This window comes from Narcine bancroftii, chromosome 7 (assembly GCF_036971445.1).
Source record: "Narcine bancroftii isolate sNarBan1 chromosome 7, sNarBan1.hap1, whole genome shotgun sequence".
Lineage (NCBI taxonomy): Eukaryota > Metazoa > Chordata > Chondrichthyes > Torpediniformes > Narcinidae > Narcine > Narcine bancroftii.
In genome coordinates, this window is record NC_091475.1 from 86883710 (window position 1) to 86955798 (window position 72089).

General features: G+C 40.4%; 1 long non-coding RNA gene across 1 annotated transcript; it reads left to right on the forward strand.

Annotated features, from left to right (window-relative positions):
• The first annotated feature begins 1374 nt into the window (after positions 1 to 1374).
• Positions 1375 to 40939, forward strand: LOC138739900 (uncharacterized). The gene is made up of 3 exons (XR_011342533.1): positions 1375 to 2206; positions 37652 to 37705; positions 40798 to 40939. It is a non-coding gene; the product is annotated as an uncharacterized lncRNA (long non-coding RNA).
• The last annotated feature ends 31150 nt before the right edge of the window (positions 40940 to 72089 follow it).

Below are 72089 nucleotides of genomic sequence, written 5' to 3' on the forward strand. Positions count from 1 at the left end.
ACTTGTGACAGATATTGCTATATTGACACATATGTTTGGTCTTGTCCATCCTTAGAAATCAATTGGAAATAAAATTTTAATATCTTTTCAACTGTATTTCAGGTGGATCTGTGACCCAATCCCATAATTTCTTTTTTTGAGGTTATTGAACCAGACATAAGGAGTTTTTCTGTACCTGCACAATGAAATGATAAGGTAACACCAAAAATGATCACATCATTATATAAGCAAAATTTAAGGCATTATAATTATAATTATCCCTTGATTTGTGATATTGACTAGAAAATAACTTTTAAAAGATAATTAGGCTAGAAGATCCATCCTACTCAAATGGAAAATCTCTAGCCTCCAACAGTGTTTCAATGTTTTTTTTTTCATATAATGTCCTGTTTAAGTTTGGAAAAAAGTTATATATCATATATTTAATTCATCAATTAAATATGAAGACGCATGGTAACCATTTATGTCTTATTTTCATTTGATGTAAATATTTTTAATGTGATTAGATGTACTCACTGTTCCAGATAAGATATAGTCTTACCTTTATTTTTTGATTCACGGTAAGAATAAAAAGCTACAAAATATATGTAACTCTCAGGATAAGCTGCTCAGATATGATTTATTTTTGGTTACTTTTCTTTTATTTCAATAGAGTAGGTTTTATGTATAATATACATACATATACACACACATATGTGATATTGTAATTTCAGTTTCATTCCCTTTTTCCATTGCACTATAAAAAAAACTCAAAAGTGAAATACAAACCTTTCTTTGAGTTCTCGACAATCGAAAAATGTATAGTTTGGTGCACCTGAAACCTTGTTCTATTCACCTGTTTCTATTCTATTCACCTGTTCACTAGCAATTAGTATACTTAGATAAGGAATAATGCCATCAGAGGCAGTTGTCAATATACATCAAAGCAATGAGCTGATTTTGAATTTATGTTTAAAGTAAGAATTGTAGCACAGATTTTATATTTTATAATTCCAAGCCTTAGCAGTCTCTTTTCTGGGTCGAATTATCTTTTAAAAGTTATTTTCTAGTCAATATCACAAATCAAGGGATAATTATAATGCCTTAAATTTTGCTTATATAATGATGTGATCATTTTTGGTGTTACCTTATCATTTCATAGTTTTAAAAAATTACAGTCATTCTTAATTTCTGGGCAGAAATGTCCAAATGTAGTCATTCAATGCTCTTTTGTGGCCTTCCAGTATTTGCCACTGTGATAGAATGGGATCCTAGCACCACTGTACATATTTGTATATATTTGCATATGGTGATAATGATTGGCTGAGAGCTGAAGCCACACCTACTGGCTAGGTCATAAAGGACTGCACCTAACCAGATCCAGGTCAGTCTGAACTGGTCAACCTCGATGTACTACGCTCCAGTCTTTAATAAGAGCCTTGTTTTGAGTCAGCAAGTCTTTGAGTCATTTGAAGTGCTACAGCCACTTTATCCATAACAATTAAGGGAAGTAACTTGAACTGATGTCAATTTACATTATTTATTACCTGAATCACTGAAGCATGTCCATGCCACCCATCATAGCAATTTGACACCAACCCTTCATTAATCCCACTTTATTTTCCCTCATTCCCATCAATCCTGTCCAGATTCTGAATTTACTCATAACTAGAGAATATTTATAATATCTATTTAATTCAGCATCTGAAGTGCTGTTGAGATGTAGAAGGAAACCAGAGGAAACCCATGCGATCACAAGGAGAGTGTGCAAACTCCATGCAGATGGCATCCGAGGTCACAATTGAATCCACTTTCTATGAACTTCATCACTTTGCAAACCATTGACTTTGTGAAGTCTGAATGATATTTTATGAATTGATGAAGCCAAGTTAACAAACCCTAAAATGCTTGGAAAAAAAGGCACACTGTGTTTTTCTCACATGAAAAATGTTTATTTATGATATTTCAAGTTCTAGTTTATCAAGGGTGTATGTTCAAAATCTCTAAAAGGTTTTGTTTACAATATTTAAGAAATTGATTTAAAAATCATGCCTTTTTATTGTAGGGTGCTCCCTTAGACAAGTCATGATGACATTGGCTGTTCACCCTGCTTGATAACATCACAGTTGCCAGGAATCCCTTTGAAAAACATTAACTGCAGACATCAGAAAAAGCCAGGCCTACCCCACAGAGACTGATTATCATTCACAGGAATTTAAAGCTAGTGGTGAGTATTGTTGTTTGCCTTTGATCAAAGGTTCTGAATTATTATTTTGATTTGTTTATTTCCTTTTGAAAATAACTTTTTTTTTCAATTCTTTGTTCAGAGTTGGGAGGAAAAGAGTTTGGGCAGGTTGCATTTGATGGATGAAATAAAAGAGAATTAATGTTGCCTTTGGGCTCAAAATTGTAAGAATTAAAACAATATACTTCCAAGATTATTTTCCATATTATTGACACCTTAGAAGTTATGATAGTAAATGCTGCAATTCTCAACACCTTGATATATTTCTGCCTTGAGAAGATAAAAATCAATGAAAGAGAAAATATTTCAGTTGATTGTCCATGACAAATTGTTCATTATGGGCAGTACAGATACTGCAGTGGTTAGCGCAATGCTATTACAGCGACAGTGACCCAGCTTCAAATCGCACTGACTGCAAGGAGTTTGTATATTTTCCCCAGGATCTGTGTGGGATTTCTCCTGGTGCTCTGGTTTTCTTCCTGCCTCTAAAATGTACAGGGTTGATGGGTTAATTGGGTATAATTGGGCAGTTAGGATTTCATGGGTCAGAGGGCCTTATACCATGTTCTATCATTAAAATTAAATTAAATCACAAAAAATTGCCCCAGGAGACAAATAAATATCCCATATTGTGATTCTTTCATTCTTTCCTTTTCAATAAGTTATCATCTGCATGGCTATTCCCTCAGGTTTTATAAATAGCACCTCATTTAAAATGCAGAATTATTACCTGCAGGATGATGCATCCAAATAATATTTTTTCATTGCAGTCTTCCATCATTAGGAACATTCAATTTAAATTATCATCTTTCGTATTGAATTCACATTCATCTGATGATTTACCATGCTGTTTCCTAGTTAAACAATTTATGAATTTAGAATTCTCATTCTTTTCAAATCCCATTGCACTGCTTCTCCTTAACTCACCATCACTATTACCTTCCAAATGAATCCACCTCCAATTTTGGGGTTTCTGTGTACTCAGGGAATTACTCTACTTCCAATTGGTGGATGTTGCTCCAGGTTCCATGGCCTGAAGGTTGCAAATCCATCTCCTGAACTCTGAATCACTCTCACTCTCTATCTTTCTCTCACTTACTATCTCTGTCTCTCTCTTTCTCTCTGTCTCTTATGCTCACTCTACATTCTACATTGTTCTTCTTTCTCTGTCTCTATATCTTCCATTCTATATTCATTCTCTCTCTCTCTCTCTCTCTCTCTCTCTCTCTCTCTCTCTCTCTCCCTCTCTCTTTCTCTTGCTCCTCCTGGCTGGTCCTTTATATCTATCTCATAAACCAATAATAGAGCTTGGCATCTCATTATGTGACCCAGGAATATTTTTTTTGTTTGATAACTTTTGTGAAACTATGAAAACTTTACTGTATTAAAGGAAATACATACTGAAGAGGAAAGTTCCATTGCTTGCTCTCCGCCACATACATCAGTACAATGTATCAATTATCAATGTTGGCCAAAAGTTCTGAGATAAATGCTGTTCCTTGAACAATTCTCCTCACAGATTGAATATCAAACTGGGTAAACTATGAAGGAATAGTGCGGCTATATTGTACTGAATTGAATGTTGAAAAATACTGAGTTCAATTCTAGAAAAAAGCTGAAACCTAACTTTTGTGTTTGGGAGAGTATCAGGTTCAGTAGATCTGGACACAAATGTAACAGTTACAGGTAAGTTTATTGAACACACAAGACACAAACAGGGGAGAATGTCAAATGATACTTAATTACTCTACGACTGAATAACTACACATTGGACCCAGGTTCGTCTCCAATATTACTGGCCACCTATCATCTACACACACACACACACATATACACCCTCTACTTTCAAACAAACTCCCGGTTCCCTTTACCAACAGGGGTGATGCTCTCTGCAAGCACTGATCTGTCACAGTACTACTGCTCAGCTTAAGTGTTGTGTACACCTTACCCGCAACTTTTCCACCAATGTCCACAGTAGCAACCTGGCATGGAGAGATGTCGGGGGCTTGGACCATGAGGCAGAGAGAAAGAAATATGCATCATTTTTTAAAAGATATACAGTTCTGAGTGGGGCATCTTGCCAATAATGACCCTACTAATGGGTGGCCAGACACCAACCTTGATTAGCAGGTGATGTGACTTCCAAATAAGTTTCAGACAGGAAGGACATGTAACCATCCACAATCCATATATTACATTCCACCCCTTGGAAGGCACTACAAACAAAATGAGTAACTAGTTTCAAAACAGTAAACTTTATGTAACCTGTTATAAAAGTTTTTAAAAAGAAAAATGCAAATCAAGTGCATTAATATATACACAAGTGCCTTCTGAATGATGGACAAGGCACATTATTAAACTCAATGACTGTGCCTCACCAACTCTTCCCCCACCCCTGATTGTTGTGTTCCCAGTGGGGCAGGGTGCTGTGGGAACTGCTCCCCAGTGTGAGAGGGAAGGGAAGAGAATGAAAATTGTCGGTTCACTGAATCACATGCCTGGTTTAACTGACTTAGCTGGCATATGTGTGCACCTTAACCACCAACATCTGTGAGCATGCAGTGCAAGGTTATCCATAAGGTGCCCTCTTGGCTCGCACATCACACACCTTGGCTTCACATTTCACAGAGCCCAGGTACCTATTGCTGTGCTATCCCATGGTGAGGCAGGGGATGACTGGCAGGCATACATACAGGGTGTACCTGTATTCTTGTGGGAGCACCACATCTTTTTTCAGGCTGTCGTCTGACACCAGGATGCCATTCCTGCTCATGCTCCCTTTAAACAGATACCACTTGTAACAATAATCAGGAGGAGTCGAGACTGAAAATTGGCAACATTTTAAGTAAAAGCACTTGAAGCGCCCTCGCCATGAGGAATTAGTTTCTGTTAATGGGAGGACTGGGAGGATGCTGTAATTGCTGAGTGATTATGAAATGTATTCAATATTTTTTGCAAGTGTGTGATCTGTAACATTGTAATTATGATCTGTAACTAAATGCTGAAAATACTATTACCTGAGTGTGCTGAGAGACATTATTGGAGCATGGATACCACAACTCTGGGTGAAATTAAAAATAAAAAGGTCCATTACAAAGGCTGAACTTGGAAGGCACATGACAAAGAATGTGGCCATTGTTAAGATGTAATATCCAGCAAAAATGTGCCATGACAACAACACTTGCTTGTCTTATAAAAGTTCTCTGCATAATTCAGGATAAAAACTCCTGCAGTTAAAATGACCTGGTGCTGATAGCTGGAATCTGAGATGGGATCATAACGGTCTGTTTTGATGAGCTTTCATAGACACTCACATTGATAAGAGGAACAACTTCTCCTGTAAGGCACTTTTATATGGATATCAGTAACCATAAGGCTTCCCCACAAATCCCCCTGGTTCTGGGAAACCCCAATTTCTCCAGGAGAAGACCACATGGTACCCTATCTTCTCTCCAGGGGGGTGCAGCCTGTCAAACAGTCAACTACCATGGCATGGCTTTTCAGCCACATCGCTGAATGGCTGGAACCCTGACGGTCATTGGTCAACCCGGACATTTTATATTTTGACTGTGGGGTTCCTTTGCTAGCTGTGGGTTGCCACCTGCTGCCTTCATTGGTGAGCATTTACATAATAAAGCATGTACCTAATAGGATACCCACACATACACTTGTTAAAATTATCTCCCACATGGTTACTACTCCACAAGTGTCAAGCTGAAACTCTTTGAATGAAATAAAATGAGAAAATGCTTGGAAAGTTCATCAGGCCTGGCAACAGGAGTAGAAAGAGAAACTGTGAACAGTTGTTAGAACCCACTCAGGATCACAAGTATGTTAAAACACGCTTCACAATTTGAACATTTTTCAAGGTTGTCCCACCAAAGTACCAATAAAATCTTAAATGTCTGGTCATGATTAGCAGTAGGATGAGATTAGATTAGACCTGCATTATGTGTCTGAATGACAGGGGTAACATCAGACATCCCCAATTCAGGATATTGTCAAAACTGAACATGTTATTTTAAACCTCTTATCGAGAATTTGTCCATTTCTACTCATGGATTTTGTGCCCCTCTAGCTTCTCGTTGTTTATTCAAGTTTCCAACATCTACATTTTCTCTGTTTTGTCTGAGCTGTTCAGGGCTTGGTTACATAAAGCAATTTGTTGATGTAAGCCATACCAATTACATGAAATAAATAATCTGAAATATTGAACAATGACTAAAGAATTATCTTGAATTAATGATAGTTGAATATGACAAAAGTTTGACCATTACATGCAAGTTACAAGGAGATAAGCATGTCAATGAATTCACAGGGTATGTAAGAGTGAAACATTAATGGCTTGTAATTTTGGGAATACTTAAGACTGAAAAATTAGGAATATCAAGTTGGCAATTATCAGATCAAATGTTATACCAACTAGAAACTGATACGATTATAGGATTCATTAATCAAGTATTTGGTTCAACCAAAAAATAGGTTGAGAATGGTTGTGTTATGGGACACTCCAGAGTTCAGTTGATGACATTTTGGATGAAGAGATTTCGTAAAGTTATCTTATGCAAACGAATAAATAGGTCAGACAATCTCCAAATGTGGATGTAAATTTGCGTATTGCCAGCCTCTTTGGTGAAGGGCTGCTGCCATTAATGGGAGGGAATTGACATTGTCCCTCTGTGTATGTTAGTTTTCACAAGATGTTGGATTTAAACCATGGAAGATCAATGATGCCATTAAAACATAGTAGAAATTTTTATACACATCAGAGTGCAATTCTTCAGTGGAGATTTAAAGTCAGTATTTCATTGAGAAAGCTCTTTGTGTGTTTCAAAGGAACATTTGTTTAACATGGCAACTTCAGTCTCCATGACCTGGGCCTTGATACCACACTGTGAAATTGGAGCCTATGCGTCCACACCTCCAGACTTCAGTGAGTGCTAATTGGCAAGGGCATCTCCTCCACAATTTCCATCAGCACAGATGCGCCACAGGGCTGCATATTTAGCCCTCTGCTCTACTTCCTTTACACCTATAATTGTGTGGCTCCGGTCAATAACAACACCATCATGAAGAAAGCACAAAAGTGCCTCTTATTTCCACAGGAGTCTGCAGATGTTTGGTATGTCATCAGAAACCTTGGCAAACTTCTACAGAGATCTAGTCAAAAGTGTGTTGACTGGCTGCATCATGACCTGGTATGGGGACACCAATACCTCTGAGCAAAAAGCCCTACAAAAGGTAGTGGACACAGTCCAATACATCACAGGAAAAAAAAAACACCATTGATAACATCTACATGGAATGCTGCTGTCAGAGAGCAGCAGCAATTATCAAGGATCCACACCACCCAGGACATGCTCTCTTCTCAGGAAGGAGGTACAGGCACCACAGGATGTATACCCTCAGGCTCAAATAGTTGCTACCACTCCACTAGCAGTCTCTTAAACAACAGACTCATTAAGGATTTGTAGGTTGCTCGTTATTTATTAGTGAATATTTATACTTCTGAATTTGCCCAGTAAGTTTGTTTACAATTCTTTCTTTTGGAACATAGGAACATAGAACATAGGAAGTAGGAATAGGAGTAGGCCAAAAATGGCCCATCGAGCCTACTCCGCCATTCAATAGAATCATGGCTGATCTAATTTATGACCTAACTCCACCTACCTGCCTTCTTCCCATATCCCCTAATTCCTCTATCATGTAAAAATTTATCTAACCGAATTTTAAATATGTTTAATGAGGCAGCCTCAACCACTTACCTGGTTAGAGAATTCCAAACATTCACTACTCTCTGGGAAAAAACTATTTTTCCTCATCTCTGTCCTAAATCTACTCCCCCAAATCTTGAGACTGTGTCCTCTCGTTTTAGTTTCCCCGGCCAGCTCAAAAAACCTTCCTACATCTATCCTATCCATGCCCTTCATAATTCTATATGTTTCTATAAGATCTCCTCTCATTCTTCTGAACTTGAGCGAATACAATCCTAGATTATTTAATCTTTCATCATAAGTCAACCCCTTCATCCCAGGGATCAACCTAGTAAACCTCCTCTGGACTGTCTCCAAAGCCAGTATATCCTTCCTCAAATATGGAGACCAGAACTGGACACAGTACTCCAGGTGTGGTCTCACCAGTACCTTATACAGTTGCAACACTACCTCCTTACTCCTGAATTCAATTCCTCTAGCGATGAAGGCCAACATTCCATTTGCCTTCTTAATAACCTGCTGCATCTGCAACCTAACTTTTTGCGATTCATGCACAAGCACTCCCAAGTCCCTCTGCACAACAGCATGCTGTAGTTTTTCACCCTTTAAATAATATTCAGCTCTTTTATTTTTCATGCAAAAGTGGATAACCTCACAGTTACTAACATTGTACTCCATCTGCCAGACCTTTGCCCACTCATCCAGCTTAACTATATCCCTCTGCAGACTCTCCACATCCTCATTACAATTTGCTCTTCCACTCAATTTGGTGTCATCCGCAAACTTGGGTACACCACATTTTATCCCTCCCTCCAAGTCATCAATGTAACTGATGAACAGTTGTGGGCCTAACACTGACCCCTGCGGCACCCCACTTACCACTCTCTGCCAACATGAAAAACTCCCATTTATCCTGACTCTCTGCCTCCTGTCAGACAACCAATTTTCAATCCAGGCCAATATAGTTCCCCGGACTCCACTTTCCTGTAACTTACTGATAAGTCTCTTGTGCAGCACCTTATCAAACGCTTTCTGGAAATCCAAATATACAACATCAACCTGTTCCCCTCTATCCACCGCACCCATTATATCCTCAAAGAATCCTAACAAGTTTGTCAAACAAGATCTTCCCTTTCTAAAACCATGCTGCATCTGCCTGATTGAACCCTTACATTCCAAAAGTTTCACTATTTCATCTTTAATGACGGCTTCAAGCATTTTTCCAACTACAGACGTCAAGCTAATTGGCCGATAATTTCCAGTCTTTGCCTACATCCCTTCTTAAAAAGTGGCGTGACATTTGCTGTCTTCCAGTTTGCCGGGACCTGCCCAGAATCCAAGGAATTTTGGTATATGACCACCAATGCATCAACTATAACTTCTGCCATTTCCTTCAGAACCCTTGGATGCATATCATCAGGACCAGGTGATTTGCCTGGCTTTAGTCCCATTTGATTACATTTCTTTCTCTTGAGTACAGTTTATACCTACCAGTAATTAGAAATTCTGCCTGGTCCACAGGAAAATTATTTCAGGATTATATGTGATTTCATGTACTCTGACAATAAATTTGAACTTGGAACTTTAAAGATCCTGAATTAGAAGATCTCACTTTTAAGATTTCTTTCTCAATTAGAAAGATGCAAATTTCCTAGTATTAATCCATGCTCTAAAGGAAATCAGTATGAAATTCTTGCACTTACCCAAAATAAGGCAAAGTCGTAGAAGAAAATCTGTGGACTTCTAAATCAGTTGCTGTATATGATATTCCTATCACCATTGTTTTATTTACTTTTTAAATGTTCAGTTCAATAGTTGTAGATGATAAAAAAAATACTATCAGTTATTTAGAAACTGGCATTAAACTTTAATTAATATATTTAACATTATGAAGTATGTGAAATGCTTCACAGAACTACAATTAAATTAAATTTAGCACCAAGGAGAAAACAACCCAATGTTGAGTCAAAATGTTGGTTTCGGAGGAATGTCCTAAAAGAGAGAAGATCAGACTCAGAGACTCACAAGACTAAAAATCTTGGATTCTGGAGCAAAAAGTAAGCAGATGGAGCAACTTAGTGGTCAGGCAACTCCTTTAAGGGGAAAGAGGTGGTTGGAAGGAAGTGATCTAACTCTTGCATTGGTGAGACCATACTTGGTGAACTTTATGCACTCTTGGTCACCCAGCAGAGGAAGGATGTCAACATTGGAAGGGTTGAGAGGAGCTTCAACAAGATGTGGTTTGAACATGATGGCTTATGTTTTAGAGAGTGGTTAAATAGGCCGGGTCTTTGTTCCTTAGAGCTCTGGAGGCTGATGGATGGCTTTATCAAAGCTTATAATATCATGAGGGTCCAGAATAAACTGAATCCTCACAGTCTTTTTCCCATGATACACTATTCTAGAACTAGACTGCGTAGGTTTAAGGTGAGAGGGGAAATATTTCAGAGTGGCTTGAGAGGCATCAAAGGGTGGTCTGTATCTGGAACACTGTCTCAGATAAAACAGTAGAAGCAGTACAACTTTGGAATTCAAGTGAAATTTTGACAGATATATGAATGGTGGAGAGGATTTCCGTGGAGCTTCTGTTCAAGGAAGAAACTAAAAGTCAGACTATCTTGTGTGGATGGAGGTTAAGAACATCTATGGTGAATGTAATTCAGTTGGACACATGGGGGGAAAATAAACAGAAGATGTAACACAATAAATTATATTTAGCAGTAAGAACTGGTGTTTAGCTCTCTCAGGTAAAGCAACAATTTGTCAGCAAATTTGGTAATGATGTTGGGATTGTTTCTCTATAAACAGATGTTAGACGTGGGGAGATTAGAGTGCATAAGGAGATAGGAAAACTCAAGTTCTCCATACCATGCTGGGAGTACATAAGAAATGGATTTAGAAGGGGTAAGATGCTGGAAGATGTGGGAGAAAGCATCCATAGCCCGGAGTAAAGACTTATGGCAAAATATATGGACGCAGGAGCAAAGGCAGCAGAAGAACATTTCAACATTATATCTCATCCTGACTCGAATTGTTGACTGATCATTTCCCACCATGGATCCTGCCTGACCCATTGACTCCCTCCAGTTTCTCTTTGTATGCTCAAGACGTTGCTCCAAGTCTAATTTACCATAGGATTTGGGAGCAGATAGCCATTGGAGGGCAAGATTTTACTCCTCTCACTGGAATCCAAGAATGGAGCATTCTAATAGGTTTCCTGGCTCGAATACATCCCAGACTTCCATGTTAGGGTATGCTTGTGGCAATGTCCCAAGCTTGTAGATATCTCCCAGCATTATTTGTCAGAAGGTTCCCAAACATTTCATATTCAATGTTCTGAGCTGTTAATGTTCATCGTTTCATAATACTGCTTTTAAATGCTCATTGTTGCTGATGACCAGCGTGATATATGCCCACATCATAGAGATTCATTAGTACTAAAAGTCAGACTATCTTGTGTGTCTTGGAACAGTGGAGCATCTAGTAGAGCTGCTGCATCACAGCTTTGCAAACAAGATTCAGTTCTGACTTTAAGTGTTGTCTGAATGGGGTTTACACATTTTCCTGATACCTGATGTAACTGTGCAGGATGTTAGTGAAATGACACTTGGAGTATTGAGTGCAGTTTTGGTCACTCATTTATAGGAAAGATATCATTAAGCTTTAAAGGGTACAGAAAATATTCACAAGAATGTTCCTGGGATTGAGAGAAAAGAATAATTAGGAGAGGTGGGGATTTTTTTTTTCCCCTGGGGAGTAGGAGCTAAGGGGAGACCAAAGAGAGGTTTATAAAATTATGAGGGGCACAGATAAGATAAATATTCAAGTGTGGTGGCTCACCACTAGGCAGGTGAACCGGCCCCGCTTGTAATCCACGCGGCGGGTCAGCCGGCCAAAATGGCGCTGTCGGGGGTGTTCCCTTCCTCCCAGCACGGGGCTCAGAAGCCTGCGCTGGGGGACCACGTGTCGCCCAGGTGATGTCAGCGCCCTCCAGCACGGTTCTCAGCCAGGTCGGGGCTGGGAGTATAAGTACACCCCATCAGCCTGCAATAAACTAGTCTGCTCACTGAGCTCAACCCGTCTGGTTGTGCATGTTCTTTCAGGAACAGTGTAGCTGCCGCTACACAGGCTTATTTTATTGTCAGGTTATAAAACAGAATATGTAATATTGTATGTAATTTCCATTAGTTTACCTTAAGGCAGACCAAGATTCACCATCAGCAGAAATTGCGAGAAACCCATGCAGGGTGCAGGATGCTGGGACTGCAGTCAAGGGACACACCCAGCTGCGGACTGCTGGAGATTGGCTCAAAACTGCCTGAAGGGGTACCAGGTATTAGAACTGAGATGCGAGAGGATACCAAAGGAGCTGAGGGCTTCCTTACCATGTCAGAAGGAAGTGAAGCAAAACAGAGCAACCCCCCCCCCCCTCCACAGTTACCGAGTGTCAGTATTCCCACAGCCTCTGCAGCCACACAACCTTCAATCCAGACCATCAACAGGCCGAGCTCCAGATCCAAACTTCTGACATGGTAAAGAAGCCCTCAGCACCCTTGGTATCCTCTTGCATCTCAGTTCTAATACCTGGTACCCCTTCAGGCAGTTTTGAGCCAATCTCCAGCAGTCTGCAGCCGGGCGTGAGTCCCTTGACTGCACTCCCAGCAGTCCGCACCCTGCATGGGTTTCTCACTTCCAATCACTAACAGCCCACTAACTTTTCCCAAAGTAGATGAATCTACAATCCAGGAGCACAGATTAAGAGTGAGAGGGGAATAATTTTAAAAGGACCTGAGGGGCACTTTCTTCACACAGAGAGCAGTGGGTACATGGAACAACCTACCAGAGGAAATGGTAGAAGCAGGTTGTAACATTCAAAATACATCTAGGCAGGTAAGTGAATAAAATTGTTTGGATGGATATGAGCTGAACGCTGGAAAATGGGACTTGCTTGGTCAACATGGTCAATATATGCTGATAGGTTTGTTTTGTGCTGTTGAAATCTAATTCCTGGGTGTTCCAGTTTCTTTCCACATCCAAAGATGTGCAGATTGGTACTGAAATCAGTTACTATAAGGCTGATGAGGATGTAAGGTAAAATAAAATGTATTTGAGTAGGATTAGTGTAAACAAGGATGTTTGGTTATTGGAAAACAGCAGCTCTTCTAATAGTGTTGACATGTGCTGATCTGTCTCCTGAGTGGTAACATTGGAAGTGTTATTGGTTGATGAATTTTAATCAGGTGACAGAACAACCTGAACATCAAAAGCAATGTTGCCTTGGAGGACTGGGAGAGTTTGAGGGTCTGCCTTTTAAATATTGCCTTGTCAAAAATATTTTCAATGTGCATATTCCTGAACTATTTAAGAATGTAGAAAGAAATAAAGGTACAGATAAAAAGCTCGTAAGGGTAATAAAGTTGCATTCTAGATAATTCCTCAATATTAAAGGAAAATATTCTGTGTCTTTGCGAAAATAAGGCAGTCAATGCTGAAGACATTACAAGACTAATACATTAAATTACTTCTGGGGATTGCACTAATTTTTTGTGGATATAATGCAGATAAATTTTACTGGCAATTTTGATTTATATCAATTAAATTTCCTAATATTTGATTTGCTTGGCAGATAATGCTCATATCCCAGGGAATGACAATACACTTGTCATGCTGTCAGCAAACGATAAAAGCAAGAAGCTGCACTGATCTAATCACTCTAATCCCCCAGCAGTTAATAAAGGCCAGGAATAAGGAACTTGGAAATGAAAAACAGAGATAACAAGTGACAGTTTTACAGGCACTGATAAAGGTGACCGATTACCCCGCATATGTGCAAGGAAATGTGCATTATGAGGCAGTACGATTGTGAAACATGGCAACACATACCTAAAGCTGCCAACTCCAATCTGCCATTTCACTTAATGACCAGAAGATTACATAATTTCTGGTCTAGATTAAAAATGAAATTGGCAGGTCAGCATAAAGATCAGCCAAGGAAGAGTATCACTGCTGGTTTCCACCTGACGTACATTCTATGCTGTTATGGTTTAATCTATTTCTCCTTCTCTTGGGCTAAGTGGCCTGCTGTGTTTTATTTTTATGAAGTTACTGCTTTCCACTCCAGTAGTTGCTGAAGAGATTATCAGGGCCAAATTCTGCCACATCTGTGCAGGAGGCACAGGAGAGTCCAGGTGGGTGATTCGTTTGGAGGAGGGTGATGGCAGTGGTGAAGATCTCTGCCAGCCATTTTTTCACATTGCTGATGAAGTGAGTCCAGGTTCCCTATGACATCCCAGGAAGCCTTCTAAGTGCTCCTTCCCCATTTTGAATGTCAGGCCAGAGAATCCATTGATTTATGGAATTATACAGCATGGAAATGCATTTTCACTCAACTCATGCATGCTGAAGCTTTCCTATTCATGTATCTGCCCAAATGCTTTTTTAAACATTAATTACAGTCAATGTTTTCATGCCATAATGAAGCAGTCAACGAATACAGGAGAATTTCTGATGCTAGCCACATTTCAAATAATGCTCCACAGTCAGCTTCAGGTTTATTGTTACATGATGTAAAATGCAGAGATAGAGGTTGCTTTGCAAGCAGGCCAGAGGCCATCTCATACATAATTTAAGTAAAGGTACAAAAATGCAGAGTTATAGAGAAAGATCAGTTGATACAGAACAAAGGCACATCATTTTACAATTTTGAGGGTCATTCAGCAGACTAGTGATGATGGAAACTAAACTGTCCTTGAATCTGGTGCTGCCTGATCTCATACTCACAAATTTTCTTCCTTGCTGCGGGAAGAAGGGCCATCTTGGGATGCACCACCATCTCTTCACCTCACTAATGATCCGACCTCAATAGCAGTACTCTGTGAGCACCCATCACCACCATCACGAGGTTCTGTCAGTGACCCAACCATGTCCACTGTACTCTGGGTGCACTTGAAGTGCTGCTTCTGTGGTCTGGTCAAGCACCTGAGGAAACATTGCCTAGCGAAAGACACGGTCTGCTCCAGCTGCGGGAAGAAGGGACAGAATTTTAAGGTGTGTAGATCCAAACCTCCTCCCAGCAGCACCATGTACAGTCCCTGGGGACTGCCCTTTTTGGATGCTGCCATCGCCAAGAACTAGGTGCAGCACATGCGAGTCGTGGGGGCTGCCATCTTCAGGATTTAGCAGCACTGAATGTGGGCCATGGGGACCACCATCTTGGACACTGCCATTTTCAGAATGAGCACGTGATCTCTCCGCCGCAGCGATAAGCAATGCTCCGACACTGCCCACTTCTGGAACATCCCCTTCCCTACAGTCTTTGCTCTCTGAAAAGGTTGCTGGGCTTCATCTCTTACTATACCCACTGGATCCCTAATTATGCAGACAAGGCCCATCCCTCATCAACTCCACCTCTTTTCCTCTGATGCCAGAGGCCTGTGCAGCCTTCAGTTGCATCAAGGCGGACATTGCCAAGACCATAATGCATGTAGTGGATGAATCCACCCCATTCCAGGTGGAGAGTGATGCATCAGACTTCGCACTTGCTGCTACCCTTAAACAGGTGGGCAGACCAGTTGCTTTTTTTTAACCACACCCTCCAGATTCCCAAAATTTGACACCTCTCTGTAAAGAAGGAGGCCCAAGCCAATGTTGAGGCAGTGGGGCATTGGAGACACTACCTGGCTGTTAAACGATTCACCCTGCTAATTGACCAACGGGCAGTTGCGTTCATGTTAAATAATCAGCAGTGAGGTAAAATCAAGAACGTTAAGATATTGTGGTGGAGATTTGAACTTTCCACCTATAATTACCGGCCCGAGGAACTCAACGAGGTATATGATACCCTATTCTGTATACTTGTGCCAGCACATTTCGCACAAAATTCTATTGGTGCCCACATTGCAGTAATTCCGGATGGGCTGACATGAAAAATGCTCTTTGTGAGCTGCCATGGAATCAAACACTAGGTCTAGGCTTGCAACAGCTTTCTGCCCACATTTTCATAACATTAGACCATCTTGTTACAGTGAATAATCGCAGATTGGGCATTTTTTCTCGTGGCAATGTTAATCTCTAAATATGTTCATTGGCTTCAATTTAGCACCTCTTGAAGTGCAACCAAAGGCTACAGTAAAGCAGAGCCTTTCATGTCTGGTCATGGTTATGGCCACAATTTTTAGTCCAGAAGCAGCCACATTTCTTGTGGTGGGGATGTCAAAGGCCATTGGGACTTCATCTATGTTAATGATGTCTGCAGGTGTCATTTTAAGTTTGCAAATTTAATTGGCGATGAAGCTGTGAAAATCAATGGTTTTATTGTTCCCAATCTTCTGGAAGACGCTGACCTACCGTTCTAGTTCTTACCGACAATCGATGTCGCTTCATATCCAGGGGAAATTCGCCTTGAAATCCAGGATGCCTCTTTCACATTCCAGTAGTCTTGTTTTCATCTGACTGTAGAAACAACCAGATTTTGTTCTCTTCGATTAAGAACCCACTCCTTCTAGTCAGACTCGAAATGGGGCCATTTAGCTTTCAGACCACAACACATGCTTTCTCGTAGATTCATCCTCTCAAGCTCATCTTTCTCTTTTCTCCATTTGCGAATGGACGATTCGCCGACCTCAAACTCTCTTGCTGCCGCTCTGTTGCCAGTTTATTCTGTTCTGGTAACTACTTTCAGTTTGAAATTAGTGGTGTAAGATTTGTGTTTGACTCCTCGCATTGTCAAAACTACCGGTACTCTAGTTCTCAAAGGTAGCACTAAATGCAAGGGCCTTTTATACTGATTCAGCAAGATCGAATGCAGATGATGTCTAATACAGGCTGATAATGTTATCTCCCCGTGTATCGCCTTGAATTTTGAGATTTTTATAGGACATTTTATGAAGCTGCTGTCTGGACTAACTAATACAACACCCACATGTTATATGCGTGTTCCTGGTATAACCGTATATATGCTATACAAAAATATTTTTACTTTAAGATTTTCTACACATTAAATATGTGTGTGCATTATATGAGTGAAAATATAGTAATAATGTACAGCCTCAATGCGCCTGCACCATTGGTGTTAACAATGTGGATTGGATCTGAGTAATTCTTCTTGTATTTGCTCATTTTCCGACCACGGTTATTATGCGTTAACAGATAACCAACATTTTCATAACCATCCACACTCGCATCAGGAAAATGATGTAGTTGAGCAGATGTCACTGCTCAAAAGTTTGTGGGTTTGAAGCATCTGTCAACCTTAAAGTCTTCCAGCTTATGAAATCCTGAATCCATTCCTGTAATTCCTTTTGTTTCTAAAATAATTTGAGCATCTCAGAAAATGATGTTCCCATTGAATTCATCGCCCTTAAGACTTGCTGTTTTTCTTTTGTTACTTTCTCCAGCTCTGCCATGGCCTCTTCATTCTTTTTTGTCATAGGCCTCCATTATTTGAAAACCAAATTTAGCATATTTAGCATATCTGCTCACTGTTGGAACTTCTGATATCTCCAAATGCTTGCTCTGTTGCAATCCTCACTTGGCGTTCAAGGAAATCTACCATATCCTTAAAGGTAGCTCTTTGATTGTGTTGTTGCCAGAAATCACAGGCCACAGTTCTGCTTATATCTCTCAGCCAGTAGGGCAACTTCCTTATGATGACTAGCATATTAGCAGGAATGTAGTTGATATCTTCCATGACATTACAACATCCTCTTAGAAAGAGGATATATGCTCTTAGAGCTTTTGTGTCATCCTGTTTTATTAACACCATGAAAGAGCTTTCTCCATATAAGCTGTAGCTATTTTATGCTTGTCACCAAAATGCTCCTGTAGTAAAGACTTAGGCTTCCTGAATCCTCTCTCCAAGGCCATATATAGGCAACTCCTTACAAGTTGCCTTGGCTGTCCTCTTGTGTACTCTTCCAGATAATTGAGACAACTTTTGGGGGTTTTTTGGTCTTACTTTCAGTGCTGTGTTCAATGGATTTAATGAATGCTTATTACTGAAGCGGGTCACTATCAAAAACTTGAATTTCCTTCTTAGGCATGGAAGAGAGACTCTGTGGGTGGACCAGTAATGCAGAGGTTGCATTTTGCCTTTCCATGACTGAGAATATGTTGCTCTGTTCACCATTGCTTGTATCAGGTAATGTAGCTGGAGATGTCACGTGTGCATGTTCACCAGAAGTTCTGATGCTTGTCTGAACTGTCATGGGAGCTGTGATGAAAGATTCGATTTGAGCCTTGGCTCTGTAGTAGTCATTATTGGTGTTTGTGGATTGGTAACACCGTGCTTTGGGAGGATTTGTCCATGTGTATGCATGTTTTGTAAATGGTAAAAAAGGATCTACTTTAGCATTAACTGTTTTCTTTTCCTGTTGTCCTTTCTCTTTCTTTTTTCAATCTTTTTTTTATAATAAATACAGTACAATGAACAAAAGGAACAAATTTGAAATTACAATATCATATATAAATATAAAAATACACACACATATATATATATATATATATATATATATATATCAAGATAAAACTTCAAACAGTATAAACTTGGTCCCCCTCCTCTGCACTGGGTAAAGACAGAAAATACATCAATAATATTTTCTCTCTCTCTCTCTCTCTCTCTCTCTCTCTCTCTCTCTCTCTCTCTCTCTCTATATATATATATATATATATATATATATATAATATTATATATTATATATATAGTTTTATAGATAATTATATATTATATTATATTATATAATTAATATAATTATATATTATATATATATATGATATATAATATATATATATTATATATATTTTATATATATAGATGTAAATGTATATATATGTAAAGCCCCCATCTAACCTACTCTATTGAAAATATGACAAAAAAAACAGACCTGAACAGCTTATTCTGAAAGTTACAGATATTTGTAGCTTTTGATTGATACCGTGAATCAAAAACAAAGGTAAAACTATATCTCATCTGGAAGAGTGGGTACATCTAATCACATTAAAAACAGTTACATCAAATGAAAATAAGATATAAAAGTTTGCCATGTATCTTCACATTTCACCAATGAATCAAATACATGGTATCTATTTTTTTTCTAAACTTAAACAGAGTATAAAATGAGAGAACCATTGAAACATTGCTGGAGGTCTAAAGTATTTCCATTTGAATAAGATGGCTCTTCTAGCCAATAATGTAGAGAAGGTTGCAACCCATTGTACAGGTACAAAAAAACTCCTTATGTTTGATTCAATAACTCCAAAAAGAGCAGTTATTGAATTGGTCCGTTGCTCTACTGTTGAAAAGATATTAAAGATTTATTTCTAAGGATGGATAAGACCAAAATATATGTGTCAATGTAGCAATTTCAGATTAACATCTGTCACAAGTAGGGTTCATATTAAAAAAGATACAAGCCAGCTTCTCTTTGAACATGTGAACATGATGCACCATTTTGAATTGGATTAATGAATGTCGGGCACATACTGAAGATGTATTCACCAGTTTAAAGATCCTCCGATAAGGGTCTTGCAAGTTCCAGCTACCAAGCCTTTTTAATCTTAACGCGAAGTACTGGACATAATTTCAATAATCTATCATATATGATTCCAATTAATCCTTTCTGAGAAGGATTCAATTGAAAAATATTATCCACTAGATCTGGTGTAAATACAAATGGAAAGCCTGGTAATATGGTATTTAAGAAATTTCTAATCTGTAAATTTCCTTTATCTATACAACACCATAACATGAGTCACTTCAGATAAGTTTCTTTGAACACCAGATCCCTGTGAGGTTCCTCGACCCTTCACCTTGGTCATATTAGCAGCATTGTTTGCATCCAGTTCCAGCTGCTCTTTTTTTTCCTTCCTTAGCTGCTCCTATTCTGTACTTGGTTGCCTCCTTCGCTGTTCCACCTGCTGCTCCTTCTCCCTCCTTAACTGCTTCTCCTCCTCCTCTTCCTCATGCTCTTCTAAAGCATGTTTATCCTTGAGTATTTTTTGTTGTGTAACAAGCACCGCCCCTTCAGTCTGAGCCTTGAAACATGCAGATGTTGGACTGTAAACCTTGGAGCTTGATCCAGAAGAACTTGGTTTGCTTGTCCTGCTACCAACATTTGACGCACTGTCTCCTGGTTGTATTTTATCCTGTGTGAGATGTTGCCTTAATATTTGACTCTTTCTCCAGTTGGAATTGCACATCCTTTGCCTCTTCGTCCTTTTCACCACCATTTTGTGGCCTTCAGCCATTTCCGAGTTGCAGACTTTAAGTTCAGTTGGTGTCTTCTGCCTTGGTTTTAATCGCGCCTCAGCGGTGATGTTGGCAGCAGAGGGAATTTTACACTTCTCCATCAAACTGTTCACTGAGCTTCAGTAACAAGCATGCAAGACGACCATAAAATAAACAGTCCCCAATGAACAAGCAGCAGCACCCCCAAACTGTGTTCAAACTAAATAAATACACAGAAAGAATCCACAAAGGTAATCCTGCTACTTCTGATGGCTGTGATGCGCTGTTGTCAACAAGCAACTTTCCACCACAGCTGAGTCAATGACATTGCCTTTCAGTGTAGTATGCATGTTTTGTAAATGGTAAAAAAGGATCTACCTTAGCATTGTCTTTTCATTTCCTGCTGTCCTTCCTCTTTCTTTTTTCTATCTTTTTTTTATAATAAATACAGTGCAATGAACAAAAGGGAACAAAATTGAAATTACAATATCATATACATATATCAAGATAAAACTTCAAACAGTATAAACTTGGTCCCCCTCCTCTGCACTGGGTAAAGACAGAAAAGACATCAATAATATTTTATCTATATATAGATATATATAAAGCCCCCATCTAACCTACTCTATTGAAAATAAGACAAAACAAAACACATCTCAACATGTAGTGACAACTACAACAGTGATTCTTGATGAATTACTCTGCCAATGTGTTCATAGGATCTTCTGCTCTAGGATTAGAAGCCCTGGACCTCTCTGTGGCCAATGCTCAGACCAATGGAGGCGGATTGCTGTCAGTGGTCAAACCTTGGCATTTCCAGCATGGCCACCATACTCTTTTTTGTATGCTCCAAACAGAAGAGGTATCTTAGCTCTGTTTCCCCTCCAAATGTTCCAACAGTGTTGAATTCAATCCAAACATCTATATTCTGTTGACTAAATATAGTGACTACTATCTATAAAAGGAGCCCCCTCACAAGCTAAGTAGGTTCTTTACTTTGATATGTTCAAGGAATTTATGACAAAACCCAGATAAGTTTAAAAATGGTTTATTAATTAACACAAAAGGACTTGTAATGTCTGTGGTAGCATTCTTAAACTTGATAATGGTAATGTTCAGTGTCTAATGTTTAACGACCAGTCTCTTCAGTAACTCAATGTTCAATCTCCTCAGAAACGGTCAACAGAAAATATCAGACCCTCACTCACCATTTATTCTGCCATAACAGTCAATGGCCTCTAACAACTCTCAAAGTCCACCCAAGTCACTGCGCATGCCCCAACCCCTCATCCATAGCGCAGGCACACTGGAAGATACCGAATGCACGCAGCCTCTAGACCCCAGAATGCCGCTGACACCCGCAACCAAACCAACCACTGTAAGCAATGAGCCTTTGGCTCTTACGTTGACCTTAGCCTTCAAATGAGGACACCATTCTTAATTTTGGAAAACCTTTCTCAAAATTTGGGAAATTGTGATGAGGTCTACAAATGTAAGCCAATACATCTCAGTAACTAAAACTCTAACAAATTAATCCTGCCATTGATCAATTATCTACTTAGATAGTTCAGTTAGGGTGATAGTTTTTCACAAGTGAACTCTTCCCGCAGCTAATGACAGGAGTGTCTGTTGAAGTTGTCAACTGCATTGATTGACAGATTAGGTGCCAATTCCAGAGTGACTGAGGATGATTGTGACAAACTTTATTGCATATTCCTGTGCATGAGAACATCACAGCTTCTATCGTTCCTTCTGAAATGGTGGATGAGGTATATCACAGTACAAAATTCACACCGAGAAATTTGAATGCATACTAAACAATAAAATGGAACGGAACCAAATATAGTGACCAGTACATTCCCTTCTTCACCTGCTATTTCTGACCTCCTGACTCTTTCTGTAGTTTATAACTTTAATTGGTGTTAGTTCATGGTGAGTCAGGGAACATAGCTGAAAGTGGTAAGCAGTTGTGAGGCTTATTTTAATATTTTATATTCACATGGGAAATTAGATGAGACTTGCTCCTAGCATTCTTGAGGCAAAAAGAAACATTTTGAAATGAGTAAAATGGAAATAAGGAAAGGGTGCATTAAACTATAATCAATAGAGTGAAAATGATTGGGTAGTCTTCAAAATTTAGAATCTACTCACTCCTGAGACTGTCTGGCACTCAATATATTTAATGTTAAAAAGGTGCCACAAGGCTTGCACCACCAGATTAAGGAACAGTTGCTACCCCACCATTATTACATTCCTCAATGACAAACTCAATCAGAGTTATATTTAAGGACTCTTACTTATGCACTTCATTGATTTTTCTTTTGTTCTCCATGCATTGCACAGTCAGTTTGTTTACATTCATTATCTGTTTACAGTTCTTTTATTTGTTTACATGTTTACACCATGTATAGTGTGCATTACCAATTAGTGGTAATTCTGCCATGCCCACAGCTACAAAATGAATCTCAGGGTTGTATGTGATGCCATGTGTGTACTGACAATAAATCTGAAAACTGAAGGGAACAGATTGATAGGGTAATTAAGAAAGCTTATGGTTTGCTACCCTTCATTAGTTCAAGAGTTGAGAGATAATGTGGCATCTCTATAAAACTTTGGTTAGACCACACTTGGCATATTGCATTTAGTTCTGGTCGCCTCATTACAGGAAAGATGATTTCTGGGGTAAGAGTAGCAAACACCAGAATACATATGTACAAAGTGAGGAGAGGAAAGTTTAAGGGAGATGTTAATGGTAAGTATGACTAGAATGACTTGCCAGGGGTCATGCTGGAGGCTGACACAATGGGGACATTTAAAAGATGCCTAGACAGGCACATGGATGAAAGGAAATTCAAGGGTTATGAGATAGGGAAGGTTTAGTTAATCAGGTGATCAGGTGAAAATTGGAATTAACCAAGTATGGATGTTCACTATAAAAGGTCAACACATGGGAGTCAACTTTCAATTTCTACAGAAGATTATTCACCTTCCTGTCCGAAGTAGATTAGACAAATCACACAACTTTTTTGTTTCTGCAGGTAGAAGATACTCTAAAGAAAGCCTTGCATTTCTACTGAAATTCCTTTTAAAATATAGCCACCATTGTAATATTGGAATGACAATACCCAATATGTTTCCAGCAAATTGTAATGTGAAAGGGCCACGGGAATAGGTCATGTACTCCCTCAAGCCTTAATCTGTCAATCAGTAAGATATTATTTGATCTCATCTTGGCCTTGGCTCCATCTCCTGCATGTTGCCATCATCCTTTAGTGAAAATATCCATCTCTCTCACCCTTGAAAAGGCAGACAACTGGTTTGAGATAAAAGGATAAATGTTATGTAGAATGTCAGAGATAACTCTCCTTCTAAAATTATATTAAAAAGTGCCAGGACATTTTGTATTTTCATACAATATGGGGCAGATTATTATCTCATCTGAAAAATAGGCACTGACAACAGAATGTTGCTCTCCCAACATTGCAAACCTTTGATTTTGCACTCAAGAATGAGATTTAAACTTCACTCATCTGGTTCATAGTGTGATATCCGCGGATGGTGTTTTCCTCATTCAATTCTCTCCTTAATCCCCACATAAAATACCGTGGAATAACTCAAGTTAAACTGAATCAAATTTGATCTTGATTGTTGCAATAGAAAATTCTGTCAATCTGACAAATTTTAATTAATTTTGCTTCTGATTTTGAGAAAATCTGCAGATTTTATTACTTTAAAATATTGCCCAATTTACCATTTGATAGATGTATCCCTGGTAAAGAGATTTTGAGGAATGAGCATGAATAACAACTATGAGGAAAATAAAACAGAATTTTTTTTTCCTGTTGAATATTTAATATTGACTATGAACAATAACTTTTAATCCTTTGAAACATTATTTCATGTGACTGCGTACTGTCTGGGCTACCACAGCATATGTAGCATGATCCCAAGATAATTCTTGAATAGGCTAGTTTGAGCTCCTCATCTGATGCGTTTAATCCTTTGCAATGGACTGAGCTCATGAATTTTACTACTCTACCCTGCTAAAATAATTTCATGTATCTCTGGAAGCTGGAATGCCTCCACACAACCTTAAGAAATCTGTTTATGAAACCATTCCTGAGAAAGAAGATTAAAAGCCAGATAAAAAGCCTCTGGCAAACCAAGCTGCTTCTCAATGTACTTTCAGGTACATTATTAAACTAAGATGCTCTTAATCTTTCATCTTCTGTGCATGAAAGTGTTATTTCTCTGACAACTCAACGGGAAGAGAATCCAAACTTTTCTGATGTTCAATAGTTCATGTTACTCCAACATTTTACCTTGTAAATCATAAATCTTGAGTTAATGGAATGATGTATTTAGCAGGAGTAATTTCTTCTCAGACCTGACTTCTGACAAAGTTAGATTATTAGCTATGCAGATAACCTTGCATAATAACAGTTGATTGGCTTCAACAACTCATGGTTCAAAAATAAAAAAGAAGTCTCAGGACCGGATTTCCACAAGAATGATTGGTTTCACTGAGTGATGAATGCAGAAATAGCAGCAAGCATCAGTGGAAGGTTGGAGTTAATATTCTGCCAGCTCCTCGTTTGAAGTGTTGAAAGGCCATAAAAGTAGAAGAATTGACTTAATAGAGCTGAAGAGAAATTCAACGCAACAGGTCAGCCAATGTTTCAGGTCAGGACCCTGTAATGAGACAAAAAAAAAGAGTTATATTACATATATTGGGGGGGGGGTGGGGTGTGGTGAAGGAGAGGGGCCAAGAGGTGAAAGGGTATTGGTCTGAAGTTGGGAGATTTGGAGAGAAGGGAAGCAAGAGAGATCACTGATAGGGGGAAGGTAAATTAAAGAGAAGAAAAGGAACAACAGTAAGTAAAGACGAGATGTAAGCAGTGGAACCAGATAGATGTGGGGATCATCTAAAATTGGAAAAATCAATGTTCTTTCCATTTGGTTCAAGTTTATTTTCATCTGAGCCTCCCAAGTAACACAGAGACTGGGGGAGCACTGATGGCATATCTAAGGATACTCAGCGTATCTGTTGGACTCTTGCTTGCTTCTCTTTCTCTGACTGCAAGGGGAGCTGGGAAATTTCTGTTGATTGTGAATCTTTCTCTTCCTTACAGCAGACTAAATGCAATTCCATGTAATTGTTACATCTGTTTTATTACATGACAATAAAAGAATCTTATATCTTGAACGAAGCAACTTTTCTCCAGATCACACACACATGCACACACAGTGTATAAAAATCACACACACATGTGTATATATATATATATATATATAGCAAAATTGAAAATAAAAATAGATAAAAATTTTGTGATTTTGATGCTCCTGTACTTCCTTCTTGATAGTAGTGGGTGAAAGATACAGTGTGCTGAATGGAAAGTGCCTATGAGCCCTATTTAAGTAACACTCCTGGTAGATGTTGTCAATGGAGGAAAGAAAGACCCCAATAATCTAGTCGTCCCTTTTGATGATCCTCTGTATTGACTTCCAGTCTAATGCTTTTCAGCTATCATATGATGCCACAAGACATGACACTCTCAATTCTGCTCCTGCAAAAAATAGTTGTCAAGATGGGGTCTGGTTGCCTTTCGCTCCTCAACCTCCTTAGGAAGTATAGGCACTTTTACACTTGTCTGACTAATGAGAACATGTTGGGAGTCCAGGGTAGGTTATCCTTTACTGTATATACACACCACAGAACTTTGTGCTCTCCACTCTCTCCATGACAGAAACCGTGATGTGTAATGGAGAATGGTCAACCTTTATCTTCCTGAATCATACAATCATCTCCTTTGTATGGTCAAAGTTAAGATTCAGGTTGTTCTCACAGCATTTTACAATCTGCCTGACCTCCGCTTTGTAAACTATCTCATCATTATTGCTAATGTGCCAGCTACTGTTGCATGTTGAAGGTTGTCCAGAGAAAATTTGATCCATTGTTTCTCAGATTTACATTTGGTCTCACCCAGACAATGGATGAGGCTCAGGACCGACATATCAGTGTGAAAATGGTGAAGGGAATTGAAATACTTGGCTGCAGGAAGTTCAAGCTTGTACCCAGAGACTGAACAAAGATGTTTGGAGAAGCAGTCACCCAAACTGTGTTTTTCATCTCACCAATGTAATGGAGGCCACACCAAGTACACTGAATATGATAGATAACGTTGATTGATGTGCAAACATTCCAGAAGAAATGGAGTTTTACCTTCAGATTTTAAATAGGAGGACTAACACATCATATTCTTCGAGGACAGTCTAACATTATGTTATCGCAAAGATACTTCAATAAGGAAATCAAATCAACCCTCATGTTTGTATTTTACAAAAGAATTAATTTCAAGAATTAGCAATGATGTGATGGAATTAAGGGGATGATACTCTTCAAGTATGTGTTTAATTGTGCTTTCTCCCACACAAAGCTTAATCCATCTTTTGTCACCTATGACAAACAAATGCTAACAACTTTAGCATCACTAGACTTGAGAACAGAATTGCAAACAGCAATGCTTTATCCATACTGATAAGACTCCATGAGACCTGATTATTATAACTGCCACATTTGACTACGCTTAATATAAATGTCTTCGGATTCCAGGAATTAATTGACTTTACAGAACATCAAAGTAGCTGGCATCTGTCAAATGAACAGCAGTCAGGTTAAATGATATTGACTGTAATTAGAAGAATGATGTCAATCTGCCAAAAGGATATGCTGTTCCTTTGTGCTGTGCTGTATTTTTGTATGTTTTTGTATGGATGTTTGGAGTCAGGGGAATGTATCACTCTTGTCAGATAATTGCATTGCCATGAAATAGGATGATAATTTATGCACAGACACTGTTGCGTAACTATTAAATCCAGTGAATCAGAAAATGGCATTGCAAAGAAGTGAAATGCAAGGAGTGTTTTGCAAACTTGCTGGCACTAAGATATTGGAACTTCCATTTGTGAATCAGGAATACCTGATTTACATTTAATATCCTGACTGCTCTGATTGTAACCAGAACTCTCCATTTCCAACTCCCTGAGTAACTTATCACTCCCTTCCCCATTGGATATCAAATAACTTTGAACCTCTTAAAATATTAAAAGGCTCATAATATGCTGGGAGAAATTATTTTGCCTTATTTTTGACTGAATGATATTTTAGTTGACAAAAATCTTTGAATCCTCATTACCAGCAGGCAAGGACCTGGAGAACAGAAGGGCAGACAAATTTGTTCCTTTGTTTAAAACTGGAAGAAGGGATAATCCAGGAAATTAAAGGCTGGCAAGCTTCACATCTCTTTTAATATTTTTAATAATTAAAAATTACAGCATGGTAACAGGCCCTTCTGACAGCGAGCCCAAAATACTCCAATTAGCATACAACCACCATACATTTTGAAGGGTGGAAGGAAACCAGAGCACCCAGAGGAAACCCATGAAGACACAGGGGCATCATACAAACACCTTACTGTCAGCGCCAGATTGGAACCCAGGTTGCTGCCGTGTAATAAAGTTGGGCTAATCTCTACACTAACAGTGCAGCCATGTTGTGGGGAAATTATGAGAGAGGATATTGAGGGATGGGATTTACACGTGTTTGGAAAAGCAGGCCAAACTAGAGACAGCCAATGAGGCTTTATGCAGGGTAGGTTTTGTCTTACAAATGCAATTGAGGTTTTACAGGAGGTGACAAAGGAACTTGATGAGGGTAGGGTAGCAGATGTTGCCAATGTGGATTTTAGTAAGGCACTTTACAAGGCCCCTCATGGTAGGCTGATAAGTTACTGATGTATGGGATCCATGGTGAATTGATAGTTTGGATTTAGACTTGCTGACGCAGGGTAGTGGCGGCAAGGTTTATACTGGCTGGAAATCGGTCAGCGCTGGTGCTTCACAGGGATCAGTGTTGGTAGCCCTGTTCATTGCAATTTTATATATAAATGTCTTGGCTGAAAAACTAGGTGGGTAACTCATAAGTTTGCAGATGACACAAAGAGTGGTGGAGTTGTGGTGAATATAGAGGTCTGTCAAAGTATATGTTTTTAGTCTACATCAATGACATTCATGGAAAAGTCATGAGCGCCACTAAACTATTCACGGATGACTGTTTAATGAAGAGGATTCTCTCCAAAAAGATCTTGATAGTATGGTAGAATGGTCACAAAAATGGGGCATGCAGTTCAATCCTTCCATATGCAAAACCATGCTTGTCACCAGGAAGAAGAAACCAGGCAAAACATCATACAAATTCCTGGGTGTCAGCCTTGAAGAAACCAAACAGACCTTGGCATTGAAATCCAGAATGACCTGCTTTGGAATGATCAGATGTATCATACAACGGTGAAGGCAACAGGATTCTTAAATTTTTTGAGACGCAACTTCCATCATTGTTCAACTTCTGTCAAGTTGTACCTCATCCTCGTCAGACCACATATGGAATATGCAGTAACTGCATGGGACCCATACACAAACAAAAGCCCAACTACCATTGAACGAGTCCTGAGACAGGCGCCCCAATTCGTCACAAATACATACGGAAGAGAAGCAAGTGTTACAAAGCTCTTGGATTCATTAAAGTGGAGCTCTTTCCAAAACAGACTTGAAGCTCAGCACCTGACCTGTTTTTACAAAGTGCAAAATGCTATAGGACTACCAATCCTACACTGAACCCAAGTCTGCTAGGTACAGACAAGGGCACACAACCCAATTTGTAGAACCATCTTCCAGAATGGATGTGTGCAGCAATATATTCTTCCCCAGTACAACCAGACCCAGTTAAATTTAAGACAGGTCTTCTTCAAAAAAATCTCCTCCTTCAGCACACCCTCCCCCACCTCCCATTTAAATTCTATGTGGAATATTTTGGAGAATCAAGAACCAAGAAGACAGATCAGTTATAGTCATGGGATGAGAAATGACAGATGGAGTTTTATACAGATGAGTGTGAGGTTACACTTTTGGAGGTCAAATGTGGAAGAAAGTATGCAATTAATAGCTGGACTTTAAATGCATTAATTTGCCAATGGATCTGGGGTTCTGATCTATAACTCCTTAAAAGTGGCTACACTAGTAAATTTGGTGATAGAGAAGGCACATAGTATGCTTGGCACATTGGGCAGAGCATTAAAAATAAAAGAAAGGAAATCATGTCGCAGCTACATAAAATTTTGGTGAGGCTGTAATGGAATGTAGTGTTGCCCCATTCAGAAACGATGTGGAGGATTTGGAAAGAGTACAGAAGAGATTTACCAGGATGTTGCCTGGATTAGATGGTATGGGCTCTGGGGAGAGGTTGGACTGACTTGAATTGATCTCTCTGTAGCATCAGAGACTGAGGGGAGACTTGATAGAAGTTTATAAAATAATGAAAGACATTGAAAGAGTGGGGACAACATTTTTTTTTACACAGAGAGCACCAGGCACCTGGAACCGGCTGCCAGGACTAGAGGTGAAAAGGCTTCAAGAGCAATATCTGAATATGCAGGAAATAGAAGGATGTATATCATGAGCAAGCAACAGAATTTAATATCATTTGGGCATCATGTTCACTCAGACCGTTGGGCTGGAAAGCATAGTGTTCTCTGTCATAGTCATTGTCTTACAGCATGAAAACAGGCCCACAAGCTCAGCCTATCCTTGCCAAACAATGTCTCCTTTTGTCTCACTTTCTCACATTATGCGCAAATCACATCAAACCATTCCCATCCATGCAGTTATCCATGTTTCTTAAAGAAAGCTGATGTACATTCCTCTACAACATTTTTCACAAACTTCTGAATGAAAAACATCCTTTACACCCCTCACAATGTTGGTTATCCTTTACTTCCACAAGATGCTAAAACTAAGGAGCTAATTATTGACTTCAGAAAGGGAAAACTAGAGGCATACAATCCAGTGATCATTGGGGGATCAGAGGTGGAGAGGGCGAGCAAACTTAAGTTCCTGGGAGTCACTATTTTGGAAGATCTTTCCTGGACCCCACACACTAATGGCATTGTAAATAAAGTATGTCAGCGCCTCTACTTCCTCAGGAGGTTTGGTATGACATAAGAAACCCAGGCAAATTTCTGCAGATGTGTGGTGGAAAGTGTGCTGATCAGTTGCATCATAGTCTGGTCTGGGGACGCCAATACCCCTGAGTGTAAAGCCCTCGAAAAGGTAGCAGACACAGCCCAGGCCATCACAGGCAAAACCCTCCCCACCATCGAGAAAATCTACAGGGAACACTGTCATCAGAGCAGCAACGATCAAGGATCCACACCACCCAGCACATGCTCTGTTCTCATTGCTACCATCAGGAAGGAGGTATAGGTGCCACAAGGCTCACACCACCAGGTTCAGGAACCCCCTCCACCATCAACCCCCTCCTCAAAAACAAATTTGATCAGGGACTCATTAAAGGATTCTTATTGGTGCACTTTTTTTGATTGTTTTTTTAAATTCTTTCTGTATTGCACAGTCAAATTGTTTACATTCATTATCTGTTTACAATTCTTGTTTACATGTACATGCTACTCAGTTTTTTTTTGCACTACTAATAAGTGGTAATTTTGCCTCACTTATCTATGTCATGTATGTATCCTGACATAAAATCTGAAATGCTGCATATCCTGTTGAGTTTATCCAGCCTTTTTTTGCATTCCATTCTATAGTTTTGCCCTCTTGTCTTGGATTCTCATACTCTAGCAAACAGACTGTTACTAATCACATTAGCTTTCCCCTCATGATTTTATAGACCTCAATAAGATCCCTTCTGAACCTTCTACACTCTTAGGAAAACAGCCTAGTTTTTTCAGTCTCTCACGATAACTCAAAGGCAGCACCTTTGTAAACTTTTTCTATATCCTTTCCAACATCATAATATCCTTTGTATAGCTAGGCAACCAAGACAACACATAATATTCCAAGTGTGGCCTCACCACATCAACACAAATCTTAACTCTTGTATGCAATGTTTTGACTGATGAAGGCAAACGTCCCAAATGCTCTCATTACTCTGTCCACCTGTACTTCCATTGTTGGAAGCTATGTACTTGCACCCTAAGGTACACTTTTTAGATCACTGCTGTTAACAAAGTATTTGGTTTGATTTGCCTTCTCTGACTTGAACAGCATCTGCCAATATTTAGCCCAGTTTCCCACCTGATCTAAATCCCATTGTAAACCCAGCTAACCTTCTTTACCATCTACCACAGCATATATTTCTGTGTCATTAACAAACAAACTGACTTTGCCACAAATACCTTTGACCAGATTATTCATATATATGTTCTGAAAACCAAGAGTCCTAGTACTGGATCCTGAGGCACTCTACTGATCATGGTGATGGAGTCTGAAAAACTGGACACACTCCCTGACCCCTATCAGAAAGCCATTTTTAAATCCAACTGAATAGTCAGTCTGTGTGCCCTAACCTTCCATATGAGCTGACCACATGGGCCCTTTTTTTAAAACCCATATAAATAATATCAGCTGCCACTCTCTTGGTCACCTCTCAAAAATATTCTATTAAGTTCAAGCGACATGATTTCACACGCAAAAATCCGTGCTGCCCCTCCTTATTTTTCCCCTGGTCATCCAGATAGATTCTCTCTCTCAGTATCTCTCCCACTGATGTCAGTCTAACAAGTCTGTAGTTATTAAGGTTATCCTTATAGCCAATTTTAAATAACAGCACTATATTTGCGATCATCTAGTCCTCCAAAAATGTCCCCTGTCCTCAGCAACAAATTAAAAATGTTCTCTGTTCTTTGTACAACCCCTTATTTTTAAAAGTAATTTTTCAGTTTTAGATTCCCCCTGCAAGGGAAAACGTCATACCCATCTGCAATCTGTTAATATCATTCAGAAATTTGCATGATTCAAAGGAATCTTCCCTCATTCCAAAACACTTGTGGATGCACCCACAGATCCAATCTTTCCTCATAAACCAGCCCACCTTTACCAATTATTAGTCTAATATACTCCAAAACTGCATTGAATGTATTAGCATCCCTTCTCAAATAAGGACACTCATACTATACACAGTATGACAGATGATATCTCACCAGTACTGAAACATAAGCTCAGTAATTTGGAACTTAGTTGTGATCTTGATTAGGCCTATAGCACTTCTATAGACAATTGTCTTGGGTCTATCAAAGTTGGACAAAGCAGCTGACTTGACTGGAACCCAATTTAAATATTCATTCCCTCCTTCATCAATTAAGTGTAGCAAGAGTTAGAACTGTCTACAAAATTTACAGTAGCAACTCACCAAGGATTCTTTGAAAGAACCTGCTCGAGCTTCAATCTCTACCACCAAGCACAAGGGCAGTAGATATGTGAGAACAATGTTAAATGTATTTGCCCCATTCTGATGAGTGTTTATTGCACTCTTCCTGCATTGTCATTTCATTGAAGCTCTGGAATATTCTCACCTGGGATGAAGAAGTTGGCTTACTTATGGCTTTCAGTGACATTCAGGAATGGGCATTCATTGCCATTGGTCCATGAGGAAAATACAAAAGGTGGAAGAATTCTGCTTGCCTTCCGATTATTGGTTTAAGTTTTGATTTGTTCAAGCAATTCTTGTGCCCGAGCTTGACAGCTCTTGTGTAACCACTTTTGAAATGCAATGGAATGGGTAAAGTCCTTGTTCCCACTGCTCTCAGGATAAGGGATCTGTTCTTCATGCATCACTCATCCAGTGATCAGTCACCTTCTCCTCCCCACATTCTCTTCCACCAGTTATTGTCAGTCCATTATGAAACTTCATATTTCTTCTCCAACCCACACCTTTTTATTCAAGAGCCTGTTTGCATTTTGCTCATACCTTGACAAAGTGCTCAAGCCCAAAATGTAATTTTCCCCTTACTTTCCATAAACGCTGCATCTGCTGAGTTTCTCCAGCATTTTAGTGTATTGCCGAACAATCACATCATTTGCAGACTTCCCTGTTTAACTCCATTATCTGCCTTTCTTTTTTACCCTGTTTATGTGCATTATTTATCATACATCCTGAAATCATTTTCAATGCAATTTACAGATCTAGAGTATCAACAGCTTAGGTGCAATTCAATAGAGTTATTTCAGATGATAGTTCAGATAAAGCAGAGTTTTTATTTCCTCTTGGAAATTTAGTAGTGATTTTTTTTTAATTATTTTTTTCACAGTTCAGAGTTGAATTGTTTATTGTCAAATGAGGCCGAATCATTCTCAGGCAGGTTCAACAGGTAGTTAAGAAGGTCAATGGAGTTTTAACATTTATTGCAAAGGAGTCTATGCAAGAGGTAGTTTGGGCTTTGTTTTTACAGTTGTGCAGGGGGATAATGAGACCACACTTGGAGTAACATCAAGTTTTGTCCCCTTACTGGACTGTCCAAAAGGGGATTCAATAGGCTAATTCCAAAGATGAGCAGGTTCTCCTATCAGAAAATGACAAGCAATTTGTGTTTCTATTACTTGGAGTTTAGCAGAATGAGCTTTTTCAAACATATCAGATCCTAGTGTGTTTTGATAGTGTTTTCAATCATGGGAGAGTCTTGTACAATTGGACGCAGTTACAACATAAAAGGCTGGTCTTTTAAAATTGATGTGTGTAGAAACATCTTTTCTCAGTGGGTTTGAATCTTTGTCATTCTCTGCCATAGAAGAACCTGGAGTCCAGATCATTAGATAGATTTGGATATGAATCTGGCACCATCTGTAGGAAGTTTGTACATCCTCCCCGTTGGTTTCTTCCAGGTGCTTTGATTTCCTCCCATCTTCTGGGTTAGTAGGTTAATTGGTCATGTGGGTGCATTTGGCCAGTGTGGGTTCATAGATTAAAATGACCTGTGACCATGCTGTATTAAATAAAATATTTTGTGTGGAAATTGATAAATATTTGAAATATTGTGTGTTTGGCACATGGGCACAAAAATGAAGTTGAGGCCAACGTGAGTTATTTTTAAAAATTTAATTTTAATCCAATTTAGAGAGTATCACGGTAATAGGCCCTTCTGGCCCATAAGCTCACGTCACCCAAATACATCCAATTAATATACTCACCCTGTACATGATTGGAAGGTGGGAGGAAACCGGAGCACCTTGGGAAAACACACGCAGGCCCACAGGGTGAATGAACAAACTCCTTTCAGAGCACGTCAGATTTGAACCCAGGCTGCAGGCTTGATGGGCAGAATGGTTTACTTCTTGTCTAATTTTCTTGCATTTTTGAGTTCAAAGCGCATGGAAATTTGGGACTCTCCCCAAAAAAAATGTCCAACATTGCTCAACTCAGATTCAGCTGATCTTTGACTGCATAGTACCATTTATTTTCAGAATTGTGAAAAGGAAGCATTTTAGCACACATCTCTACCCTGAATTCCAGTTTTGTTTCCCAGAGTAAAGCTCCACATTCACTACAAACAAACTCAAATTGCTGCCAGTTGCCCCCAGGCTTTCAGATTATACAGTATTCCTGATGGGATAGGTGAATTTAAATGGCCCACTGATATTTTAAAGTTAAAATAGCATATCCTGGTTAGTGCAACACTTGCATCACCAGCGACTGGGGCTCAAATCTCCACCAGCGGCTGGGGTTCAAATCTGGTGCTGTCTGTAAGGAGTTTGTACGCTCTTCCCTTGTCTGCATGAGTTTTCTCCGGATGCTTTGGATGCCTCGCACCCTTCCAAACGTACTGGGCTGTAGGTAATTGGGTGGCATGGGTATGTGGCCTGAAAGGGCCTGTTACTGTGTCTAAACTAAATGAAAAATTAGAAAGTTTGCTGGGTTTTGTCAATTCAAGGCCCATTATAATATTCTCCATATATACTTGCCCTGCTCCTTGTCCGATATCCACCCAATGATCCTTTCTCAATCATAAGTTAGGGTGGAATACAGGTTTACATTTGTGAGAGTCTTCCCTGTCTTGCGAGGGAGCAATCATGTTCTTTAAGATGTGGCCTCTTCTTCTGAGGAACTATATTCATTGTCTAATCCTCACTGCCTCTTTCTGTGGTTTGATAAAGCTTCAATGAAAAGGATAGATGGTTCACTCTACATTCTGTGTTGGCTGCAGAACTGGCAAGTGAAGCCTGGGTTTTCTGTGTGGTTGTTCCATCAATGTATGTCCCTAGATGACTGCATACATTGCTGACACCAGCACACAAAGGCATCTGTCGCTTCCTGGTTCATTTTCCCCATGCTGCCTTAAATCGACCAATTGCTTCAACAATGTAATTTTTTTTTCCCCCCTTTAAACCCATGCACTCTACTGAAGATGATTAAATGAGTGTACTTGACTTCCCTCATCCTCTTATTAAATACTCTCCTTGGTTAAATAAAAACCTCAGATGTGTTGAACAAATATGCAGAGCAAGGAATTTTGATGAATTAACACTAATGAACAATTCCAATTCGATGTGCATCTTATTATCAATGCTCCTGCTGTGGTCTCTGTGATTTATATACGCAGGAGTCCTCCAGTGGATTGCACAGGATATTATTCTGTTCCCATAGAATGCATACTGATTTTGAGCAATTGAATGGGTGAAATTGTACTTTCATCACATATTAAGAGGTGTATATTTGAATTCAAATTATTCAGTTCATCACTTTGTCATTTCTACATTGAATGGGTATTCTAAATCAGTCACAGAATCATGGACCTATGCAATACAGAAACAGGTCCTTTCATCCAACTTGTCTATACTGACAAAGTCTCCAAACTGTGCTAGTCCCATTTACCTACCCTTGGCCCATACCCCTCTCCCCTTTTCCGATAAGTGTTCCTGTGCAAATATCTTTTAAATATCAATCATAGCCACTTCCACCATTTCCTATGGTAGTTCATTTCATGAACCCACCAGCCTCTGCATGAAAATATTGCCTCTAAGCTCCCTTTCCATCCTGAACTTGCCCTTTAATTTCAATAATAGTATTGTTTATTATAAAACTACAAGTTCGATGTAGCCAAGCATAATTTTATTCAGACAGGAAGCCCATGTCAGGAAATTGCAGAATCATCCTGTTAGCCCCATTTCACTGGTCTTCGTGAAAATTATGTTCCTTCAATCCTCTATCCAATTTTATTTTGAAAACCCTAGCTATGTATTACAGTCATTATCAATTCTAGATCATTGCTAATCTGAACCAAATCCATTGACTGAACATTTCATTGCCGATCTTATTCTCTTGTGTGCACCTTATGACTTTTAAGCTATTGATAAATGCTACGTGAAATAAGTCATTTTATATCAAAATTGAATAATTGAGCATAATTGTATATATTTTGTTTGTGTTCAAGTGGAGATGGATTTAAGGTATGAAAACAATTGGGAATAAAACTATTTTCATAAATTCAACTTCCTTGGGCTCCCCTGTATACCTGAGGTATAGTAGGATATCATCAGTTGGTTGTTTTTCCAGACTCTTTTGTGTAGTCTTCCAAAGGCGCTATTTGCATTGGCGAGTCTGTGTCTATCTCGTTGTCGATCCTTGCATCCGATGAAATGGTGAAGCCAAGATAGGTAAACTGGTTGACCGTTTTGAGTTTTGAGTGCCCGATGGATATGTGGGGGGGGGGGCTGGTAGTCATGGTGGGGAGCTGGCTGATGGAGGACCTCAGTTTTCTTCAGGCTGACTTCCAGGCCAAACATTTTGGCAGTTTCCGCAAAACAGGACGTCAAGCGCTGAAGAGCTGGCTCTGAATGGGCAACTAAAGCGGCATTGTTTGCAAAGAGTAGTTCACGGACAAGTTGCTCTTGTGTCTTGGTGTGAGCTTGCAGGTGCCTCAGATTGAAGAGGTTGCCATCCGTGCGGTACCGGATGTAAACAGCGTCTTCATTGTTGAGGTCTTTATTGGCTTGTTTCAGCATCATGCTGAAGAAGATTGAAAAGAGGGTTGGTGCGAGAACGCAGCCTTGCTTCACGCCATTGTTAATGGAGAAGGGTTCAGAGAGCTCATTGCTGTATCTGACCCGACCTTGTTGGTTTTCATGCAGTTAGATAACCATGTTGAGGAACTTTGGGGGGCATCCGAGGCGCTCTAGTATTTGCCAAAGCCCTTTCCTACTCACGGTGTCGAAGGCTTTGGTGAGGTCAACAAAGGTGATGTAGAGTCCTTTGTTTTGTTCTCTGCACTTTTCTTGGAGCTGTCTGAGGGCATACTCTTTCTGAAATAATTTAGTTATTCAAACAATCACTGAAAATCAAAAAGAACAACAGAATGAGAAAAATTGGTTAATTTTGGATTATTCCTAAGATGTTTGGCTGCAAATGGACTTTTTTTTTTCATTGTGATAAATGCTCTGGCTTTTCCCACCCAAGTTACATGGAACTGGAACCGTACCTTCTCCAAACAGATTATCACAAATAAAAGTGTAGTCAATCTGAGAAAATGCCCATTCATTGGAGAAGTTTTTATGAAAGCTCTCAGATCTGAAATATTAATTTTATTTCTCCTTCCCTGGATGTTTCCTGGCCTGCTGAATGCTTAGTGTTGTCTGTTTTTATTTCAGATTTTCAGCATCTGCAGGTTTTTATGTCCATGGAAACAAGGCCTGCTGGAAATGGTGAGTAGTCAAGATGCATTTGGAAAATAAGGGAAGAGAGTTAAAATGTTGTTAGAACAGGATAAAGTTAGAGGTAGTCAAAGCAAGAGACTAGAGATGCTGACAAAAGAACAAAATAAATTAATGGAAGGAACTCAGTTGGACCAGTAGCATTTGTGGCAATAAAGGGATTGTCCCCTCTCCTCTCCCCTTCCTCATTAGCTGTACATCACCATCCTCCATCTGATTCCATCCAGCCACCACCCACATAGCTATGTGTTTCTCCTTTCCAATGCACTTTATGATCTCATTTTGTCTGCCTATATTTTAACACTTCCACCCTTTCCTCTCCCCTGTACATCTGTAACCTACACATACCCCCTCTTCTCATTTCATTTCTCACTTACCAGCCTCTGTATCTAACCTTCATCTACTTATCCCTGTCATCTACCCCACCCTCATCTGGTTCCACCGAATCACCTACAAACTTGTCTCTTCCCTTTCTCTCCCCTACTTGGCCTGTCTCTATGCCTGTCATCCTCAACCACACTTCAACTCTCATCTACCAGCCTCTGCTCAATTGTTCCCCACCCCTTTTTCTACCTGGCTCTGTATGCATGTCATCCATCTCCATACCCCTTCGTCATTTGGATCCACCTATCACCAACGAGCCCTTTTCTTATCTAACCCTCTCACCCATACGAAGTTAAATTGGTTTCATGAAAATGGAAAGGAGAGAATAAAAATAATGGTTATGAGAAACAAAGAGAGAAACACAAAGTAACAGATGAAATTGAATTATTTTCAGAAGAACAGATGGCAGTGAATCAAACAAGGCCATGACAGATGCAGGAACTCTGTTCTATCTGTATTAGTTCCAATATTTTTAAAGGAAACAGAATAAAATCTTGGAGCTCTTGCCAGCTAAAAAAAATATTCTTACAAAACACAAATGTCCTGAATCAATCCTGGTTTTCTCGTACCTTGCTGTTGCTAGGCTGAAACTCTGATGTTCCCTAATTTCTACTTCTGTCCCTGTGTTAGTAACAATGGCTTCCAGTGTCCAGAGAAAGATGGCTAAGTTATAAAATTTAGCCCTGCAAGTGGGCCCACATGCTTGGGGAAACTAACTATTTCTACTGAGAAGAACCTGGAAAATAATTGCAAATTACAAATAACCCAAACAATTATTTGAACATCTTAACTGAACTCTTAATTGCATGATTACATGTATTTTTTTCCACAGACGAGGCAAAATTACCATTTATTGGTAGTTCAAATAAAAACTGTACACAACGTACACATGTAAACAATTAGTTTATACCTTGAATGCCAGTGTTGTCTTATGAGGGTAATTTAGACAGGCTAAGCATGTATTTGCTGGTGTTTAGAAGGCTGAGAGGGATGCCCTTTGAATTAAATATACAAAACCCTGAGGAGCGTTTAGAATGAGGAGTCATAATTTAAAGTGTCACCCAATAAAACTGTGGAGAGGTAAAATTACACTGGACAAAATTTTTCTTCAAAAGGTTTGTTCCCTTAAAAAAGAGAATTTGATAGACATCTTCAAGCTGAACTCAACAATGATTTCAGATTTGCTGCATCATGTAGGAAGTTGGAAAATCATCAACTTTTATTGAATTTAGTATGTTTAATGATGCTGACTGCGTTAATTCAACTGACTGAAAAAATATTTTGCTGATGATTTTCATTTGTACTCAGCATCTGATGCCTCTTGTGTCAGTGTCTAATAGTCGACCAGCATTTGATGGATTTCAGTTGCCGATACTGCTTTTCCCTGATCGCAATGTCCTGGTGAAACCTTTCAACATGTTTGTTACGAAGACCACCAAGATCAGCAGGGTAGATCATAAGAGAAGGCACAAAATGTATTTTCTTGGTTTTGTATGCATGAAGCATGTTAAAAATATAACAGCAAATCACTAAAATAGGTTATATCTTAAAAAAAATTATGCGATAGGAAATCTTAAGGTGATTTTTTTTGTGTGAACAGCAGCCCAAAGTCCATAAAATACACTCAAAAGTGTTCAGGAAGAAAAATCTTTGTTGTTCAGTATAATTTTTTTTCCCCAGAAAGTTAAGGCTCTTTGGATCTCTTCCCTAAAGGGCAGTGATCGAATATTTTTGAAAGAGAGATAAGCAAGGGGTAAAATATTCCTATATCCATGGTACCATGGTAGTGGGTTGTATAAAGAAAGGTGATGAGTCAGCATGCAGAAGGGAGCTTGAAAACCTGGCTGTATGGTGCACCATCAACAATCTTGCATTCAACGTCACCAAAACTAACGAGGTGGTTGTTAACCAGAGGTATACAATCCAGTGATCATGGGGGGGGGGGGGGAATCCGAGATGGAGAAGGTGAGTAAATCCAAGTTCTTGGGAGTCACTATCTCGAGAATCTTTCCAGGACCCAACACACTAATGGCATCGTGAAGAAAGCACATCAGCACTTCGTCAAGAGTTTGCAGAGGCTTGGTGCACCAGAAACCTTGGCAAATTTCTACAGATGTCTGGTGAAAAGTGTGCTAACTGGCTGCATCATGGTCTGGTATGAAGACACCAATACCCCTGAGCATAAAGTCCTGCAAAAGGTAGTGGACGCAGGCCAGGACATCACAGGCCTCCCCACCATTGAGAAGGTCTACAGGGAATGCTGCCATCGAAGAGCAGCAGCAATTATGAAGGATCCACACCACCTAGCACACGCTCTGTTCTTGTTGCTTCCATCAGGGAAGAGGCATTGGTGCCAGAAGACTTGCACCACCATGTTCAGAAACCACTGCTACCCCTCCACCATCAGACTCCTCAATGATAAACTCAATCAAGGATTCATATAAGGAATCTTTTTTGATTTCTTTAAAATTCTCTGTACAGTTTGTTTACATTTGTTATCTGTTCTTTATTTGTTTACATACTGCGTACAGTTTTTTTTCTGCACAACCAATAAGTAGTAATTTTGCCTAGTCTATGGAAAAAGGAATCTCAGGGTTGTATGTGATGTCATGTATGTACTCTGACAATAAATCTGAAATCAGACTCTGAATCTGAAATTTGCTACAGTACAACTCCGATTATCCAAATTTTTTTCAAAGCTGAACTGACCGGGGACCTGAGACCCTGGACAGGACCGGAATCAGCGGAACCCCTGGCGGGGCTGGCAGCAGCAGTCCTCAGGCCCCTGGTGCGAGCGGGGTCTCAGTGGGGAAGTGTCAGTGATTGGTTGTGGCCAGCAATTTTTTGGTGAGAATTAAACTTTATTTTAATCTTTGTTGTTTTATAAACACTATTAAAGTTTCTGTTACATCTGGGCTATTTTTTTTTTTAATTACTTGGTTTCCAAAAAAAAACCTTTATCCAAAATGGGGCTGGTCCGGCCATTTTGGATAATTGGATTCGTTCTGTTTGTCAATGTTTAGTCAAGGTTACAGAGAGATCAGCCATGATTATTTTGAATGTGGATCAGACTGAAAGGCCAAATGGACTACTCCTGCTCCTATTTTGCATGTTTATAAGAAACAGTTCAGCTCCTCTTGCTCCTTCACCATTAAGCAAATTTAAGGCTAATAGCGTACTTTACTCAATTTCCTGTATTGCTTAACAGTATATCGATTTCCATCTTAAATATACTCCTGGGTTAATAATTCCAAAAATTCTCAGGCCTCTGTGTAATGCCATTTATCCTTAATTCATCCCAAAAGGACCAAGTCTTTATTTTGACATTCATCCCTGTTCCAAACACTGGATCCAAGATGAAACGTCACTGCGTCTACCCTGCCCAAGCTCTGAATGCATTTTTCACTTGATACTTCATCGCTCCACTTAATAAAAAAATTTTGTCTCTTATTAAAAACCGAATAGCATTATTATTTTGCCATGACTGACCTTGGAGTTGGTAAGATTTTGTTTACCAGACAGGGAAGTTTATATTGTGTGTGCGCGCGCGTGCGTGCATGGGCGTGCGCGTGTTCAGTTTTGTGCCTTTGGATGCAATTCTGAAAAAAATATGTATCAGCAAATAATAAAAAAGATTCAGCAGAATACCTGAGCATGGACAATTGATTGTTTTTTAGAGAAGCTCTTACAACTCTAGTCATCATCGGCTGCCCAGACTACTTCTGAGCCTCACCATTATGATCATCTTTGAAGTGGGTGACAAAAATAATGAAGAAAGACTGATAACTGACATAGTAGCAGGAACAGAAGATATGTAATCATCATTAGTAAGTGACCAAAAGGGTAAACTAAATCCTATATAACCTTGAGTATAATACTTCCATATATTACATTCCTTATAAACGTGCCATTTTCAACCTTTTATTTAAGCTATGGCCCCCCCTTAAGAATCTGTGAAGTAGTCAAGTTTAGCTTGTTTCTTCTGTACTTCTTTCCTACCAACTACATAAAATCAATAAAATATTTTAATGTTTCAGCCTGCAGCTCCCCTTAAATGTGCTGTGGCCCCTATTGAGAATAGTTGTAAATATAAACCAAGTGATTTCATCGTTTAATTAATATTAACAGTAATGGTGTTAATATCAACAGTAATGGTATTAACAGTAACAGAATGGTGGCACTTGCGGAGCCATTGCCTCACAGCTCCAGTGATCAAGGTCACTGGGTTCACAAAGGAGGTGTGGACCACACCGGGTGACATAATCAGAGGTGGTTCCACCTAAATGACAGTCTACAAAATCTTCGTGTAGTATTACAGCATAAATTTTCTTTACTAGAAATATCCCAATAGTTAGTTTTAACAACAAAAACATTTTTGTAAGCACAGCTTACATGTATCAATGTACCTACAAGGCTAAAACTCTAATTTACTTTGTGAATTTTCTAATATACTGCAGTCAAGACTGTCATTATTACCCAATTACAATGATGCTTTGAATCACTTAGTTTTGTCTGCACGCGCTAAAAGCATGCACTGTTGTTTTTGTTGCTGCTGTGAATATGCTATTGTAATTTAAGGGTGTAATTTTAATTTTTATAGTTGTTTATCTCATTACTAGTGCCATTACATTCAATGATATATATATATATATATATATATATGGGTGGGTCACATCTCCAGAATGGAGGACCATCGCCTTCCCAAGATCGTGTTCTATGTCGAGCTCGCCACTGGCCACCGTGACAGAGGTGCACCAAAGAAGAGGTACAAGGACTGCCTAAAGAAATCTCTTGGTGCCTGCCACATTGACCACCGCCAGTGGGCTGATATCGCCTCAAACCGTACATCTTGGCACCTCACAGCTCGGCGGGCAGCAACCTCCTTTGAAGAAGACCGCAGAGCCCACCTCACTGACAAAAGACAAAGGAGGAAAAACCCAACACCCAACCCCAACCCACCAATTTTCCCCTGCAACCGCTGCAACCGTGTCTGCCTGTCCCGCATCGGACTTGTCAGCCACAAACGAGCCTGCAGCTGACGTGGACATTTACCCCCTCCATAAATCTTCGTCCGCGAAGCCAAGCCAAAGAGATGGGAATTACAATTTATGAGTAACATTTACTACCAAAAAATTACTAAGGATTCTGTATGGTCTGGTACAGGAGGAGGTCCATTGAGGGGGGTGGGGGTGACACCTCAAGTTACCACACAGGAGGACATCAACCCTGGTGTCGCCACAGATCCAGGTCCAGTTGTATCAGTGTGGAGTTTGGATATTCTCCTTCAAATGTGTAGGTACTTGGTTTCAAAGATATGCCAGTCAGTAGGTTAATTGGCCAATCTAAATTGCATTAAAATCTTGGGGAAGTTAATGGGAACACGAGAAGAATAAAATGGGAAGATTGTAAATGGGTTCCGTGCCAATTCGTGGGCTGGGTCATGTGTGGCTGAGCTATGAACATTGATCAAAGAGTAAAACAAACAAGGAGATCATGAAGGTTATCCTTAACATGAAAGCTTCATATTGTTAGATTTGGCTTTGAGAAATATAAATCAAAGAACCTGATGTTAGGTTCAGTGAGGCCAGCTTATGACTCAATTTTATCTGAACATTTTAATTTTCAATTTTCTCTCCTTTCCAATGCAATGAAGCAGTGTCTTTAAATATTTATGCCTTCAAGTTAATTTTCTTTATGGATAGTTTGAACTTATTACATTGATTTATTGTACTAAATTTAATATTTTACACAGACTCCAGATAATAGGAGTAAGCTTGTCAGATGTAACGGTGAATTTTATCTGGCTTGCTTTTTCACACATCCTTCCTTAAAACTTCCTTTAATGTGCCTGGTGTTAAAGTCAGAACTAATGTATAGCAGGATACATCTAAGAAGCAGTGAACGCTGCTATAGTATCTTAGATAAACATTATTAAGGATGGATGGGTAATGCTCATAGTCTTTTCTTGACTCTTTACACATTGAGTTTGTGTTCTACAACACAGAGGAGATGAATAACCACAGAACCCTCATCACACGTTATCCTGTCATGTACTGATGTGTTCAGAAAAGGTTCAACGGGTTCAGAGAGAATTAAGGCTGGACATATGCTATCAATAAACAGTGGTTTTATTTATACTCGGGAGTTCGCTAAAAGGCCACACACTGACTGACTTGCATACAGAACACAGAGGCATGATATACCAAGAAACAAGGGTTTAACTTCTTCAGAAACCACCACCCACAGGCATACTATACCAAGATATGAGCACCCACAGATGTGGTATATGGAGAACCAAGGGTTTAACTTCTTCAGCATCCACCATCAACAGGGGTAATATAACGAGAAACAAGTGTTTAAATTCTTCAGCTCCCACCACCAACAGCCACAGTATACTGCATAACTAAATGAGTACATACAAATGAACCTGATCTCCAGTGTCGCTGGTGCTCAGGATCCAGAATGGGCACAATGCAGTTGTTCCTCTGGAGCTGCCCATGGCTCGCAGCCTTGAGTTGAGCAAAGGTCACAACTAATGAACACATATACAACAATAATATACAAATAACTACAGATTGGGTGTAAATAAATTATTGGTAAACATTCTCAACTTCCAATTGGAATGTGAGGGTTAAACAAACAGTACCCACAACTCTCGCTGTCTCTGGCAGACACAACACAATAATAAACTGTAAATTATTACAGATCACAAGTATATACTGTTTCAAACCCAGAGAACCCCAAAACCCAGCAACAATAGGTATTCACCAAAACAAATGGTTACTTAAACAAAAGTTGCTTTTAATTATTTTTAAACATGAAAACAGGATCAAACTTTAACTTTATATTATTAACTTAATTAACCCCCTTCTTAATCTAAGCACATGTGTAAAAGTTCAGAAAAGTTATTTGATTCACAGTCTAATCTCACTTCTCATTCCTCTAAGTTTATTGGTTACAGGCAATTCTTATAGTGACTACAGAATTTATCATTTATGGAGTTCACCAGGCTTTGGTGCTTAAAAAGGTAAATGGTTACCGCTCAGGAAGGTTCTTGTCGGTTTTCAGAGAGAGACAACTGATTCCTTTTAATCAGCCACTTCAGTGTCTTGCCGAAGAAACTTGCCCCATCAGAGTTTTCCAGATGATAACCTCTTTCTTTCAGGTCACACAGAGTTCCTCCTTGTTTCTCTTATTTCAAATGAAACATTAGGAAGCCAGTCCTCTCCTTTGGGATGAACAAGGGTTTTCACCAGGTTGAACTAAGCAGTCACAACCAGTCTTCTAAATGGGGTTTTCCACAAGCTTGTCATCTTCCAATCCCAGCTGCTGCTACTGACAGTAAAACTGCAGAACTGAATTCCCTCTCTCTAAGAAAGAAAAGCCTGTTTTACTCTCTCTGCTTGCAAAACCACATGACCCTCTTAGAACTCCAGACAGCCTGTGGCTCTGACAAGTTCTTTCATCTGTTGCCTTTTTGTAAATAACAATCCATTAGTGATGTCTCTTGTGCACTCTCCAAAGCTTTTGCAAAGGCTCTTGGCGCTGGACTGTCCAGCATGAGTAGAGCTCCAGTATTTTAAATAAGATCTGTTTTAAAGTGTTTGTGTGTGACCTACACTAAAAAACTTTCCTAACTTATCTCCCAAAATTATATCTATATGCAATACAAACACAACATAATCTGTCACAATACATATAAACTTGATTTCCAGCATTGACCTGGGCTCAGGATCCAGAGCTGCCTGCAAACTGGACTTCAGGGATGGTTTCAAGATAGCAGAAAACAAAGAGGGGGAGACAGAGACTGCACCTACTCAGCACTTCCAAAGCAAAAGCTGTCCACATGACCTGCAAAGACCAATGATGCATCAGCCTCACCTGTAGGAAGATCTAATCATTGATTGGCACTTGGAAATACAATCACGTCAGCTGCCAGAACCAATCACATGTAGGCCTCACAGGTGGGCAGATCTAACCCTTAATTTGTAAATGAGGTGACTTCCAACTAGGCTCAAGCGAGAAAGGTCACATGACCCTCCACAATCCTCACTCCCACCAGGTTACAGACAGAGAGGCCACATAAACCTCTACAATTCACACTACATGCATCGTGGTTACCAGTTGATCCCTATTTTTTGTAGATATTTGCTCAACTTCCCAATTTAGACATACACAATAGAATCAGTATTATGCGTTGTGTTTCAGCCAACAATGAGCACTTGGTGTTCACTGATTCTAATTTCAGAGGGCAGCTTGCTGGCTGGGTCCTCAATTCTTAACGAATATTCTTAACGAATATTGCCCCATCTGTACACAAAGGTCTTTTTTTCATGGAAAGCACTACGTGTAATAAATGCAAAAAAAATAAAAGAGAGCAGGGTTCAAGGGAATTGTACATTGCACAAACAATCCAACACACTCATATCATGTGTGGCCGAAGTGGAACCATCTCAGGAAGACAATACAGGTAGTATCTAATTACAATCAAGTCTAAATGGCTCCCACTTCATCCCAGCAGTCAACTCCCACAGCTCTACTAGAGGTTAACATAAAAGGAGTTATTATGAAGTTATTAAAAGGATCATAAATAGGGTAGATTTGCCTTAGGTTTATCAGATAGAAATGAGAAAGAAACACTCAGGGAATACTTGGAAAATCATTCATTCACATTGGTAAAATTCTATGTAAGAATAATTTTCAACCATACAAAGTTTATAACCCTATTCAATTTTCTTTACCAGCATCACAAATGACTTGCTTTTCTTTATAAAATATCTTGATTGAGTTTATTAAAAAACACACACATTAATCCAATACATGGGGAAAAATATAAAAGACACATAATTTGTACTTCTTAAATAATGCCTTAATCATACATAGTATAAATTGTGTGTACCCTTCTCAATTAAACTCATTTTATTAAAAAAATACAAAAAAAATGACCCCCCCCCCCATGAATCAAACCACTCCCTCTAATCAAAGTTAACTTGCATATCTAATGTACATAGGAAATGAAAGACGACATTTGGAGATGAGACAACGCTGTTCAGGAGCATCTAAATATCCTAATTCTTTAAATTATTGGTAATGCTCCATGAATGGGCCCCACGTCTTATAAAAGTTCACCTTTACAGCTTTGACATAATGTCTGATTTCTAAAAAATAAACTTAGGAAGGACACGACCTCCTGTAACCATTGAGTATGGGTAGGTGTGTTATGAGTTCAGTGAACCTCAGGCCAGCAGCAATAGAGATACACCAAAACATTGGTTCCTTAAACAAAATTAGTTTAATTCTGAGTATAGAACAAGATCAACACTTAACTTAGCAACTTAGCAACACAATCCCTCCTCCCCACCACGCCCACCCCCCCCCCCCTAATCTAAGCGCAACTGTGTGTAATGTGTTTATTTTAACTGGCCAATCTTCCACTGTCTACGTTTCCAAGGCTACAGTTTCCAGTAATCTTCAATCCTGTGCACAGAATCAAACAGTCATTACATTCAATCAAACTTCAGTGCTTTACTTAGAATTACCAGGCAGGAAGGTTGTGGAGGGTTGCAGAGAGATGGTTGTTGCTTGTTGGACACCCCAAACAGGAGCATCTTGCAGAAGAAATATCTTCTTTTCAGGTTCATCTCACAGATTTCCTCTCCTCTTTGCCACACCGGGAAGACGAGCTGTCAGTCCTGACTCCCACAGAGGGTGCACTCAGGCTACCATATCAGAACTCTGACCAGTCTTGAAAAAGGAGCCTTTTCAGCAGCTCCTCTTCTGTCCAGCCTTTCTCAGACTCCCTCCTGCTAACTCCTTCTCTCTTGTTCTCTACCCCTCCCCTCCTGATGTTCCAGGCACTTTTTCTTTTGTTTCAGTTTGAAAATATAGCAATTTCCAGGCTTTACAAAAAACACATGGCCCCCAACTCTCTGCAAATGTTTCAGTTTCTGGGGTGTGCTTGCACATGTTGCTTAAGCTCAGAACCTTCTGTTTGCACCTGCTCTCAAAACTTTGCAAAGCATTATTCGGTCTGTAAAATGCATGCAACCTCACAGCTAATCCAGTTTATTAGCATATATTTAATTAACCCATTGCATCACGGGTAGAATACAGTCTTTCCATATCATTAGAATTGCCTGTCTATCAATGAGGTAAAAGCTAAAATTCACTTCAGAGATGAAGTCAGTAGTATTTCTTGTTGAGGAAAAAGCAATTAAGGGGCAAGGTTCTAATTTGACCTTAAAAAAAAGAATGAAAGTTTGAAAATAATTTTTCCAAACGTTTTCAAGCCAAAAACTTGTGTATCAAAGAAGCCTCGATGATTTTACATTTATCACATAATGGATCAATATCAGAATAAAAGGAAGAGTGTAACTATTGAAATATGTGCTCTATGCAGCATTCCTTGGTACCAAGGTCCTGTTACCGCACCAATGGTCAATCATTATGTTTTATTGCCAAAAATAGAAGCTGCTCAATGATGCTAATCTTAACAACATTGGTAAAAACATCTCCAATTTTTCCAAAAAATTACAGTAAAGAAACAGCCCAATATCCTTGTTAATGCCCCAAAATAAACTCCTTTTATCCCTCCAACCCCAATTAACATATCTCTTTTATTCCATTTTCCTTTGCATACATTCTTGGCTTTCTATTAAGTATATCTGAAAAAAATAATCTTGCATTCTTCTTGTGGGAATACACTTTTCACTAAATTTAGATGTTTTTTCCTTTTAAAAAAAAATAGATTTATTATTAGCCATTTTAAATTCACACCTATCCATGTTAGATTACCCTTTAACGTCTTAGCTATCTCCCCCAAAATGTCACATCTTCTCTGGAAGTACCTCAGACTTCACTGATGCAGAAACACAATATTCTGAATTGTTTGCTTGATGAGCTATAATCTGAAGTCATCATCTTTTGAATGGAGACTTTCTTAAACAAAGTAGTAGGGATTTTTTTCCCATTGTTGTAAATTAGACCTTCCAGCAGACTATTACACCACAATATCAACAACATTAGGTCTCCATGTTCATGCATTACAGTATAATGTAATCTGCACCTGTTGACCACAATCATTTAATTGAATTTTCTGAAGATTTACATCACAGCATGTTATTAATTTTCAGATAAGAGTCTATATTTCACTGTGGCAAAGCAATTCAACCCAATTTAAGATATAATTACAGTTAATCAACCATGTAGTTTGCAACCTTACCATTTTTTTTTAAGATTATAGCTTTATAAATTCAAGCTTACTGACTCCTGCCTGGTAACCTAATGAAATATCCCTATTATAAAATCAAATAAACTTCTAATTCTAAAGCAGCCTACTGAATAATATTTAAAAATGTTGTTGCCTCATTCAATTCTACAGTTCAGATACCTGGATTCAAATGTAATATTTCAAGGCAAACTATTACCATTTATCAAGTTTCAATTACATTTTTGTGATATAAATATATTCATTGGACACTAAGAAGCTGCAAGGGGATACTGTTCCATTATTTATTCTTCTGAAAGCACTGTGGTTGCAAAAGCCAAAATTACACAAGATTTTATCACCAATTATTTTTCTTTCATTTTTCATTATTACTTTTGTACATGAAAATCTAATTTGTAATCTCTATTAAGAATGATGTTTATTTTAAATGTGGTATTGGAGCTTTTATTGGATAACTATTCAAGAGTAAAAGGGAAAAATGGTGGAAGAGTACTAAAATTGAATTGTACAATGTTTTGAGGTTTGAATTTTGTTTTAAGATGGTGGTTTATGTGACTAATATGATGATAGATGTGAAGTTAGTTGATATTTGGTGAAGGTTTATCTCTATAGAGAAAGTTTTTTTTCATCTTTTTTCCTCATGCTACAATTTTTTTAAAGAATTGATTATTGTTTAAGAATTTTTGATAGACAATGTTACTAACTTTACTAATTTTTTATATTAAGTTTGAGTTAAATATATGTTTCATCTTAACTCTGTTTGTTAAATATATGCATTTAAGTTTGATTTAAATATGTTCTTTTTAAGTCTGATATCTTAGTATTAATAACTTTTCTTTTTGTTAGTATTTTAATCGGTTATGTTTTTGTTTTTTTTGTAAGTGGGTTTTTTTCTCACATATATTATTAACTTTATTAATTCTTCACTCTTTATTTGGGGGGGAAGGGGGGGTTGGACTAATTTGACTTGGGTTATTAATGTGTAATAATTATTGGGGAGGGTATAATTTATTTAGATTACTGTAATTATTGTAATTTTATTATTTTGTTCTTAATTTTTTTAATGTAATTATATATGTTATTCATGTTATAAAATCTTAAATAAAGTTTAAAAAAAGATGTTTATTTTGAGTATTTAAAGTCAAATTTGTTCAGATTAATTAGTATTCTACATAACCAGTCTATTTGACAGACACCTGTCAATTGTGACAAAGCATCCACGCTATCACAGGATGCAATGCATTCTATGCTCACTTTGAAAAGGTCAGTGAGTTAACGTCACCCTCCATGACAGCCACTTTCATCACTCATCTCAAAACTCCTGGACTTTTGTCTCAGTGTGCACTCTGCAACTTGATCCTCTACTTCCTGACCTGCAGATTGCAATAAGTAAAGATCGCCTACAACACCTCACCCACTCCAAGACTGATACTTCGTTTACACTCATGACTGTGTAGCTAAATGATGCTCTAACACCATCTGCAAGATTTTAGGTGACACCGTTGTTGTGGGCTGGAGTCAAACAATGTCAAGCTGCAATACAAACAGCAGGTAAGGAGTCAGGATAACAATCCCTCCCTCAATGTGAATAAAGTTCAAATTTATTGTCAGAGTAAATGCATATCACAAATATGCATTTATGCATTTATGAGATGTCTTTTCTGCAGTCCAGGTAGAATTTCCAAATTATCAGTAATTGTAAACTGTATTCAAGAAGAAAAATGTATACGAGACAAATAAATGTAAACAAACCGACTGTGCAAATATAGAAATATAAATATTCAATAATAAATAATGTGCAAGTAAGAATCCTTCAATAGGTCTCTGGTTGAGTCTGTTAAGGAGTTGATTGGTTGAGGGTTAGCAGCTGTTCTTGAACCTGGTGGTGCAAGTCTTGTGGCACCTAGACCTCCTTCCTGATGGCAGCAGTGAGAACAGAGCCTGGCAACAGCGTTCCATGTAAATGTTCTCGAAGGTGGTGTGAGTTTTGCCTGTGATGTCCATTACCTTTTGCAAGGCTTTCTATTCCATTGAAGGAACTGGAAATTTTTCTCCTTGACATTCTACTCTCCACTTTTGTTTGATTTTTCACCACCTATTGTACTCCGGAATGGATTGGCCAGACTGGATCCAAGGAAAAGCAAAGTTCACCCCTGTGCATGTGATAATAACCAGTTCAATTTAATTCAAACATGCTTCAGTTTACACTTCATTCACCCAGTACATCGATCACTGCAATTGTTTCACCTCAAACGCTTGTGAGGAGTGCATAAATGTCAATTTGTAAGAATTTCTCAACCACTTTCCCCATCTGCTTCTCTTTGTAAGTCATCATTTTCTTCAACCTCACATATTCTAGTGCTCTGTTTCAATCTCGCACCTTGTCTCTGTTACTACAGTTTTCCCATGTGCCTTTTATTTCCAAGGTCTTTTCTCTTGGGATCATTATCATTCAACTTCTGACCTTCCCTCCTATTTAAAGGCTGCTGCCATTTTCAATGGTTTTTCTTCTCAAGCATGTAACTTTATTCCTCCAAAAGCACCTTGGCACTTTGTCTTCACAAAGTACAATCCCCTTGCTGTGAAACTCTTATTACAACCACTCATCTCCCTCTGATTTCCCTGTTGAGAGTGAAAAACAAAAGTCTGCAGATGCTGTGATTATAATAGAAGCACACAAATGCTGGAAGAGCTCAGCAGGTGTGCTGAGTTCTATGGACATTTCAATACCTGCTGCAACATTCCAGGCGAATAATCCCAGCCTATCCAATTCAAGTCCTCTAGTCCTGGTAATGTCATGGAATGAAGCAACCAGAACTTCACACAATGAGATAGACAATAAATGATGGAATTACTCGTGGTGTTCTGTGAAGAAATAGAAGGTTTTTATTTCCACCGGTGCTCATCTCCTCAGGTCTCCAAAGATGTACGGGGTTAGTATTTTGATCATTTGGGTGTATTGAGTCAGCATAGGCTTGTGGATCAGAAGGGCTGTGTGGTGAATGTCTGCCAAGCTGCCTGTCTCCCCTCTGGCGAGCCTTGCTGTACTAGCATTGGCTGTGCATTATCTCTACTGTTAAGGACATTCCCCTTGGGTATAACAGTGTATGCACCTATTGACTTTTATTATTGTACCATGTGTTTCTGCTAATAAAAGCCATGATTATTGTTTGACCACATCATCTTTGTCTACTTCATCAACTGCCACTTCAATTTTATTAGAAAAAAAAATGGATGTAGTCCTCAAGCCAGAGTGGCTGATAATCGACCAGTCTGCCCCGACGTGGTCAATGAGGCAATACAGTGGGGTCACCTGAACTCTCTGCTGGGTGAGGTCCCTTTCGCCGTAATGCAAGGAGCTACCACTCTGGCTATAGCCCAGGAAAGTCTTACTGCTTACTATGCAGGGCCACGGAATGTGGTGCTTGCTCGACACCAGTTGCTGACTAGACGCCAGAAACCCGAGGAAAGTGATGCTGCCTATGCACTGGCCCTTGACTCACTGGCAAATGAATGTGATGTCAGGGCAGTCAATGTGCAACAACATCACAATGCCTTAAGGCTGGATGCTTTTGTCAACGGGATTGACTCCAGTTAGTTCCGACAGAGGCTGCTGGAGATGGAGCCCTTAACCTACGACTGGGCAGTCACTTTAGACAAAACACTGAGAAGTCCCATGTGGTCCAGTGAAATGCTGGAAATCAAAAAGGAAACATCCAGGAGTGCTGAAACCCCAAAGGAAAGAAAAAGGCAAACTCCTGAAAAATGCTACTTCTGTGATAATAGCTGGTACCCCAGACAGAAGTGCCCGGCTCGATTTGCTACCTGCAGTTATTGTGGAAAACTTGGCCACTTCGCTAAAACGTGTAAGGCGAAAAGTACTCTCACTGATAAGAAGAAGAGAAGCACCAAGAAAATGTGTCCTAGAGCTGCAGGAATGGAAGACAACTGTCAGACGAGCAGGCTGAATCGACTTCAAGTGACAGCAAGGTGAGATCCCTGTGATAGCTCAATTGTCTGTAAAGCTTGGGGGATGTTGCAGACTAGAATGGTGGACTATGAAGGGGGAGGTGAATGGTGAAACTCTTGATTGTCTAATAGACTCGGGGAGTACTGACAGCTACATCCACGAGAAAGTTGCCAGAGCCTTAAATTTGCGGAGCTATCCAGCAAACTGAAAGATATCGATGGCGTCGTGAACTTAAAAACTGTGCAGGACAAGTGTAAAGTTACTTTAAATTTCCAGGGACATTGCCCTGTTGATGTGTGGCTCTTTATTATGCTGAAGCTCTGCACACCTGTGTTACTAGGGTTAGATATTCAATCTCAGATGAACAGTGTCTTGTTAAATTTCGGTGGGCCGCTACCCACACTTACAACCCCAGCGTTAGTTACTGCGGTCTGTCCACATTAAATATCAAAACTCCTTCCCTTTTCAGTGATTTATCCCCTGAGTTTCAGCCGATTGCCACTAAGACCCATTCTTACAGCAAAGAGGATCGTGAGTTTATCAAAGCGGTGACCCAGAGACTGCTTAAAGAGGGAGTAATTGAACTTAGTAAGAGTCCGTGGTGGGCCTAAGTGGTAGTCGTGAAAAATCACACTAAGAGATGACTGGCTATTAGCTACAGCTAGACAATCAACCATTACATTAACCTGGATGCCTACTGCCTGCCATGGATCAATGAAATGATTAATCAGATAGCGCAATACAAAGTGTACTCCACTATTGACCTCAAAGCAGCTTATCACCAAATCCCCATTAAGAAAAGGGAACTACTCTATACGGCTTTTGAAGGTGATAGGGGGGGGGGGGTGGGGGTGGGGAAGTGGGTTATACCAGTTTAAAATTGTACCTTTTGGGGTCACTAATGGTGTGTCTGTGTTTCAGAGGGAAATGGATAAGATTGTTAGGATGTATGAGTTACAGGGTACGTTTCCCTATCTGGATAATGTCACTATCTGTGGGAAAACTCAGGCTGAGCACGACAACAACTTAAAGAAATTTTTAGCAACAGCTAAAGAACTCAACCTTGCATTTAATGAGGGCAAATGTATGTTCAATGCAACAGAGCTACCCATTCTGGGCTACATTGTCCGCAAAGGTGAAATCCACCCCGACCCGGAAAGAATGGCCTCCCTTAAGAAGTTACCAACCCCCCAGACTCAGCAAAAGCCCTTAAAAGGTATATGAGATTCTTTTCCTACTACTGCAAATGGGTTCAGGACTATGCCACGAAGGCATGCCTTCTGTTTGACACTAAATCTTTTCCTCTCTCTCCAATGGCCTTGAAGATTTTTAAGAGAATTAAAGCTGATATTGCCAAAGCTTCACTCTCATCCATTGACGAAGATGTCCCATTCCAAGTGGAAACTGATACCCCAGATTGTACCCTGGCAGGAACCCTTAATCAAAAGGGCAGACCTGTGGCATTCTCCTCCCGCACATTACACGGACCTGAACTTAAACATCCTGCCATTGAAAAAGAAGCCCAGGCTATTATTGAAGCTGTTTGCTACAGAAGACACTTTCCAGCCAGCAGAAAATTTACTCTTGTTACTGATCAGAAATCTGTAGCCTACTAAACACAATAGTAAAATCAAGAATGATAAGATGGCACACTGGCAAATAAAACTCTCAACCTATAATTATGAGATCCAGTACAGACCGGACAGGTTAAATGATCCCTCTGACACATTGTCACGATCTGCTGCTGGTGCTCAGCTGAAGGGGCTAAAAGAGATCCATAGAGATCCAAAGAGATCCTGTGCTGTCCAGGAGTCACAAGGTTCTTCCACTACATAGGGGCTAACAACCTTCCTTTCTCTCTGGAAGAAATCAGGAAACTGACTAAAATCTGTCCTGTTTGCACAGAGTGCAAACTGCAATACTTCGAAGCTCCAGAGGCCACTCTCATCAAGGCAACCTGACCTTTTGCGAGGATTAGTTTAGATTTTAAAGGGCTGTTACCTTCCATCAACAAAAATATACATTTCCTTACTGTAATTGATGAATATTCCAGGTGACCCTTTGCGATTTCCTGCCCTGATGTCTCGCCACCATCTGTCATTAAGTCACTTGACAGAATTTTCAGCATTTTTGGTTTTCCCAATTAGATTCAAACTGATAGGGGCTCACTATTCATGAGCTCTGAACTGCGGTGAGCCCTGCTACGGAAGGGGATTGCCACCAGCTGTACCCTGTGCTACAACCCGCAGGGCAATGGGCAGGTTGAAAGGGCTAATGCTACAGTCTGGAAGACTGTTAATCTTGCTTTAAAAACACATGGTTACCCTGTTACCCGATGGCAAGAGGTGCTGCCTGAGGTGCTACATTCTATTCGGTCATTATTGTGTACTGCAAAACATCAAATACCTCATGAACATTTGTTTGCCTTTCCTCAGATATCAGGAACTGTGATGGACTGGCCAGCCTGTTTATCTGAGCCTGGAACCGTGCTGCTGAAGAGCCATGCTCGGGCACGTAAAACAGACCCCCCCTAGTCCAACCAGTTCAGCTATTGCATACCAACCCCAACTACGCTCATGTTAAATTCCCAGATGGGAGTACTGACACTGTACCTCTAAGAGATCTGGCCTTGCCTGGTTCGCCCTTTCCTCACACCCCTACTCAGAGTGAGCCTGAGAGATTGGGCTCACCCCCACCCCCACTGCCTCACACTGGCGATTCTGGAGGAGGTCCAGAAGTCATTCCTTCCCATACTTCAGATCCAGGACCTGTACCAGTTCCCAAGGTGCCACCCGTTTTGAGATGCACCAGAATTTGTAAACAACCTAATAGGCTGACATTTTCATAAAACATCTCATTACATTTTGATTGCTTGCTAGATACTGGCGTATTTTGGCTGTTAGAGTATTCTCAAGGCCAAACATGGTATCCATGTATCGCTTGCTTCAGTCTTTCCTCGCAGCTGTCCTTTTGATTTTAACCCTTCTTCTGTCGGGGGGAGACACTGTGGTGAATGTCTGCCAAGATGCCTGTCTCCCCCCTCTGGCGAGCCTTTCTGTCCTCACATTGGCTGTGCTTTATCTCTACTGTTAAGGACACTCCCCTTGGTTATAACTGTGTATGCACCTACTGTCTTTTATTATTGTACCATGAGTTTCTGCTAATAAAAGCCATGATTATTGTTTGACCACATCGCCTTTGTCTACTTCATCAACTGGCACTTTAGGTTTGCTACCATGTTATTATCTCCAAGCTAAAGGTGTCATACTTTGAAGAAAGCCAAAATATCTCTTATAGATCTTGACATCCTATGGGTCCTCCAGCTTTTCTGTTTTTAGCTGCAGAATTTCATGTTTCACTATATCCCCACCCATCCCTGAAATATTTTCTTCTCCTATGACCCTCCCTAACCCCCCCCCCCCCCACTTTCTCCAAATTTAGAAAACGGTGGCCTCGAAAATTGGCTCATGCCTGGAAAGCAGCACCGTGGTCAGGTCTTTAGCTGTACGTCAAGGCACCAAAGAGTTCACAATGCGACTTGTGAGCTTTGAAGAAGGCACGTGGAAAACATACCTAGTAGAAAATTAGGTCTTTAATTAAATAATGACAAAGCAGGTGTCAACAAAAACAAAAGTGCTGGGAGGAACTCAGCAGGACACAGAGCATCCATGGAAAACCATAGGCAGTCTATGTTTTGGGCTGGAGCCCTTCCTTTGGATGAAGGTGGGGGTGAATCATCATACCTTATACTAGTTCCCCAGGGCAGTAAACCACTGTCATACTATGATGGGCTGCTGCTGACTGACATGCCTCCCAAGACCGATCCTACCCATAGCCCCTTGCATGCTTCCCAATCCACTCTGCCTCAATCAGTCAATGAGGTTGATGGCTGCTCCCATCTATAAAAGCCTGATAGTTTCACAACTCTGGTCTTTGCTGATTATTGGTGCATCTCTCTGTGTGGAGAGCGTCGAATGAACCAAAGACTTGTTGATCCAAACCAAGGCTTTCATTAACTAAAAGCCTGGAGCATATCACAAGTAGGTCGACCAGTCCAGAATGACCTGGTCTGGCTAGGAGCAATCCTTTAAGATCTGCCAGTAGGTGTGGCTACACTCTCAGCCAATCACAGTCATCCTACACTACCATCTGTACATTGGTGATAGAATCTGTACTATCACACTCTGCATCTGCAAATCTCTTGTCTATCTTCATAAAGCACGTGCCTGCCTTTTGGATAAGGTCTACTGAACTGCACGAGATCTTGTCTCTGCAATATAGCTTTTATGTAAGTGATGTCAACTCAAATGTATGGTGCTTGAGGTTGCCACAATTTACTCAGCAGCCTCCATTTGTAGTCATGTCAGAGGGCCTGCTTGCACTCAGATTCTGCAGCAGAGTGTGGAAAAACATTGGGCTATGAAATAAAGTATATGGCCAGCCTTTGTCATTAGGATTGCCAGTCTTCTTGGATTGTCTGGAAATCACCAGGATTTGACATTTTCACATTTCCAGGAGAAATAATGCAGAGCACCTTGGAACCAAACCAGACATTATCTCATTGTAATTTTCTTATTAGAACCGACATTTCTGATTTGGTACTCGACAGGTGGGATTTATAATGTCGAGAGAAAGAATACTTAGCCTTAGCTGACTATTATCATTGATAAACTGATATTATTGCATTTAACACTGTTCTACAACACAGAGCAATCAAATAGAAGACAGATTATGGGTCATAATCCAGTTCTCATCAGGGTTTGTAACCTAAGTCTTTATCCAGTACAATGGCCAGGATTTCACTCTGAGAAAAACATCGAGGCATTCTCTGAGCTTCTGTTACCACATTGAATGATGTGCACTGTACTGATGCAACAATCTGCAAAATCCTTTCCAATGGGTATTTGGCTTTATGTCAGGCACTTGGATGTCCAAATGGGCATTATCCTGGTGGATAAAAATGAAATGATGAAAAGTACAAATTCAAAGAAACAGATTTGAAAGAGAGTTTTCTAGTAACAAATGTACTGGAAATTAAATACCTTTTACACATCTCATTAATTTTATTATGGATCAAATATTCAATATTTAAAACTGATTAATTAGAAGGCTGACTTGAATTTTTTTTTGTTACATGGAATAAGATACAGTGGAAAGCTCTGTATTGCATTCTATCCAGGTAAGTCAACATCAATTCAGCAGGTTGTGAAATAATAAATTAAAAGTGCAGAGAGTGGCATTGAAAGAGTGAAATACCATCATCCACAAATCTCTGGGCACTAAAATAAGCATTTTGTTCCAAGACAGAGTTCCTCTGGCTGGTTAATTTTATTCCTTATATTCGGCATCTGCATTCTTTTGGGTCTCCATGGTAACTTCTCCGATGGACCAAAGGATGAGTAAATTATAAGAAATTTTTCAACATGGTAGAAGTGTCTGAAACTAGAAGACATAAATGCCAGGGAATTAGAGGAGATCTGACAAAGAAACAACTTTCCCAAAGGGTGATTACAATGTCAAAGGCGCTGTCTGAAGGAAGGTATTTGTTGTGTTCAGAATAGGTTTAATGAGTTCAAAGACAATCAAGGCTGGATATGTGTTAACAACACAATGGTATTTATTCACAACGACTAACCCAGAATAATACACAAATAACTATATATCAGGTGCAAATAAATTGCTGCTAAACATTCTGAACACCCAATTGGGAATGCAAGAGTCAAACACACGGTGTCCATCCACCCACAGGCACAGCACACTAATGAGTGGTAAATTAATTAAAATTAACAAGGATGTCAAATGAATCTGGTTTCCAGCCTCGACCATGGATGGCACAGGATGCATGGCTGGCAGTCTGGAATTTAGTGCTGGTCTTGAGGCAGCCCCAAAAATGGGCCAAAAAAGGCTTAATGAACAGCTTTTTAATGCAGGGCCCATTAATATGACCTGCTCAGACCAATCATACGGCTGCTTCACCTATGGGAAGATCTAACAATTGATTGACATCCAGAAGACCAGTCACACATCAGCTGCAAGAACCAATCACATAGCAGCCTCACAGGTGGTCAGATCTAACCTTTGATTGGCAGCTGAGGTCACTTCCAATCTCAGGCTCACTGGAGAGGTCACTGATGTACGATTGATTGCACAAAGACTGAAGTTGCCAAGACTGAAGGCTTTTATTTACAAGAGATAGACAGCATCCCTGTGTCGGTCACTCACACTGATCCAAACTCGAACTTAGGCATTACAGCCTTTAAGGGGAAGGGGAGGAGTCACGAGCCCGCCAGTGAGAGCAGGGTCAATTAGGAAAGGTCATGATATTTACATAAAGCATGCAAATATATACAATAGTGGTTTCACAACATTCACCCCCACTTTTTAAAAGTAAGTCCCAGGTGGGGGGGGGGGGGAAGTGTGTGGTTACCACCCCTCAAGTTCAGTCGGTCTGGCAGTCTCCTTTGGCATTGTGCCCAGCGATTCCCTGTCTGGGGGTCCATGGTAGTTTCTGCCAGTTTTGGCTGGTCCATCCCGGTTGGCCTGGCCAGAGTGCATGACTGGAGTGAACACCTTGAACTGTGCAATCTGATTCACCATCCCAGCTATGTGGGGCAGGGGGTATGCATCCAGCTGGATGAACCTATTGATCTGGGAGTAATCAATGGCCATCTGTTGTTTCTCTTCATTACCACTAGCTGGGCTCTCCAGGGGGTTGTACTCTGTTCTATCATCCCCTCAGTGAGGACGTATCTCACTTCTGACTTAATAAGTGCCCTGTTCCCTATATTGCCGACTTACAGTAGCAGTCTTAGTCAAAAGTGAGATTGGCGAACAGGGGTGGGGGAAAGATCCGGAGCGTGGAGAGACCGCATGTTGGACACGATGATTGGGTTTGGGGCTGACGGTCAGTTACATGGCAAAAGGAGAGAAGTTGGTTTAAAAGCTGCTCATTGCAGGCCTTGAGGGGAGGATGGGGCTCATTGTACTCCATGGTGATGGTCTTCATGTTACACTAAAAGTCTAATCCCATTAGGATGGATGCACAAAGCTGTGGCAGTACAAGGAGTTTAAAGTCCCAGTATACTATGACCCAGACAATGTTACTGTGGAACTGCCACAAATTTCTTCCGAGTGAGATTTGGATACCATGCTTCACCCAGAAGGAATAACACTGTACAGTGTCTGGGTGAATGAAGCTTTCGGTGCTTCCACTGTCGAATAGGCAAGTGATGGGGCAGCTGTTTATCTGGATGTCTATCATGGACTTAGAGTTGATGGGTTCTGTCCTGATTGAGGGTTACTGATACCAGCATCAGTTCATTGTCTGAGGAGTTCTGTTGGCTGCTAGCGGTCCAGTACGATGGCAGCCCCCATGGCGCATACACTGCCCCATTGTAGTTCGCCGTAAGAGAAGAGGAAGTAGGCTGAAGTGATGTCATCGTGGGCAGCAGTCTCCGTAGCACATGTGTGTGGCCGTCCCAGGACCCTGGAAGTGATGGCAGACATGGCGCTGCTGGAACTCGGAATTGGCTTTGACTTACAGACCTTAGCAAAGTGTCTTTTCCTCCTGCAATTGGAACAGACCATGTCCCTGGCAGGACAGCATTTCCTCGGGTGCTTAGTCTGCCCGCAGAAGTAACTCTTTGGGTGGTCGCTAACGGCAGCGGAGGTCAACTCGGGACAGGAGGGGGCTTGCGATGCAACCTCTCAAGACGGTGGCCCCCATGTTCCCCACGAGGTGGCCACGTGTTCACTGGAGAACGATTTGGTGTTTTGGATGGCTACTTCGAGAGTGTTCACCAGTTCAATGGTCTGAGGTAGGCTCAATTGTCACAGTTCTAGTAGCCTCTGGCTCACATAGTCAGACCGTATGCCTGTAACATAGGCATCTCTGATTAGCAGCTGTGCTTGCTGTTCTGCACTCACAGCTTGGCAGTTTCAGTCCCTTGTGAGCTCCTGCAGAGCTCTGATGAAGACATTGAAGGCTTCCCCAGGTCGCTGCATGCGTTACTGGAGTACATGACTAGCACAGACCTTGATTACCTGGACTTTATGCTGTTCCTTCAGGATATCCATTCTAGCTCTGACAGTCCTGCGAATCTGATAGACCCAGAGCCCGATGTATGAGTATAGCAGGTGGAGCTTGTCCTCGTCGTCCTGGATAGCTGCAGAAGCTGTGAGGAACTTTTCGAAGCAGCGGCGCCAGAGCATGAACTTGTTGGCTGCCTCAGGTTCTCTTGGATAGAGTTCCAAGTGATCCAAATTCACGTACTTGTCCATGTTCTCAAAAAATTCTTGCAAATAAAATTGATGCACGATCGATTATGCAAAGACTAAAGTTGCCGAGACTGAAGGCTTTTATTTACAAGAGATGGACAGCATCTCTGTGTTTGTCACTCACACTAAACTGGACTTGAACTGGAGGGCAGGCTTGTGGCATGACAGCCTTTATGGGGGAGAAAGGGGAGGAGTCACAAGCTGGCCAGTGAGAGCAAGGTCAACCAGGAAAGGTCAGGACATTTGCATATGGCATGCAAATATATACATTAGTGGTTTCACCACAGTCACATGACCCTCCACACCCCACATTACTTGCCACCCTTCGGAAGTCATACCCTGCCAATTCATTTACAGGCCAGTACTGTGTGGATGTATTTACATTACACACAGTCGATACACATTGATGACCTGTCAACTTCCCCCTCCAGCCCCACCAGCTTCCCCCATGAGGATTCTGTACAAGTGACTAGTCCTGGGTCATTTAATTCATTTACTGACTCTCTTGTGGGGCAAGTGAGTGGTATGCCTTGAATGGGTCAGAATACAAGTGCCCCACATCTTACCAACAACCTCCAGTACCACCTCCAGGTACATACCTGGGGGCGGGGGGGAAGAGCAGGGGAACCAATTGTCTACCTTTTCAGCCCAGTTGCACCCCCTGACCATCCCACACCGCATATTTTTGAACTGTGAAATCATGGCAACTGGTGCAGATGGAGTTGGGAGAAATGTAAAAAAAGTCATTCATTGTTTCTTTCAAGGGAGAGAGAGGGGAGGAGGAGGAGGACAGTGGCAAGGAGTGGGGAGGAGGGTTTGGAAACTTTGTGTGCTGGTTGCAAAACCTATGTGCACACATATACAACTGTGGTCATGTCACCTTTTTTATGTGCTCTCCCTCCCCACTACCATCAAAAGCATGGCTATGGCACTGACCACCTCCACCTGCGTGCAAGGCCATCCTAACTCTTCCTAATGCCGAAGTTCTACAGCCATCTCATCGGTCAGCCTCTCCATCACTTTGGCCATGCGTCTGGGTGCTCCTTCAGATTTAGGAGGCATAGAGTGGCACGCATCCTGGATAGCAAACACCATACCATACCATGGGTGATCAGGAGTTGGTCTGGCCACCACGCATCAAGGATGCACCATTTGCCACCCAAAGAGCACCCACCTTCATTGGGCTGTCAGCTGTGGACCATTTCATGCCAGGACACTGTTCCTACTCTCGGTTCCTACACTGTTCCTACAATCGGTTCCTACCGATTGCTCGGAGCAGTGCTGGATGCACCGTCTGTACAAATCTTCGCAAGACCTGTTCATAGTTCGGGAACTCACTCTGAGAGTCGAGACTTTATATTGGCCAGATTGTGCATAGGGAAAGATCCACCCCTAGGCTACCCACCTCATTGGGAATATGGATGTATGCTGTTACTAACAGAGGAATATCCAAGCCCACAGAGCTGGACAGTTCCCCCTCCCTCTCCCGCCACTACCCAGACTCGGTTTTCAGTGTTGGCAGGTATTAGTGTTCACAGTAGTTAACCAGTTTACCTATCTCGGCTGCACCATTTCATCTAATGCAAGGATCGACAACGAGATAGACAACAGACTCGCCAAGGCAAATAGCGCCTTTGGAAGACTACATAAGAGTCTGGAAAAACAACCAACTGAAAAACCTCACAAAGATAAGCGTATACAGAGCCATTGTCATACCCACACTCCTGTTCAGCTCCGAATCATGGGTCCTCTACCAGCATCACCTACGGCTCCTAGAACGCTTCCACCAGCGTTGTCTCCACTCAATCCTCAACATTCATTGGAGCGACTTCATCCCTAACATCGAAGTACTCGAGATGGCAGGGCCGACAGCATCAAATCCACGCTGTTGAAGATCCAACTGCGCTGGGTAGGTCACGTCTCCAGAATGGAGGACCATCGCCTTCCCAAGATCGTGTTCTATGGCGAGCTCTCCACTGGCCACCGAGACAGAGGTGCACCAAAGAAGAGGTACAAGGACTGCCTAAAGAAATCTCTTGGTGCCTGCCACATTGACCACCGCCAGTGGGCTGATATCGCCTCAAATCGTGCATCTTGGCGCCTCACAGTTCGGCGGGAAGCAACCTCCTTTGAAGAAGACCGCAGAGCCCACCTCACTAACAAAAGACAAAGGAGGAAAAACCCAACACCCCACCCCAACCAACAAATTTTCCCCTGCAACCGCTGCAACCGTGTCTGCCTGTCCCGCGTCGGACCTGTCAGCCACAAACGAGCCTGCAGCTGACGTGGACATTTACCCCTCCATAAATCTTCGTCCGCGAAGCCACGCCAAAGAGAGAGAGAAGAGTCCTTTGCTAGCATTCAAATTATTGTCTCTTTCGGCACATTCATCAGCCACACATCCAACTACCGCTCAACTCCGCCATCACCCCTTCCAACAGGTAAATCATTCTGTGCTTGAAGGAAATGCTCTCTACGTTTAGACAAGTCATTGCCATTTCCCCCATTAATGCCATCCATTGCATATCTCAGTCCATTGGCTACAAACCTGCACCTTTCTTGGTGCCACTTTCCCAGTCAGGAGTCTCAATACTCCACCTGTCCACCTCTTAGAAAGGGAGTGCCACCACAGACACTTATTTTCGCAGTCCATGCATCACTTGCAGTCCCTTTCCCGGCCATGAAACTTGTCACTCCACCTGCCCACTTCTCAGTAAGGGTGCATCACTGGACACAGACAAACAATTGGGAGTCCGCACATGTGATGATTACATGGAAAGGTTAAATAGGTTACAAATGTACAAATTATCACCACCACACGGGTCCAGTTGGAACTCTTTAAACCCTGCTAGCAGCCCCAAATGATGTGTTCAGAACAGGTTCAACGGGTTCAAAGAGTATCAAGACTGAACACATATTAGCAACACATAGTTGTCTTTATTACACACAAGGGAGTTCACAAAATGTCACATACCCACACAGAAATATTAGACAAATAACTACATAGAACCATAGAGCACTCAGCATAGAAACAGGCAACTTTGGCCCTTCTCGTCTACGCCAAACCATTTTTTCCTGCCTAGTCCCACTGACCTGCACCCAGTCCATAGCCCTCCATACTGCTCCCATCCACGTACCCAGCCAAATTCTTCTTAAATGTCTAAATTAAATCCGCATTCACCACCTCAGCTGGCAGCTCATTCCACACTCCCACCACTCTATGTGAAGAAGTTCCCCCTAAACTTTTCCTCTTTCACTCTTAGCCCATATTCTATGGTTTGTATCTCACCTTCTTTTCTTTGGATTGGCTTCGCGGATGAAGATTTATGGAGGGGTATGTCCACGTCTGCTGCAGGCTCGTTGGTGTCCGATGCGGGACAGGCAGGCACAGTTGCAGCGGTTGCAAGGGAAAATTGGTTGGTTGGGGTTGGGCGTTGGCTTTTTCCTCCTTTGTCTTTTGTCAGTGAGGTGGGTTCTGCAGTCTTCTTCAAAGGAGGTTGCTTCCCGCCGAACTGTGAGGCGCCAAGATGCACGATTTGAGGCGATATCAGCCCACTGGCGGTGGTCAATGTGGCAGGCACCAAGAGATTTCTTTAGGCAGTCCTTGTACCTCTTCTTTGGTGCACCTCTGTCTCGGTGGCCAGTGGAGAGCTCGCCATAGAACACGATCTTTGGAAGGCAATGGTCCTCCATTCTGGAGACATGACCCACCCAGCGCAGTTGAGTCTTCAGCAGCATGGATTCGATGCTTGCGGACTCTGCCAGCTTGAGTAGTTCATTGTTGGTGATGAAGTCATTCCAATGTATGTTGAGGATGGAGCATTCTAGGAGCTGTAGATGATGCCGGTAGAGGACCCATGATTCAGAGCTGAACAGGAGCGTGGTTATGACAACAGCTCTGTACACGCTGATCTTTGTGTGTTTCTTCAGGTGGTTGTTTTTCCAGACTCTGTGTAGTCTTCCAAAGGCGTTATTTGCCTTGGCGAGTCTGTTGTCTCTCTCTTTGTCGATCCTTGCATCAGATGAAATGGTGCAGCCGAGGTAGGTAAACTGGTTGACCGTTTTGAGTTCAGTGTGCCTGATGGAGAAGTGGGGGGGCTGGTGGTCATGGTGGGGATCTGGCTGATGGAGGACATCAGTTTTCTTCAGGCTGACTTCCAGGCCAAACATTTTGGCAGTTTCCGCAAAACAGGACGTCAAGCGCTGAAGAGCTGGCTCTGAATGGGCAACTAAAGCAGTATCGTCTGCAAAGAGTAGTTCACGGATAAGTTGCTCTTATGTCTTGGTGTGAGCTTGCAGGCGCCTTAGATTGAAGAGACTGCCATCCGTGCGGTACCGGATGTAAACACCGTCTTCATTGTTGAGGTCTTTATTGGCTTGTTTCAGCATCATGCTGAAGAAGATAGTAAAGAGGGTTGGTGCGAGGACGCAGCCTTGCTTCATGCCGTTGTCAATGCAGAAGGGTTTGGAGAGCTCATTGCTGTATCTGACCTACCCTCAGTGGAAAAAGCCTATCTACATTTACTCTGTCTTCAGTTCAGGTGCCTTGCCATTTGGCGTGAGTGATCATGTCTTTCCATCCATCATAGTCTCTGACCCTCTGAATTATAGCTGTATCTTTATTATATCTCCCCTCATTCTGCTACTCTCCAGGGAATAAAGTTCTAACCTTTCCCAATAACTCAGTTCCTGAAATCCAGGCAACATCCTTGTAAATCTTCTCTGCGCTCTTTCGACCTTATTGATATCTTTCCTATGGTTAGGTGACCAAAACTGCACACAATACTCCAAATGTGGCATCGGCAATAATATCCCAACTCCTATACTCATTATTTTGATTTATGAAGGCTAATATGCCAAATGCTCTCTTTACAACCCTATCTACTTATGATACCACTTTCAAGGAATTATGTATCTATATTCCCAGGACCTTCTGTTCTAAAACTTCCTCAATCCGCTATCAATCACCAGATCGTTCCTTATTTTGTCCTTTCAAAATGCAACACCTCACACTTGTCTGTATTAAATTCCATCTGCCATTTTTCAGCCTATTTTTCTAGCTGGTCTAGATCCCTCTGCAAACTTCTTCACTGTCCACAATGCCTCCAATCCTAGTCTCATCTGCAAACATGCTGATCCAATTTACCACATTATCATCCAGATCATTGATATAGATGACAAATAGCAAAGGTCATAGCACCAGTTCCTGAGGCACACCACTAGTCACAGGCTTCCAGTCTGAAAAGCAACCATCTACCACTATTCTTTGTTTTTTTTCTGTCCAGCCATTGCTGAATCCAGTTCATTACTTCACAATGAATAGCTAGTGTCTGAACCTTCCTGGCTAACCTCTTATGTGGGACCTTGTTAAAGGTGTTACTAAAGTCCATGTAGACAACATCATCAACTTTCCTGGTAACCTCCTTAAAAAACTCGACAAGCTTGATTAAACATGACCTACCATGCACAAAGCCATTTTGACTATCCCTAATCAGTTTCAGGCTATCCAAATAATTGTATATACGGTCTCTTAGAACATCTTCCAGTAATTTACTTACTATGGACATCAGGCTCACCAGCCTTTAATTTCCAGGGCAACTTTCATAGCATTTTTAAACAATATGAGCTACCCTCCAATCCTCCAGTACCACATCAGTGACTAAAGTCAATTTCCAACACTAGCCTTCCTCAAACTCCAAGGGAATATCTTGTCAGGCCCTGAGGATTTATCCACCCTTATTTGCTTTAAGACATCAAGCCCTTCCTCCTCTTTAATCAGTATAAATTCCATGACCTCACTGCTTATTTTCCTTACTTCCCATGACTCTGTGCCTATTTCCTGTGTGAATACTGATGAAGTAAAAACATTTAAGATCTTCCCGCATCTCTTTAAGCTCCATACAAAGTCAACCACTCTGATCTTTAGGGGGACCAATTTTGTCCCTTACCATCCTTTTGCTCTTAACCCTGAGGATTTTCCTTCATACTGTCTGCCAAAGTAACCTCATGTCTTTTGTTCAGCCTTCCTGATTTCGTTCTTGAGGTTTTTCTTGAATTTTTATATACCTCAAATACCTAACTTGCTCCATGTTGCCTATACCTGTTATACACCTCTCTCTCCTTCAGAACTAGATCGCCAATATCTCTCGAAAATCAAGGATACTCTCAAAATTTCACCTTTGTACGTCCATTTACCTTGCCTGAAATCAAGTTATCCCAATCCATGCATCCTTAATCCTTACTCATTTCCTCAAAACTAGCTTTTCTTCTATTTAGATACATAACCCAAGGCCCAGACCTATACTTCTCCATAATTAACTTGAAACTAATAGCTATATGATCACTGGAGCCAAAATGCTCCCCTACATATACTTCTGTCACCTGCCCTGCCTCATTCCCCAAAAGGAGTATTGCATTCTCTCTTGTTAATACCTCTATATATTGATTTAGAAAACTTTCCTGAACACACGTGACAAATTCAAATCGATCCAGCCCTTTAATAGTATGGGAGTCCCAGTCATCTTTGGAAAATTATAATCCCCTTCTATAACATATTTATGTTTCCCACAGTTGTCTGCTATCTTTCTACAGATTTGCTCCTCCACTTCTCATTGACTATTGGATTGGGTGGTCTATTATACAACCCCATATTGGGTGCAAATAAATCGCTGCTATACATTCTGAACTTCCATTTGGGAATGCAAGGGTTAAACTCACAATGCCCATCCACTCACAGGCACAGCACACCAATGAAGAGTAAATTAAATTCAACTAATATGCATGTAAAATGAATCTGGTTTTCAGCACTGACCAGAGCACATGATCCAGGATGAGCCCATTGAATTCAGCCCTTTAGGGCCCAGTCTGGACCAGCACTGGTCTCAAGGCAGCAACAAAAATGGACAAGCAGGCACTTTGCACAGCGTTTGAATGCAGAGCCAATTCACATGTCCTGTTCAGACCAATCACGTGTTATCCTCACCTGTGGGCAGATCTAACAATTGATTGACACCCAGAGGACCAAATCACACATCAGCTACAAAAAAAAAACAATCACACATCAGCCTCTCAGATGGGCAGATCTAACCCTTGATTGGCAGGTCTGATCTCAAGCTTGCTGAAGAGGTCACATGACCCTCCACAATCCACACTACAGTATTCTTTTTAGAAGTATCTGGAAGAGCACTTGCTTCATCAAGCCATAATAGTTTATTGATCAAGTGCTGATAAATTGGATTAGTATAGATACAGTAGGTTCTTGACAGTTGACATAAACATAAAATGATTTTTTCCAATGTTGTACGAGTCTGTGACCCCACATGTTTCAGGAAAACCCATCTAATTCCTCCGATGGGAAGGATCTATTGACTCCTTTTCTTCTTCTGGGAGTCTACCTTTGAGAACTGATGGGTTGATTGAACCAGCAAAAAGGGGACGGAGTGAAGGCTAAAGGAGAAAAAATCTCAGCTGGATAAGTGTGGGAAGATGGGCAGATGGAAATGGGTAAGGTTAACAAAGAGAGAAAGAGCTTAGATGACCATTTGGAGTGGGAAAGAAATCTATGGGGTGTGGGTCCCCTATAATTTACAAAATGTAGTGTCCATGCCATTAGGTTGTCAGCTGCCCAAAAGGGATGTGCGGTACTCTTCCTAGTTTACATATGGTCTCATCGTGGTAGTGGAGAGGGCTGTGGAAGTACAGGTCAGTGCAGGAAGAGGAAGCAGATTTGATACGTGTCATCTTAAATGTCACCTTGGCGGGAGATCACACAAGTCAACTGGTCCTGATGGCACAGGTTGCGCATGTGAGGGAAATCCCTCCCCTGCAGCTTCAGGCAAAACCGAGCCAAATACATCCTGCAGCCCCATTTTCATCCTACGTTTCCACATGTTGGAATTTCTCACCCATTGAACTGTCTCATCTCTCTGCAGATATCTGCTGACTTTCTATTCATTACAACAAAAAAAAAGCTGTCATTTCGTATGGAAGTTTTCTGCTCATTAGCTTCCTAATATTTGTCCTATGCATGTTAATGAAAAAAACAGTTGGAGTCAGAAACTACAGCGATGAATGTTGAGAGTTCAGAGTATTGCAGCTGTTGGAGTGTCTTGTGCCCTCTTTTGTTTGCATGAAACCATTATTACTGTGTTGTAATAAACCCATTGTCCTTGACATCTGTGCAGCAACTAATGACTTGAACATTTTGTCTCCGACTGAAATAGCATCACCACTGCACCAGCTTCACTCGGTTGACACTTTATTGCAATATTGTTCTGTGAAATGAAAATGGATTATGAGATTTTAAATAAAGTCAGTGACAGGGGTCAGTAATTATATAATCTTTCAGCATGCCCTTTCAACATCTTACTTTATTAACCTTTTATCCATTTCAAAGCTACGAGGTACAACTCCATTATAAAAAGCAGCAATTTGTTATGTGCCTGTGACTTTTCACTGCTATTCTGGTCACCTAACTGTGTCAGACTTGAAGCCTCTATAATAAAATGACATCTTAATAGACTTTTAGAGAAAATCCAAAATGTTTATTTTCCTGCATTTGGCAAGATTTTTTTCCCCCCTCTGCTTTGCCCGGGATCTAATTTACGCATCATTTTAAAGAACGTTGTTATCCAGTTTGACGGTGAAATGAAAAATTAATCGTGAGAACATAACGAGACGTTTGATATATGACTATGGCAACAATTAACATTATATACATGCTCCTTTTTTGTAACCTTTGCATGCTTTCATCACATTTTCTTCGACAGGGCCATAGATCATAACTGTAATTGCAGCAGGCTATTTCTCCTTCAGATTTTATTACAAATCCACATTTGATTAAAAAAATACATCTCTAAGGACAAAATTAAATTAATTTATTAAAGACAGTAACAATCCCTTGCATTAGACCGCACATTCAAGTTATATTTCTTGTCTGTAGTTTATGGTCAGTAAGCTTTATTTGTTCCATTTCAAAATTTTAACCCCATTACCTGTCACAGATGTTTGAACAGACCACATGTATTATTGTGCAAGAACATTAGCATCAGACTGCAATCCCCTATAATAAAGAACTCCTTCACAAATGACCTCCAGATAGTTTTCAGGCAATTAAATACTTCAAAAATATTATGCAAATCATATTAGTCTTGGATTCCCATATTTGTTTATGAGGCAAATGTGATTTTTGCACTTTAAAGCTCATTAATCCAAAAATTTATATAATGAGCAGCACCCATTGTAAATTAGAGCTAGAACCAACACATTTTGCTATTAATCACAACCGGATGATTGAGTGGTGCAACCCTTTTTGTGGGTTTTCTGCAAACTCACTAAGAAGGTCTAGTGACTTGAACCAAGTGACTTTTCAATAAAACAGTTTGAAGCATTATTAAAGACAGATAAAGGAGAGTAAATTAGTGGCTAAATTCAGAATTAAAAAACAAAGTCATGTTTGACCAATCTGATTGAATTTTTTGAAGAAGTGACTAGGAATGTGGATGAGGGTAGCGCAGTGGATGTTGTCTATATGGACTTCAGTAAGGCCTTCGATAAGGTACCACATGGAAGGTTAGTTAGGAAGGTGCAGTCTTTAGGTATAAATTTTAAGATAGTCAAATGGATTGAACATTGGCTGAAAGGGAGAGGCCAGAGAGTGGTAGTGGATAATTGTCTGTCAGTTTGGAGGCCGGTGACCAGTGGTGTGCCTCAAGGATCTGTATTGGGCCCATTGTTGTTCGTTATATACATTAATAATCTAGATGATGGGGTGGTGAATTGGATTAGTAAATATGCAGACGATACTAAGATAGGTGGAATAGTGGATAATGAAGAAGGTTTTCAAGGATTGCAGAGGGATTTGGGCTGCTTAGAAAAGTGGGCTGAAAAATGGCAGATGGAATTTAATGCTGATAAGTGTGAGGTGCTTCATTTTGGTAAGAAGAATCAGAATAGGACATACGTGGTAAATGGGAGAGCACTGAGGAATACAGAAGAGCAGAAAGATTTAGGAGTAACGGTACATTGTTCCCTGAAGGTAGAAACTCACGTGAATAGGGTGGTGAAGAAGGCTTTTAGTATGCTGGCCTTTATCAATCATTGCATGGAATATAGGAGTTGGGAGGTGATGTTGAGATTGTATAAGACGTTGGTGCGGCCTAATTTGGAGTTCTGTGTGCAGTTCTGGTCGCCTAATTATAGGAAGGATATAAACAGAGTGGAGAGAGTGCAGAGAAGGTTTACCAGAATGTTACCTGGGTTTAAGCATCTAGAGTATAGGGAGAGATTGGACAGATTAGGTCTTTATTCTTTGGAGCGTAGAAGGTTGAGAGGGGATTTGATAGAAGTATTTAAGATTATGAAAGGGATAGACAGAGTGGATGTGGATAGACTATTTCTGTTAAGAGGAGGAAAGATTAAAACAAGAGGTCATGAGTTAAGAATTAAGGGACAGAGGTTTAGAGGTAACATGAGGGGGAACTTCTTTACTCAGAGAGTGGTAGCCGTGTGGAATGATC